Source organism: Ascaphus truei, chromosome 3 (assembly GCF_040206685.1).
Source record: "Ascaphus truei isolate aAscTru1 chromosome 3, aAscTru1.hap1, whole genome shotgun sequence".
In the NCBI taxonomy this organism is placed as follows: Eukaryota; Metazoa; Chordata; class Amphibia; order Anura; family Ascaphidae; genus Ascaphus; species Ascaphus truei.
Window position 1 is genome coordinate 378,452,071 of NC_134485.1, and position 72,089 is coordinate 378,524,159.

The following is a 72,089-nucleotide window of genomic DNA, read 5'->3' on the forward strand; positions in this document are numbered from 1 at the left end:
GCTAGATAGAGATAGCTTATTTAAGATCTGGTTTAAGTGTGAAATAATTTCTAACTTGATGGTGTGGCCTAGTATAAAAGTATTATTAAGGATCTGACAATACATCAGTCAAGTATCTGATTAGCTGTTAGATCATTTAAGTTAACACTAATACTGTTTCAAATACTGTAAGTACTATCATCAGCTGTCCATCTGAGTGTCATTATTACTCACTCACTCACTATTACTTTTTTTTAGCAATAGTAGTTAAGTATCATAGCCAATATATTTTGAATCAATTGTGTTCTTTATACCTGCAGTTGCACACACTGTTTCTTTTATGATTGTATGTAATCGTATGTCCATTTAGTTAACATCACTTATTTTATTTTGGTAGAATTAAAAAGTATTTTATAGCACTCATTTTGCATCTTTGCACTCATTATCAGACAACTCGTATCCAGCCTGTCTGTAATGGGGACCACACCCACATCTATAGTCTGTTCATTAAAGTGCAATGAATCAACTAATCAATTTTGGGGTTAGTCTGACCACCAATTTCTACACTATTGGAGGTGAGCGCAGTCATGGGCTGATCCTCTTTCTCCCTCTTTGTCTCAATAATTATTTACTTAGCCCTCCATCTACTAAGCTACTAAGATTGTAAGCTCTTTGGGGCAGGGACTCCTTTTCTTATGTCGTATGTTTTTTGTCTTATACCTTATGTCAGAAGCGCTTATTCCCATTATGTGTTTTATTATGTCACGTGTATTACTGCTATGAAGCGCTATGTACATGGATGGCGCTATATATATATAAAGATATACATAGACATACATACTGTATATACATACATTTGCAGACAGCATAATAAGAAATATTACAGCTTTCATTAGAGTCTCGGATCTTCGAATTCTGCAGCAAATCCATGTTATTTGTCACTTATCATGTTTAAATCTCCTGGTTATTTATCAGTTTTTAGAAGATTCCCAATTGGAGCATTGAAAAATAAAAATGTGTATTGCTTCATTTCTTATATAAGTGAGGGGAAACAGGCAGGGGATAACAATAAAAAAAAGTGTGACTGGTGCATGATATCAGAAGGAAGGAACCCATCTGTAAAATAAAAACAGCAATAAAGTGGTACAACCAAAACAATTTATTGGTAATGTTTTCAAGCAACTAATTTGTCAAAAAAAAAATGTGCTCATATCATATTTTGAGTTTTCCAAGGGGATAAAGTAACATCAATTTACAAAGGAACCATGGAGGACACTCGTCAGCCAGTAGGGCTGTTTTTATAGTAGTCTCCAAAAAAAAAGAATGACTTTTTTCTTCTTTATAAATAGCACACAAAAGGAGGATTTAATGATGAAACGTATGATTAGGATAACACAAAAAGGCAATTTGCCAATAAAAAAAACAAAATCTTAAATTACATAAGTGAAAGATGTGAGGGCAGACTCAGTTTACAAACAACTTATTATTAATGTTTATTTATAAGGCACCAACATACTGTATTCTACATATATACATATTCTGCTGCACAGTACAATGGGGATTGGGGGATAAAAGGCAATATGAATACAATTACAACATTAGCATACACTGATACAGTACTGTAGATAAGGAAGGTCCCTGCTTCAATGACCTTACAATGCAAAACAATTACTGATGTAATTCGCTTCCTTGACTCTTTCATTACTAAAGGGGACCGCAATGCATTTTAGGCCGTGATTGAACAGAAAAACGCACGCGGTGGTGCTGTGTAGCGCCAAAACAAATACTATGCATCCCCTCAAAACGCTTATACCAACTGCGACTGTCGCTTGCTACTGCAATGGAGCGACAGTTGAAGCGTTTTCCAAATTTGTTTTCTGGTTGCGACAGCCGTGTCAGCAGCCGTCCAATCAAAAAACAGATTGCAGCCTGTAGTCGCGTGCGCAGAAGAATGTGCTTGTGCACATGTGGCTTTGGGACGTCACAGATGTGCGCGCACGCATTGCAGGGCATCCGCATAAATCGGAGCCTTAGGCCCCTCCGGCACTATAAGAGTTCCATCAATAAGGGAAGAACTTAAAAAAAAAAAAAATAGATCCTATTTTTTTAACATTCCGTTTATTTGTTGATTTTGCAACAATAATGTGTTTTGTGAAAATAATGTGTCGGGGGTGACAGGTGGGTAAGGGGGCCACAACATATTTCTGATGAGGAACTCAAGAAAGCTAGCATCCTTAACCTGTTTGTTACTCATGACTAGCCCTCACTGATGCCCTCACAGTCTACTTGCTAATGCTAAAACCATGAAATGGGCTGGACAGAACAAAAGATGTAAAGACATGGAAAGACAGAGGACAACTATGACAGGGGGGGAGGGGTGTATGACAGCATGGAGATGGGGTGCAATATTTGAATATTATAATTTTAAGGTACAATGGATTATACTAATGCGCTCAATTATTTGTTTAATGTACATTGTATTTCAATGCTGGGTAAACTGGTTTCTTAATTCTAGAGGTTGTGGGGATTAACTTCTTTGATGAGGTAATAGTAATATTTTTCTTTCTGACATGGTGCTGATAATCTAAGCTGTGCTGTATATAGCATTTTGCAGGAACAACTAGTCCCTGTCCCCAAGAGCTTACACTCAGTGCACAAAGAGATAAAGTTACATGCCCAAGGTCACTTTGAGGTGACACTGGCATTTACACTTCAAAGGCTGCGTTCTTACCATAAAGCCATTTTTTCAGGCATTTCAAAATTGGAAATGTGCGTTGACTGGTGTGAATATGTGGTATTAAAACCCCTTGCTTAGTTTTATGAAAATATGAATTGTTTGGAGATTGGGGTACGGAGCTGTACATTACTGAGAATGGGGAAATGGGAATACTCATATACTCATAAATAGATGCAGGATACAACCAGATCTCTCAGCTGAACAAGTTCAATATGATTTACATGGTGACCAAAGTGCCATGAAAAACATACTGGTACTTTGTTTGGTTTAAAAAAATTCTAAATATGATCCAAATGGAGAGAACTCATTTTAAAACTGGTTTACACAAAGTTTATAAAGAAATGATAGTTTTATTAAAATAAATCTCTAGAAAAACGATGGAATTGTAACTAAGTTCATTGTGGGTTTAAAAATAAAAATAGAGGTAATTTGCAATCTCAAGGACCACCACACCCTGATCACTGATTTATGAGAAATATTTATCTATTTACTGTGTGGCCTCAGGCAGCAACACATTAATAATAATAATAATAATAATAATAATAATAATAATAATAATAGTAATAGTAATAACAACAGCAATAATAAAATATATTGTTATCGTTATTAATATTGTACACATTGAGCTGAAAACTGTCAAAATCAGCTGCAATAATATATTTTCCTTTTCTTGGAGCATAAGATTGCATTTGAGATCTGTGTAGTTTCAGTACCTGCAATTTGTTCATTCACTCTCTCTTATTAACAGGAAATGTATTTTGCATATGACAAGGGAAACTTTAAACACCCACTAGAAAGGGGGAAATCACACCCTGCCAACTTGCTGGAAAGGAAAAAGAAGTTACAAATACATTTGGCTAATTAGGTGATGTAATTATTATTATTATTATTAGATTTTACCTAGAAAGATCCAGGATAACCTAAAAAAATTTGGGGGGGAAAAATAAATATAAAAATATAAATATATTCGTCAGCATATAACTAAACAGAAGGAAAGATGTGGGTGTATGTCTGTGTATATGTATAATTTAATTTGTGCCCATTTATTACAGGGCATATATAGCTAAACTTTTTGTGTGTAAAAATCCTGGGACAAACTGAGCTTTTGTTTCCAAGTTGTAGTGGGGGCTGCACTGTATGTCCTGACTCCAGGCTGGGCATTTCCTTTCTGTACCAAGGAGCTATAGTAGCGTGGTTAGGGCGGGTCCAGGGGCGTGTCGGTTCTGTACCTGTATATAACTAACCGGTGAGTAAGAGGTAAGAGCAAGCTCAGCCGCACACAGGAAACTCTGACAACTAACTAGGCAGCGGGGAATTCTGATGTGCGAGACTTAAGGTCCCAGAACAGAGAGGGGAGAGCTAGCCTGGTGGATCTTGGCTGGGGCAAAGGTGACCAGCCCAGGAAAGGACAATCTCCCAGTGCAAGTAATGAGATAGGGATAGTCCCCTTGCAACCCGACTAGAGAGCGCTACGATTCGACCCTCACTACACACAATCCTCGGTAGGTATGTACTCTTGATTTGCTAGCCATTGGGATTCCATGTTTTAAAGGAGACTGGAGATCGATGTTGGATTTTATTTTATTTTTCTTGTTGTTGTCTTTTGACTCTAATGTGTGGAAGTAATGTGGTAAGGCATGCATGAATAATGTACATGCTACAGAATACATAGTGTACATAACAAGGTGATGAATCATTTAATAAGGGTTATAAACACGTTTTTTCATTGTTTATTTTGAACAAAACAGACGTACTCACGACTAAGATATGAATAGATGAGGAATAGCATATTTTTGACGTTATACAGTAATTCAGATAGTTACAGCACATTTCATTAGAAAGAGGTATAAGAAATAGACAGAAGAGAGGACAGACGTGTAAATATATTTTCGCTCCTGTTAAACTATCATCTTTCTTTTACAACATGGACTCAAAGCAGGTATTATTTCAACTATTTGTTGCCATTTACTTGACTACAGTGTTCTTCAAATTAGTTTTAACATAGTATGGTTCTTACAATATGCTGTGTTTCATGCAACATAGTCACTATATATTCATGAGAAACAAACTGTCTGCTTGTAGAATTACATGTTGCTGGCTAATATGTACTGTAGCTGTTTTACAATGTGAAAATGTATTTGGTAGTTGGCTTATTGTTATTAAGTGATGTATTCTTATTCATATACAATGTGACCTCTTAAAATGTTGATAGTTAAATTAATTGTGAACACCCATCAGCAGAGGTTTTTTTTAATTTATTTATTTTTTAAAGGAAATGCAATTATCTCAGTGACTGACAGGAAAACACTATTGAAGTTCATGCTGTCAGAGTACACACACCTGACACACCTGAAAATGTAGTTTTTTTTTTTGGTGTACTGAATGAAAACAAGCTTTGGCCATCTCTTTTTATGCTAAGCAAAATCCATAAGACACCAATGATGTTCTGAGTGAGTTTTGACAAGTAGATAAAAACTAGAAACAATATGGGAAAGACTGTGTAGCACACACTTAGTGCGTGTTTCAACAAGGCTTAAAAGAAGTAATTGTTAAGATGAAGGTGGATGCTAAGACACACCTCGATAACTATGGCATAATAATTCATATAAAGAGGTTCAGTGGAAACGTTTCAACCTACTTACTCAGATCTGATGGAATAGCCCATCCCTGCCACGGGAATTAGCATTTTGCAGTTTGGGATTAAGTCTCTGATCTTTTGGGAAGAAGATTTCTGGTCGGTATCATCGCCATATTAGGAAGGCAAAAAAATACTAAGGAACCAAGAAGAATCCTCAATCCTAGAATAATTGTAGCTATGCTCCTAGATTTAGAGTTGTGTCTCTGATAGGACATCTGTGCTTTACTCTTCCTCTCTATCTGACCTCCTAGTACAGTACATTTTTTTTGTATCCGTACCATTTCTATGGTATAAACCTGCATCTACCTGTCTCTCCACAACCACACTAAAACTCAGCTATCTCCTGCCATGTGTGGCACTAGCTAAACATGCCTAAAACGGCATGTGTACTATTGTGTCAACCTGTGTACATATTAACTAACATGTTTAGTATATCAAGGTGCTCCACTCTTCCACCTACCACCCCAAAACCGTGATTGTAATTTTCTCACCCTCAATAAGTTCCTAAACAGTTTATGCTTCTTTTATATAAAAACATGGAGATGTCTCTCATATTTACATCAAATATACGTTATCCAAACCAGAGTCAGGAAAGAATAAGAAGCACATCGCAAATAAGTGAGCAAAATGTGTGTTATGGTAAATATACAAACAAGCAACATTTCAGATTCTTAAAGCAGGGCATCCCTGATGAAGCTCCTGCTTTAGGGACCGAAACAGTGTTTATTTTTTTATATTTGCCTTCGTGCACTTTTTGCTCACTTATTTGCGATGTGCTGCTTCTTCTTTATTCCTGACTTTGGTTTGGGTAACGCATATTTGTGTATAATTTGTATGTTGCATTTTGCCCCACTATGCCCCACTAGGCACACTATCTTGTGTGCCTACTGTGTGTGTATATGTATATGTATATGTATATGTATATATATATATATATATATATATATATATATATATAATTATATACGCAAAAATGTTTTAACGTACTTTTGGTTTATATTTAATTACCCACAACCAAGCCTTTCCCAGAATTTGCTTTTTTAACTTCAGGGTTTGCACCCATACAGATGCCAGAAGTTTCTTTAACAGTTGTATTTCTGTGTGGAAGCCTGTTTATTATATATAACATGTGAAGCATAGTGGTCTCAAAAGCAGTTGTGATGGCTTGCATTGGACCAGAATAAACATTACTTATGGATGATGGTGTCCCTAAAGCCGACGTACGTACGTATCTAGGAAAACAAGGGGAGAGAGCGTACCACATAGCGTAAATCTGGATAAAATGTATTAGAAATAAATAAATGCTCGAGATAGGCACACGCACAAGGGTGGCAGGTAAATGCGCATTTGGAGATAGAATCTCACAGTGAAGGAATGGACGGAAGGTTTGGTGTTATCGGCAATGAGCACCAGGAATCACTCACATCCCTGCAGCCGTAGACTAAGACTGCGTCCCCGCTAGCGCTGAGCGGGCGGCGCTTGCCGCTTTTACTTACACTATCTATATATGTAAGTCCCAGCTCACGCGGTGCGCGGGCACACACGCTCACCCACGCCTGGCGCTGGGTAAACCAAAAAAAATTACTTTCGAGCGCGCTCAATTTGCCCGCAATGCTCCCGCTTCCGAAATAGTGAGGACACCCGGCGCGCATGCTTGGAGAGCTGGTGACGTCACTGCTCTCAAGCATGAGCGCGGTCAGCATCAGCGGGGCCGCAGCCTAAAGGTCCTGTATGTAGCGAACAGTCCCGGACATGAGTGGCGGTTGACACCGAACCTTCCGAGCATTTCTTCACGGGGAGATTTTATCTCCAAATGCGCATTTACCTGCCACCCTTGTGTGTGTGCCTATCTCGAGGCTTTTTAAATTTTGTATCTAATAAATGTTGTCCAGATTTATGCTATGTGTGGTACGTGCTTTCTCTCCCCTTGTTTTCATAGATACCCCTTGGATGTGGTTCATCACTGTTGAGAGCTGCGTAACTATCACTACAACCAAGATATCTTTCACTTCATCCCTGATTTTGGACACTTCACTTCACAAGGACATTTCCAGGACACTGTTTCACTCTTTTTTTATCTTGATTTGATTCACTTCTATGTCGCGCACTCTTCACGTTACTTAGGCCGTGCTTATAGTGCCGGCGACGGCGATGCGAATTCGCTCAAAAACAAAAGCATTGCCGCCACGTGCGCTTATAGTGCATGTGACGGCGATAAGCGACGGCGCCGTTCAAAAACCCGCCGCCGGCAAAATTTGATTTTTCAAGGGCCGTCGCGTCACGTGACGGCCCTTTAACAAATCAAATGGCGGGAATCCCGCGATGCTGCTGACCGGCGAAACATAACTTTTTGCCGGTGGCGACGGCGACGGCGAAACGATGGGTGATGTCGGCGGCACTATAGGCAAAGCCTTAAGGTTGTATTATACCCACTTTTTTATTAACAGTTGTCACTTGGCATATACTCCATTTATGATAGCACGTTACATATGGTTACACTTCACCCCACAACCCGCTCTCAGTGGATACATTCTATTAGTGCAAGTGACGTGTGTGTGTGTGTGTGTGTGTGTGTGTGTGTGTAAACACGTTCACTGAATTAGTATTCCATGTGTCACCACCCCATATAAATATATCTTGTTGCGTAAATGTTAAATTATAGCCTTGCAGCCTCCTCCCCTATTTAATTGTGTACAATTATATGCGCTTATCAAGAACTGTTGAGCTGCCATTTCATCCCTCCCAATTTTCTGCACCCATCTAGAATAAATTGCTCTTGAGTGGAGTAACCGGCCAATATTATTCAGTTGAGCTGTGTCATTTCCAGTCACCCATATTTACATCTGAATTAAGATCATATGGGGCAGTAATATTATTATTATTACACATATTCCCTTGTCTGCTTCTTATTTTTTTAATAGTTACTGTTTATATCATTTATTTTTCTTGCAGTTCAGGGTCAGTTACAAAACTTTTTCATGAACTGCTTTGCTGCCAGAGGGACTTGCGTTGTTAGTCCCTCAGGCACCAAAGAGGTTAGATGTTCGTTTTTTTTTCATACCAACTAAATACATTTAAATTTATTATCCTTACAAAATGTGAGAAAGTTAAGAACAACGGGGTGATGGTACATACTATTTATTTTAGCAGGAGAGTGAGTCACATTTTTAGACACTAATATCCAAAACAGAAATAATTTAAAGGGGCAAATTCCAACAGTGTGCTAAATATTAACAGCTGCAAACGTGTTATAGATTTACAGCTCCCTCTGGTGTTCTAACACAGCAACAATCTCACTTGACCTATGGACTTACCGAATAGCTGCATATCCCACATGACTGTTGGGGTTTCAAAGATTAATGTCTAGCCTTTTTTGGCTTCTAAATTAACGTATTCACTTGGACATTACTGGGTCTTCTGGATTTTGTGTGTGCACCACAATTCATACAATTTCACTAGTCCCAGGAACCGTGTACTGTGATTTATGAGAATTACTACTGAGCAAAAGTGGTTAAACTGTGCCACATTTTTCTTATATATATATATATATATATATATGGTTTTCTTTGTATGCACCTTAACCCTGGCTGTGCTCAAAGCTGTGACCATGCAGCAAGTTTAAGCCTATAGGGAACCATGTTAAAAATGTTTTTTGAAGCATTTTTTGATCTCCTGTATGTTTTGGAGGCCGATGTATTTTGATGGATCAACATATCATTTATAAATAGAAAATTTCTTATTTAAAAGTAACAAAAAGGCTACTTCATCTTGTGAATAAACGTTTGTGATGTGCTAAAATCATCTTCTGTACCTAATTATCTACATAGTCACATGAGGTTGAAAAAAGATAGATGTCTATCAAGTTCAACATATTCTAAATTTAGATGATAGATACTTATCCTATATATGTATTTACAGAATATTACATGTTTGATTTGTTGGTTCAAATACAAAGAGGTAACACCTATAACTGAAGCACTTAGTTCTGCATAGAGACCCCATATTAGGTGTCAGTCTGCAAAGAATGCAGTTCTAATAAATCTCAGTTGTTAAAGGTTATAATACTTTCCATATATAGAAAAAAATGCAATCCTGATATGCAAACAAGAGGTAAATCCCTTAAACGGAATTTAGATCAGATCTTATATGCATAACCTCTGTGACTGGATTTATTCATGTGTTACAATTACCCTAAGTAAACAAAATAGCATTAGGTCCCCGTTCTCCTCATCTTATATAACAACCCATTTTGCAGAGAAGAGGCAGACCACAAACTTACTTAGACATAAAGGCATTGGAGGTAAAGAGAAATATCACAGATCTGAAAAATTAATAGTTAACAAAGTTAGTATTCCCTGATGACAGTTTTGATTTTTATGGAGAAACGCCTTTGTTATTATTCTGTATCATGATCTATTTATTAGCTTTGTTCCCTGTAGATTTGTCCCTTTGATCATATGTAATGGCTCTTGCCTGATAACTTGTAAAACAGGTGACCTTCCTTTAGTGCTGCTGCATGTACTAGGACATGTTTATGGGTGTGTTTTTATATAGTTTCCATGTACAAAGACGGATCTTTTATACAGTAGCTGTGAGGTGCGGAGACACACCTAACACTGATCTCTTCCATATAAAAAGTAATAGTGTGTTCATTTGATGAACTTCCCTGCAACTTTTGTCTAATGTATTTTTTCATTCTGTCTTCCAGAAGACCCGACCAAATAACATGGATTGGGGAACTCTCTATGAGGTAATCGGAGGAGTCAACAGACATTCCACAAGCATTGGGAAGATATGGCTCTCTGTCCTCTTCATTTTCCGCATTATGATCCTCGTTGTGGCTGCAGAGAGTGTCTGGGGGGATGAACAATCTGATTTCACCTGCAACACTTTGCAACCTGGGTGCAAGAATGTCTGCTATGACCACCACTTCCCAGTCTCTCACATCAGGCTCTGGTGCCTACAGCTCATTTTTGTCTCCACACCTGCTCTTCTGGTGGCTATGCATGTGGCCTACCAAAAACATGAAGAGAAAAAGCAAATGAAGAAGAAGGGGAATTGTGATGAGAAGGACTTGGAAGAGTTAAAACAACGGAAAGTCAGAATAGTAGGAACCTTGTGGTGGACCTACACAACCAGTATCTTGTTCAGAGTCCTGTTTGAAGCTGCCTTTATGTATCTGTTCTACTTCTTGTATGCAGGTTTCCACATGCAACGCCTTGTAAAATGTGATAATTGGCCATGTCCTAATGTTGTTGACTGTTTCATTTCCAGGCCCACTGAAAAGACAGTGTTTACTATTTTCATGGTCATCGTGTCTGGTATCTGCATGGTTCTGAATGTGGCAGAATTGTGTTTTCTGATTATACACGCTTCCCTTAGAAGATCAAGGAAAAATTCCAAGAAGCTTTCTAATCACACATCTGGCAAGGAAGAGAAGCAGAATATGTTAAATGAACAAAAGGAACAGTGATCTTGAAAATTAGTTGGTATTTGTAATTATTTGCAGATTATTTTTTTTTGTACCTTAGCTGCCATTCACCAAACTGGAATATCCACGGGGAAAAAAAAGATTTCATATTGCATTATGCCAATTCTGTGCATTGAACAGATCTGGATGAATTGGATCCAAAATAATGCGTTAAGCCAACATGTTATTTAAATGAAAGAAGACTGATTTCTGTCAGTTCTTCCTTACCCAACCCATGACAATAATGAGAAGAAAAAAAAAAGGAGGTGCTTAAAAAAGGTGAATAAGTCCACAACGTGGACAATTTATAGCCTAGAAGTATTTGAGGAATCCTAAGATAATGTTATACGTTTCAATTGACCAAGAGAGACCATAGTATTTTATGATGTTATTTTTTTGTGTTATTTATGTTTTGCCTTAAACACTGGTTACAAAAAATATTTTTTTGTAGGATAATTGTATATGTAAATATTTAAACCAATAGCAGGTCTATTTTGTAACGTGGGTAATATTTTAATGAAACACTGCCACTTTTATTAAATATGGATCCAAGGCGTCTTGTGAATTAGAGGTTGTGTTCAATGACCAGTAAGACATGAAGAGGAATCTAAGAGATATTAGGTCAAATCAAAATGCCTTATTGCTTGGCTATTTTAAGAAGCAGCCTTTCACTGCCACTTAGGAGTCGTAAGTAGGAGTTTTAGTGTCAAGAAGTTTCACCCTAAAAAAACACCACTTAGCCAAAAATAATGTGTATCATGTTTTTTAAACATCTGCCATTTTGCCTTAACATTTTTTTTTACGAAATATTTTTTAACACACATGTGCCTGTATTATTACCCACTCATATAAAATGGCCGTTTTTTAAGGACATCAGATCAGCAAGGAAAGGGTTTTGAAGAAACAAGACTGACCTTCTCCTTGGAACTGCACCTACTGTATATGAATTATCCAATGAATCGAACTGAAGGACAAAGCATTGAGCTAAACTTGATGGGAATGGTTTATGATTTCATTACTAAACGTGTGTAAAAGTAACCTTGCTTTGCTAGCAAGCAACAGTAGAGATCTTCAATATGACTGCAAAACTGCCTTTAAGTTTATGACCTGTTGAAAGAACAAAGATGTATGCAATGCTTTATCTATAGACTTCAAACTTTACATTCAAAGTGATGTGTTCTTGGCTGTATTGGTTGGGGTTTTTGGGGATGGGGGGGTGGGAGGGGAGAGGGAATGGGGGAAAAGAGGTATTTAAAATGCTGCCTTCTACACCTGAATGTGTATATACCCTTAAGCCACATAAATGTTGGTTGCCTGTGAGTTTTTGCCAGGCAGGGGGTTTTATGCTTGCATTTTGGTTGTAAAGATAAAATGACTGCTTTTGTATTTGAGCGCCAGGCGAACAAATCATCTTCTAATGGTTTATTATGGATGTTTGAAGACAAGAAATGTGAGCAGTGGGGACATGTGACTCTCGTACTTATTTTTGGCGCTTGTCGTTGTTGGCAGTGCCGGTATGATTGTAAATATGATCCTGCTTAGCACATTTTCTAGATACATACAGTATAGCGAACTAAGTCAGCTGTATTCGCAGCAACAGGTCAGTAGGTGGAGCTCTGCATGTACAGAATTCCTGTCGATTTAAAATGACTTTTTTTTGTATGTTTTAATTTTAATAAATAATTCTTTTACTACCTTTGCTTTCTGTATGTTATTTGTGTAAGTGAGAAAATTTTAGAGGCAACAGATTCTAGTGCACATAGGCATTTTGTAGGTATTAAGTTGTTCTGTTCAAATTAACCGTGTGTGTGTGTAGTGCCGGATTACTGGCCGGGCACTTGCCGGGGTGCCGACCAAAGGAGTCGCCAAAACAAGAGGCCAGTGGGCTTTCATACCGTCGTGAGGTGCCCCGATGCATTGTAGTGCCTGCGGAGGGCAGTACTGTGCACCTGCTACGCTGCTGGGCGCCTCACGTATGGGAGAGAGCGTGACATGCGTGCGTGCACACACAGGAAATCTAGGTTGGCCGCCAGCAGGCAGGACACATTTTTACATTTCCCACGCACTGTGGGAAATGTTAAAATGTTTTGTGGTTTTTGGCTGGGTGTCGTGTGTGTGTGTGTGTGTGTGTGCGTGCGCTCGCTCACACATGGTAGCTACCACCGTGCGAGGTGCCCTGCAACTGGGGAGATTGAGGACATTTAAAGAAGGCGGCGAGGTGACCTGCAGCGATGGTGGCGATGTAACCTGCGGTGGTGAGTAGGGTGGCCAAATTGTGTCTGCCCGGAGCGCAATAAAGTCTCAGTCCGGCACTGTGTGTGTCTTTTTGTGTGTGTGTGTGTGTGTGTGTGTGTGTGTGTGTGTGTGGTGAGCACTGAAGATTCCATATATACTCACCTGGGTGCATAACGATATCTGGTACAAGGTGAAGAATGGTCAGCACTTACTGGACAGTTATCAAAGTACAATATTCTTTAATGAAGCAAAGATAAATGTTTCGGTTCACATTTGGGGCATTTGTTGATGTTTGCTTCAATAAAGAATTTGTAACTTTGCTAACTGTCCAGTAAGTGCTGACCATTCTTCAGTGTGTGTATAAAATATACATTGTGGGTGAGTGTCAGCAGGGCATCGCACGCAACAGTTGGGTATAAGGGGAGGTAAAGCGGTTTTAGAGATGTGGTACAGAATAGCAGAACAGGAACCAGCACACAAAATATATAACAAATAAAGTTCTTTATTAGTAGGGTGGACGTTTCGTCCCCAATCAGGATTTTTAGCAACATCAAACAGTGAGTTTTTGGTCAAAGGGCTTGATCTTGATCAAGGTCCAATTGGAGGCCGAAACATTGATCCTACGAATAAAGCACGCTATATATTTTTTTTGTGTGTGTAGAGAGAGAGAGAGAGAGAGGGAGAGAGAGAGAGCAAAGGACAGCACTCAAGGATAAATGGCAACAAAAAAACCTGTATTCAGATGGTAAAGCACAAACAAGATCAATGTTTCGGTCCTTGTAGGACCTTCCTCAGGGTTGTGCTGTAGGACCAAAACGTTGGTCTTGTTTTTGCTATACCATCTGAATACAGGTTTTTTTGTTGCCATTTATCCTTGAGTGCTGTCCTTTGTCTTCTCTTGCTAGGGATGACTGCTTTCTCTGTTTATTTCTACAGGACAGGCACCATACCATTTCACTTTGATGGGAGTGCCAGCTGCCCCTCTGTTCTAATATATATATGTGTGTGTGTGTGTGTGTGTGTGTGTGTGTGTGTGTGTGTGTGTGTATATGATACATTTACTGATATATTAAAATTATTAGAAATCTAGACCAAACAATTCTTTTCTATGACAGATTGTATTAAAATGCACTGATTCGCATTTTTGGAAGTGTTAAAGTTATAACAGTCTCTAAATGATGATTTTGTACTAGTTTTATATTAAGTAAGTTATGGTGGGTAAAAAAAAAGGTGACAAAAACCCTTCGCCGTTCAGCATACAGCAAATACAAATATCACTTGTACGCACTTTTATACGTCTCAGACAGGTCTGCAATCCTGCTTTTCCCCATCATTTCTTACCATAACAGTGCTTCCACTGCAGCCAGGCATTCTGGGAAATGACATGCAAATGAGCACACAGCCTTATGCCTGCCATGTTACACAGCTTTTAAGCATAGTCAGTAAGCCCACTCACAGACAGCTATTTCGACCTTTTGGGTCTCATCAGTGTGAGGCTGGTTATACTGGCTCTGCAATTTGAAGCAGGAATAGGTTTCAACCACACCTTCAATAAGTTACGTATGCTAAGAGATAACGGCCACCCCACCTTACCTTCTTGTTTCAGCATTGTCCCTCATTCCCTCTACAGTGTAAGCTCTCACAAGAAGGCCCCTCATTGCCTCTTTGTATCTGTTTGACCATGTTTGTCTGCACTTCTATGTAACTCTTTATGTAGTATACACAATTCTGTACCACGCTGCGGAATATGTTGGCGCTTCACAAATGCACGATAATAATAACAATGGGGAAAAGCCGGGTTGCAGACCTGTCTGAGCCACGGGAATGTGCTCACGGTGGCGTTTTTATTTTCTGTTTTACATTAAGCACACTTTCAGGGCATAGCATCAACCAAAGATAACGGCTACGTACAGTGGAATCTAGCGTTTCCTTGTCTGCAGTGTCTTTGAATGTGTTTTGCAAAATTGCATGCCATAAACCAAGGCACACTGTTCATCAGACATAAAACAAGGTCACCTCCCTGATTAATAAGAAAGGCCAATTGACTTTCTGAGTATAATTTCTGTTTTCTCTGTCCCATATTTAGTATAAAATGTGAACGTACAGTATGAGCGGGGACTGTGAGCATGCATGTGTTTATTGGGATGGATTTTCAAACCAAAGTGATGAGGTTTAGAAGTGGCATGCAGGGGCGTTACCCAGTCTGCTGCTAACTTGATGGGTTCAACCATGCATGGTCACAGAATGTGACAGCAGAGATGGATGAAGAGGAGACCCTGGACTGTATGGAATCCCAACGTTAACATTAAGACACTTCTATCGTCTACAGCTACTTTTCCTCTTTTTTTTTTTTTTTTTAAAACGTGGCCTTGATCAAATGCCCGCAGAAGGAGACCTATGAATAACGTTGGCTGGCTGCGGTCAGACTCGTTTGGTAAGCTAGCAAAGCTTGTGTTCTGGGAGTTGGGAAGTGGGAGGGCTGTGTGCACAGGGAGTCTGCCTGAAACCTAGCTACACTATGCTGCTCACACCTCTGGGACTGGATATACAAGCTACTGTATTTTATTCCCACCTCTTCAATCACGTTTGTGGTTACAAAACATGACACAGATATATATGGCTTGATTTCTGAACATCAGAACATAGGTGGTTTGTGGCTGTTAGTCTGCTTACTGTATGTTAGGGTAGTCATTATTCTACGCCATGTGACGTGAGAGTAGAAACCAAATATCTAGTAGTGGTCTAGATTAACAAATACATTATTTTCCATTGAATTATCTTCATCTGTTTATTCTCTAATAATATGTCCATTAACACCTGGAATGCCAGAGCGGCTGGCAGGGCATTCAAGGGGTTAACGTGCAACATAAATCTCAGAGGACAGTATTATTTCAGACAGCAGACATGTGACAGTAGTAGTGCAGGGCAGATGTCCAGTGTTTAGATTTTTTCACAATGAAACAAGTTGGGAAGATAGCTGCACTTTGGTGTTTACTGCTAGGAAGTCACACTGTGCATTGCAATGTATAACTAATATGATAACACACTCCAGACTGCAGTAATAGAAAAACAAATCTTATTTTATAGAAGTCAACGTTTCGGTGCCATTGCTACCCCTTCTTCAGGAGTGCGTCATCATATTACTTATATATTTTTATGCAAGCAGCCTGCTGACAGCACCCAACATGTTTGGGAGAATGGAGCATTGGAGCACTCAGTGTGAATAAGGTGTATAGAATTTGCACCAATGTTTCCCTATTCTGTACATTGCAGCACACACACTGCAATACTTGGGTTTCAAATATAAGTCATTTCCATAAACACTCATGGCTTTATGCCCTATTAAGTTTGCTATCATGCATTCACTGACATTCCTCAAGGCAGGGGGTTGATTTATCTTTATTTCCGCTTTATGTTTGATTAACTTATCTTCTATTGCAAACCTCTGTATTAGGAAGTCTACCTTGTAGAAGCGGTGTGCAAGGTGGTCCCGTGGATGTTAATGTACACATAAATACAGAATTTATGGAAAGGTACTTATTAATAAAGCATGAAGGAGAGAAGTTAAAAAGCAAGAAGCAAAGTAGTACAAATAAGTAATTGTATAGTTGAAATGACCCATTTGCTGCTGCTCACTGTATGCATCAGTTGATTTGGCATTATTTCTCCTGGTTCAGCAGTTCCAAACTTGCTGAGATAAGCATGTACAGAGAGGAGCTCACACAGACATGTAAAGCAGGGGGGATTTGAAACATACATTTGGTGTCGGTGCAATTCCACATTCATATATTCCAAGTGCTACTAGTAGAAGAAAAAAAAAAAGTTGACACATTCTTCCTATTTGCTGTTTATTACTCTTCAAAATGATGGTACTGTGTCTTATCTCTTCTTTTGATTTGTAGAAGTGTTGTGATTCTTTGGTAACTGTTTTAAGAGAAAATATATAGTTACAGTTTTCTGAAGATGAATCATTTCTAGTAAGCAGAGCAGGTTATACTGTACTTTCTGCATGGGCAGGCTCCTTCTATCTGACTGTGTTTAATGTATAGCCCTTTGGAGATAACTATGTGTTATTTCTCCAAGGAGCAAGAGGCCCATTCATACACAGAAATATTACTATTGTTGAACTGTAGTGAGGAAATAGCAGGATTCAGTTCATAACAATTCCAGTTTTACGCCTCAATGGACTAGGAGTAGTTCTTACTTTATGCATGATGTAATATTGTATACAGAAGTAAACTTGCATCATCTTTGAATTTACTTCCACAACATGCACGTTTACACGTGTAAAGCTGAAATAAAGGCTCAATTATTCTTTACTTGTCTAAATACTTTATTACTGTGCTTATACAACAAAGCACTGGTGACTATATACCACGGAGCTCATTTCTTCTTGATCCAACATGTGTTAAGGTGTTTATCAATATAAAACATTATGAATACTTTTATTTTAAATATTTTTTTTTTGTGCTACACCTTTTTTTCTTTATGTGCCATATTTAATTCCTTTGTAATATTTGTAAGTGTAATTAAAAGTTCAATACTCATCTGTAAGTTTACTAAAGGCAAGATTTATTTCAATGGCATACCAATGGTTTGGTGAAATCGTCCTTCATCAGGACTCTGAAATGCTGACACGTGATTTAAATACACTTGTCTTTTATATCAACCTACCTATGTGCCTAGGAACTTCTTCTGTTGATTCCCTCTTGCTAACATCTACGTAGCATTGTCCTCCTCTCGGCATCTATTTTAGTGACCACTACCTTATGTTTTCATGTATGGAATAACATTTGCATTTGTCTTGCACTCTAAAGACTAATTCATCTGGTACAAATTTACTTTGATTTGCAAGATACAATTCAAATCATCCCGTAAAATTTCCAGACCAAGCCTGCTGTTATCATAATAAATATGAAAACGATATAGTAAAAAAAGAATGATTTGGCTCTGTCCGTGGTCTGGTCCTGAAATGTTTCTAACTGAGTGGCTGGTAGTGTGTGGGCATCTGACAATACATTTCATTCATGCTTCAATCACTTCGGGAGTATGGGGAGTATACGCTAAAGCATTCCCATATAGACTCAGTCTCTTGGCTTTAGCATTGTTCGTTGTCTAAGAGAGACGTTTTATAGGTAAGTGACTACATTTTATTATAAACTCAGTGCTCTAATATGACATTAGCTCATTGCTGGATAACACCCAGAATGATGAAGGAGATGCATTGTTTTGTGTGATGACACAAGCGAAAATAGGAACTACTCCTTGAGTTAATCTCTGCAGCAAATATTTAATGGACAATGCTTCGAAAGGCAACCACCCAAATGATATAATATTAAACAGCATATCAAAATGAAAAGTAATTGGAGTATTTCTTAGGATTGGTTTACTTTGCCACTACACTAATGACCATGTTATGATTCAGATATAGTGGAATATAAAGCACCGTAACTCCAGGCTAGTGCAAAATAGCCGGCCTGGATATGTTTTCTACTGTGTGTGAGAAGATAAACTGGGTAATTGAAAAAGTGTGTCATTTTACTCATCCAAGATACAGAAAATGAGTTGTAGCTTTTGAATAGAAATACCAAATTACCGTATATTTGTAAATATATAGTAAACGTCTGTTTGTCATTCAGCATTTCATTTAAGCAAGTATAATTATATTTATTTATTTATAAAATGTTTTACCAGGAAGTAATACATTGAGAGTTACCTCTCGTTTTCAAGTTTGTCCTGGGTACAGAGTTATGATGACAGATACATGGTTACAAATACATAGTTACATTAAGGGAGCAATGTTATACATTATATATATATATATATATATATATATGTTATGTATATTTATGTATATTTAAGTATGCCCCAAAGAAAGTTCTGCCAGAAGTTAGTTACAGCACATTCAAGTACAATGTAAATGTTAGACACAAATTGGCAGGCTTTTTAATCAACCAAAATAGAAGTTTAGTCTCACTGCAGAACACACAATTTAAGGAGGGGTTGCCAAAACCATGTAAATAATGTTGGTTTCCTCGATGTTGTACTTTTGATTTGTACAATATGTGAACATATTGCCTGCACTAGTGATATATAGTGAATATACTGTCCACCAGAATACACAAATATAAGAGCCTTTGCTATACTGTAGATGACCTAATGCATAATTCAGGATTATTGAATTATAAACATAATTAAATAAAATTAGTAACGTCAGATAATAATATTTTGGAAAGTCTCAAATGTTAAAAAAGCACTAAGAATAAATCCATGTCTTACAGATCAACTGATAAAACGGCACGACTGATGTTTCCAGTTAGACATGGCAAGATATGTTCAATACATAGGAATTTTCCAATTCTGCTGAATAGCATTTATATCATAATATTTAGCCACTTATCAAGCTTTTTGATGCTTTCTGTAGACAGACTTTTAGATATACATTGTATCTAACGTCTAGTTTTTCTGGAATGTGTAATATGACTTGACTTTCAGTCGTTGCAAACAATCATTCTCATGTTTATTAATAACATTCTTATTACCTGATGTTTGTAGGACAGTTTGTGTAAACAAAACAGATTTACAAACCTGGAATTTGTTGGAGAATGCACCTTTACATTTCCAGGATTTCCCCATTATTGCCAGCGTCTAAAACATTTAAAATATACAATGGCAGTGTAAAAAAAAAACAAAAAAAAACCCTTACAATTATGATTAAATTATTCTAGATTATATATTGTGGCAAATTAATTGGACTAGTTTTTTCAACTGCAGTTGATTACAGAGATGCTGGTCCAAATAAGTCTGATAATGGCGATTACAGAATAATGTGATAACACACGTGATATTATTCAACTTTAAATACACTGTATTTCATTTATATATGGTACTGAATAACCACCATTACTTGTAGGCTGGTCTCTTGCTACTAGCACCACAATCTTGTGAAAGGAGAGCTGCTGGGGTACTCCCGACCTGTGTAACAATAGTGTGTGCAGTGATGGGCGTGTCACTAACAAGTTGCTGTGCTATACTTGGCTGAGAAGAAAGAACACATTTAAGTGCAGAGCAAGAACAAAGTTATAGGGAAAGGCTTCCTTTCCTATTCTCTCTTAGGCCGAGTCAAGGGTGGATGCTACGCAACGTGCACGCACACGTCCGTCACAATGTCGGGTTGTTCGGTGGGAGTTTTCAAACGGAAAACTCCACCGGCGGCAAAGTGCAGCGTTGACGCTGCTACTTTTTGCCGCTACAACCAAAATGATATTTGGGGCTGCAGTCGCGTCATGTGAGCTGGTTCAGCGAACCAGCTCCGTGACACATTCGCCATAACCCCCCCCCCCCCCCAACGCCGACCCAACTCCTGCAGCCAAGGCACAGATCACTGAGCTGCAGGAGCGTGCGACAGAGGCGCACACGGACGCTCGCTCGTAGTATCCACCCTGAACTCGGCCTAACTCCTGCCTGATTCTAAAATCCATAGCATACTCAAATATAGTATATTTGTTAAATGTGCTGGTGTAGGGAGCTCAATAACGGCATATAACATTTTTATAGGATCAAATACTGTCCATCAGTCTATATTATCGCTAAATGAAAGGTCAACTATTTGCCTTGATATGCTGCATATGTGTCAGAATGATGGCAATGTGTAGCCTTGGCCACCTGTGTAACATATCTGCCCTTTATTGAAGGGATTTTATACAGTATGTGACATGCTTTTGTAACAATCATGTCACTTTAGTAAAGCCAACACTTTAAATGTGTTGCAAAACGTGCTACATAAAATCTCATGTGTAAAAAATGGCACAAGGTATTAGCTTATCCCCCTCTTGTCAGGTTATACCATTATTTTACTATTAGGATGTATGCAGAAGACGACCTAAAAAGGAATAGGATCTATTTTGTGGTAGAATCGCCTGTGTGAATACGCTGGTCCTTGTACTACAAAGGAATGGCCAGTGCTACATTTGCATAGATTATTGTGCAATTTGTAACTGTTCCATTCTAATTTTGGATACTATGAAATACTATTAATAGACCATATAATTAGAACTTAAAAAAAAGTAATTCTATCGGTGTCAGGAGGTCATGGAATACACACACGCTGTGTTATTATCTTGGGATTGTAAGATTGCTATCAGGTTCATTTCTAATTAGCATGGTATTAATAACTTGCAGGGCATCAATTATCAAAGTTTTTCTCGCACAAAATATTAACAATTCATTTATCAAAGAAGATAGAGCACTGTAAGGCTGCATTCCCGCTAGCGCTGAGCGGCCGGCGCTTACGGAGGTTACTTACTATATGTAAGTCCCCGCTCACGCTGTGTGCGCGGCGCTCGTGCGCGGGCACACACGCTCACCTGCGCTCGGCGCTTAAGTAAACAAAAAACCTATAATCACTCGCGCTCAACTACCCGCAATAACCCCCTCCCCCGCGCGCACGCGTCCATGCAGGACACCAGGCGCTCATGCTTGGAGCGCTCTCCAAGCATGAGCGCGCTCAGTGCCAGCGGGGACTCGGCCTTAGAAATGCAGTTACTTTCTTTTTTAATTCACTTTCTTCTCTAAACTGGGTGTTATTTTTTCACTAGTTGTACTTCAGGAAAATGTACTCATTTACAAAATAGATACAAAATGTACACATTTACCCTCAATTATTTAACTTATTCCTCACTTTGCCAAAGAAAAGCAATACACATTTCAAAAGAGAGGATACATTTACTGACCAGCAAATGATCTACAAAAGCCTTTTATGCAGGAGTTTTTGAAGAAGGAGCATGTAGTGTTAACTGGAATATTTGATTATTGGATACAAATACCATGTTTCTGAATAATAATATTAGCTATTTATATATGAATATTCAGAATGATGTTGCATTCTTTTCCCTTTCTTTGTTTAATACACCTTTCTACTTATTCTATTTGTTAACATGGATCTCACAGTTGTCCTTTGTGAAAATACTACTTTTGTTTTTTAGATCTGAAATTGGAAATGTGTCAAGCCTAGCTGTCACAGTTATGTATTTCAATAGTATTTTTGTGTCTGTTCCTTGCTTGACTATAATTCCTATAAAGCTTTCCAAAATACAGCAAATACTATGAGTAGAAAATATCACTGTTATATCATTTTTTGTGATGAGTAGCAGATAAATGACTTAGTGGCCTCCAGTGCAATACTGTGTATGTTGGGTACATAGTTAGTGCTCTATATGGGCCTTTTAAAACCAGATATACTTATAAGACTTGCCTAGGCGCCACAATTTCCTTTTAAAATAATAAATTATATATAAAAATAAAAAATAAAATGAAAAGATGTTACCCAACAGGATACTTCTCAAACCTTTCCAGGAAAATGTGCTAAGATTTTCCACGGATGCAGTCTTGGTTTGTTGTGGAAAGGGAGCGATCCAGTCAGGGATACATCATGTAAATAAAAACATATAAAACAATAATTGTGCAGTATTGTGATTATATATTGTCTTGTTTATGAATCTTGGCTCTAATAGAGAACCTACTTACAGCAACAGTAATAAATATTCGCTTTTGTCTGACTCAGTCAGGTAGTGAGGAATTGGTGGTGTTTCTTTAAGGTAAAAGTTAGCCTCATCCGGTCCTCGCACAAGCAGACTATTCCAGTTGATATAAATGCTTGAATCCACATATACCATACTGGGATTCAAGCATTTATATCAACTGGAATAGTCTGCTTGTGCGAGGACCGGATGAGGCTAACTTTTACCTTAAAGAAACACCACCAATTCCTCACTACCTGACTGAGTCAGACAAAAGCGAATATTTATTACTGTTGCTGTAAGTAGGTTCTCTATTAGAGCCAAGATTCATAAACAAGCCAATATATAATCACAATACTGCACAATTATTGTTTTATATGTTTTTATTTACATGATGTATCCCTGACTGGATCGCTCCCTTTCCACAACAAACCAAGACTTTTAAAACCAGAGACAGAACATGAAACACAGACAGAGCTCAGTGCACATCCAGTGAAACTTATACACGGTACAGTGCCAAAATATATATGTATAGATATCTATTAAATAAAATGGTCTTTTAGTTTAACATTTTGGCCAAAGTGTTGTAAGCCCCTGAGCCACTACACGGCAGACCACATCTCAAGGGTCCCTAACACTAATATAAATTCTTAATAACCTGTGCATTACCAGGAAGAATGATTTATAATAAATCTGTCAAAATTAGTTGCATAGTTCTAAGTCTGATTGAAGCTTTTATTAACCTATACATTACCAGGAAAAGCACTCTGTATTAGATTTGTCACAATCATACTGCAAGCAAGCAAGTTTCCCTGAGAGTGGGAGATGCTATGGAGTGAGCTTTTTACCACTTAAATGTGGGAAGGGGTGAGCTTCAACAAGATAGGAAGTGCCACCCTCCAATCAGCTAAGGCCAGCGAAACAAGAATTGTAAAACATACAGGACACCTGCAAGCTCATATTGAACCCCCAAAATAATGGTTGTTTTGGGGGTTCAATATGAGCTTTCAGGTGTCCTGCATGCTCTATATGGGCCTACCTGCATAATCAATGGCTGGAGGCAAGTCAAAAGGACAAGGCCATAATGTGTACAGGCTGGCGACCTTGACATACTACAGAGAATTCAGCAGATGTGTGCCTTTAACATCTGCCACACTTTCTTGCTACTAGAGGTTACATGACAACGTGAGCACAATGAAAGGTATCATAACCTACAGAGAATTCAGTAGCAGAATCGCACACACACACGCAGAGCCACACCACATAAATCACACAATTACTTGCTTTGTGATTTACCCACATTTTGTGGTCTACATATAAAAAATCAAATGATTGCCCACACAAAAATGTATAGTTATCCGTCTTTTTACCTCTGTTTGCTGAATCACACACACATTCTCACACTGACACTCACAGCCCACAAACATATACAGACGTAATCAACCACAAATATATACACACTCTCAGCTACAAAGTAACTCAATCTGAAGCACCCACAAAGTCTCCCCCCACACATTTATGTAAACAGAATCATCTCCATAACACAGGGGTGCACAAATTATTCTCCCTGTGCCCCTTGTCTGCTCTCACGCCCTGGTCACGCCACCCCCCCACCCCCAGCTTGGCTCTGGTGTCAAATGACACTGTGGGGGCATGTGACGTCACATTGCCATGGCAACACAATGTCACGTGACTCTGCGGCGTCATGTGACACCGGGTTTCCATGGCGACGCATTGCTGGCAATTTAAGATAAATAAAGTTACAGAGGCCTCGTGCGATCCCCGGCATTTATTTGAAATGCCTTTGGGGAAGTGTGGGGCCTTTGTAACCGCCGCACCCCCCCTTTAGAAAATCTCACGCCCCCCCATGGGCCCCCTTGTTTGCACACCCTTGCCCATAACATGTAAACACTGGATCACCCGAAAACACGCATACAAACACTCACATAGAGTAAACTATTCACCCACAAATGTAATTGTCACCCATAAAGACATACTGTACATGCACTCACTTAGCCAGAAACAAATACATCCACATACATATGAACACACTCAACCACCCACATACTCTACAAGCACTCTGTGAACCACAATGACATGTACATGCCCACAGGCACATTTGCACATTGAATCCTCCACAGGCACTCTTCATACACTCATTACACTTCATTACACTCTTCATACACAAACACTAACATCTACAAACCCATTCTAATCCATCCTTAAACCCATATACACTTAATCAACCACACGCATAAGATTAATTACCCATAAACACAAAGTCAGTCACCTCCAAACACGTAAATACAGGCAATACACCCTAAATTACACACATACATATACTCAGTCATAACATAATCCTGTACAAGCATACACACACACACACACACACACACACACACACACACACACACACTCAGTAACACACACCCACATACACACACTCATGCTGTTACAAACACATGCTCAGTTGACAAGGTTATGCTGTCTGGCTGGTCACCTGTTTTATTTTCCTCCCTTATGAGGCAGCACAGATCTCTGATCAATTGACCTCCTGCTGTTTGTGTTTATCATCTGTACCCTGTCACTCACTCTTCTCAGCAATGAAGGGCAAAGTGGGATCTACCTCAAGAAAGTGACCAGCTGGCTGCAGATTCTAATGCAGTTGATTAACTGAAGAGAGTATTATAGCCATGTCCAATCTAACAGATACATCATTCCAAACTGCCTAGCAGCAATTGAGCCTTTTAGTGTTGGACTGAGTTATCAGAGGCCAACAGGGGAAACACATGGAAGAGGCTTACTAAAGGGCCATAAGTGACAACAAGTTATAATAGTCTCTTTACTAATGCATATAGGGTCACACATGCATTCACTCACATATACGTACACATATACATGCATGCAATTCTCGATGTACACACATAATTGCATACATACTCAGATATATGCACTCATACATACATACATACATACATACATGCACACAGTACATAAATACTGTACATGCTAAACAGACAGACTGCAGATTTTACTCAAACTGTCATTTGTCTCCCAGTCATTCTGGGAAACGGAGAGCCCACCCAATGCCAGGGTCTATTGCAGATCTCCTTGACTCTATGGTGGGCCAGTCAGAGCTTGAAGCCTTATATCCATTAAAGCTTCAACACTAATAACAATTAAGTTTAATACAGTTGTTTATTATGAATACATAGCCCCATAATTACCTCCATGCTAGAGACAATGATTTCGAAAAGCTTCAGTTGTTAATCTATTCGCTTTTAGAAGGATCAGCAATAGACTGACTCAAAGTCTGACTGCATTGATTAAAAATGTTAGCCATAACATGTGTAATCTATATATTTACAATTAAAGAGCAATACAAAATTACATTTGAAATCATAGTTATTCTTAATTTCTACTCTGGAATCATGAGGAAGCAATCTTTTCACCATCCCTAGAAGACATTTGTGCATATGGGGACATTATATAATGACGTGTAATTAAATAATTGAGCACACCTTGTCTGATTAATGTCACTTTGTTCATTTTGTAGGTTAGAAATCATAAACAATGGGCGACTGGAGTTTTCTGGGGAGACTACTAGAAAATGCACAAGAACACTCCACGGTCATTGGCAAAGTTTGGCTGACAGTGCTGTTTATCTTTCGGATCTTGGTGCTAGGAACAGCGGCAGAAGAAGTCTGGGGGGATGAGCAGTCGGACTTTACTTGCAACACTCAGCAACCAGGTTGTGAAAATGTCTGCTACGATAAGGCCTTCCCTATTTCCCACATTAGGTTCTGGGTGCTCCAGATTATCTTTGTGTCCACCCCCACCCTCATCTATCTGGGCCATGTCCTGCATATTGTGCGGATGGAAGAGAAGAAAAAAGAGAAAGAGGAGGAGCTGAAGAAGTGCATAAAAGCTAATGACGACAAGGAGCTACTCCTGAGGAAGGGAGTTGAGAAGAAGGAGAAGCCCCCTATAAGAGATGAGAGGGGGAAAATCAGGATAGGAGGGGCCCTTCTACGCACTTATGTCTTCAACATCATCTTCAAGACTCTGTTTGAGATTGGCTTCATTGTAGGACAGTATTTCCTCTATGGTTTTGAGCTAAAGCCCCTTTACAGGTGCAACCGATGGCCTTGCCCCAACACTGTGGACTGTTTCATCTCCAGACCGACGGAAAAGACAATTTTTATCATATTTATGCTTGTAGTGGCTTGTGTGTCTCTTTTGCTGAATATGTTAGAGATTTATCATCTGGGGTGGAAGAAGCTCAAGCAGGGCATGACTAACAAGTACATGCCTGTCCCGGCCTGCAACAAAGCAGAGCCACCCAGCCCGCTTCCGCGAACTGTCCCTCCCAGTATGGCCTTTCCACCATATTACAGCAAAGTGGCTGCTGCACCTCCCATCATGCATCATGTGTATGCCAGGTCCCCTTTGTCTGACTTCAAAATATCATCACTGGCTGAGGAGCATCTTGAGCCATCCTACTTCAACGGCCACCATGAACACCACGCATTGACAACTGAGCAGAACTGGACCAACCTGGCAGCAGAGAGGGAGAGGAAGCCCGGGTCAAGCAATGTTAGCGCCTGCAGTGCTACCACCTCTGCCCCGAGCAGCTTGAGAAACGAAGGGGGCGGGGAGGAGGTGGCAGCAGTGGTGACAAGGAGTGGAAGCAGCATGAGGGTGGAAGTAGAAGAAAGGCCAGCGACCACAACAGTGGAGATGCACAAGCCACCTGTGCTGATAGACACAAGAAGGCTCAGCAGGGCTAGCAAGTCCAGCAGTAGCAGAGCCAGGTCAGATGACTTAGCCGTCTAACAGTGGAGCCAGAAACCAGCAAATAATCTAAATGTCAACGCAGAACTTGCAGGTTACACAATAAATAGAAACATAAATAAATAAAACATACTCCATTGACCTGTTGAGTGCCAGCAGTGCCTTCTGCAGGCATCAATGGCACTGAAGGGGTCTAAAAAAGTAAATCAGTATGTATGATATAAATACACACATAGGTGACAGAGTAGTAAGATGGGGAACAAGGTTTTTTTTTAATCTATTCCCTAAATTCAAGCTTGCTGTTACTGCACACTGTGAGTTGTAATGAGCATTTTGTCATTTTTAAAAACTAATTTTGAGATTCAGGGTGAAAACTCTTGTTTTGCCTGTCTGAGCTGCTCTTGGGCAATTCATTCAGTAAAATATCATTGTGCAGGGTTCCTAACTTCATATTTCAGCTGAGACCCAGATAATAGCACTTTGATGAAGCCAAGGAGGGAAGATGGAGGGAACTGAAGACTAGAAACACAGAAGTCCAGATTCACAAAGCTCTGTTACTTGACTTAACGTTACTTTAACCTACCTTCACTTCACGTTAAGCCTAACCATGAATCTTCAAAGCCCAATAACGTAATGCTAAGGCATGTTTTCTCCCATAAAGAGCATAGTGTTAACTATAACAGCTATTAGTGATAATGACAAACAATGCATATGCAAATGAGGCACTGCCCTAGCATCTCATATCCAAAAAAGTCTGTTAAGCTTAACACGGGGACTTCACATTGCGTTGACTAGGTCATACTTAAACGTGGCATCACTCAGACCCCAAATTAGGGCTTCTACAAGGTCTGGATGGATATTATGCCACGGTTAAGTGTGAGTTCACCAACATAGCATTCTGTTCCTCTCACAATTTGAGTTCAAGACCCACGGTCTGGATCGGAGTAACGCTAAGTCATACTTAACATCACGTTAATGGAAGAGAACACAATGTTATGCTACTACAACAACATGTTATGCTCATGTAGAACTGACATTGTTTCTGCATATATTTAGCTTTGAGGATATGTGTTCATCTCAAGGAACATAACGCCCGTTCTTGTTTTAGGTAACATCGCGTTATGAGCCCTGATTTACCTGAGCTTTGTGGATCTAGCCCTGTGATGGGTATGTATATTAAAGCACAAGCAGCCCTAAAAATGTAAAGTGACACTATTTGGACCATTTCTACATAAGGTCTGTGTATCAACCCTGTCTACAACAGCTTTGGGATATTTAACAAGAACATTATTATACTGACAGGAACAACGTAAAACTGATCCCAGTGTATCTGATACATGCACACATTGTTCAAATAACACAAGTAAGATGACATCATCATTTACAGGACCCCTTGTACCACGACAAATTACTTAAAACCAGAGACATTTGGTTCTGTTGACATGCCCATAGTCCCTGTACTGTAATGTATTTATGTATGAGCTTTAAGAAAACAGGGTACCAGTCGATATATGTATAAAAGGAATTGCATAGTAGAGGGGGGCTCAACTCCAGTCCTTAAGCCACCCCCCAAAGGTTAGGTTTTCAGAATATCCCAGCTCCAGCACAGGTAGCTCAATCAAAGACTGAGTCACCTGTGCTGAAGCAGAGATATCCTGAAAACCCGACTTGTTGGCGGTGAGGGGCTTGAGAGTTAAGCACCCCTGGCACAGTAGAACAGTACAGTAGACTGACTGAAGTTAAATAGCTTAGATAGTAGTTATCTGAACTTGTAAACGGCACAGTTTAGGGAACCTTGAAAAACTGAAAACAATTACTTCCGTAAGAGATATACAGCTTTGAGAACCGAATCGATACCTACCGTATACAGCGGAGACATACCCCGGTCCTCATATAACAAGAAAATATACTGGCAGAATCATTTACTATTAAAATCAACATAAGATGATTCACTGACATTTGATTATAAGTGGTTGCAACCCCCGAAGTTTGGCTGAACGTTTATCAGATGTAGCTTGAAAATCTAAAAATCTACATATATGCATAAATAGCAACGCAAAAATTACCTACTAAAATATATAATAAGATGACCGAGACAGCCCTGCCTTTTCCTGAGGATTTGCTAGCCCGTGGACAGCCTTTTAGATTGGTGACTGTCAAGTATCGGGTCCCAGAAGTTACCGTGTGTTTTTAAATTATTGGCCCTTTTACATTTCCTGAGAAGCCATGTTGCTCCTGCTGGAGAAGGGTTCAGCTCTGGGGCTAAAATCTCCTCCAGCACTGCGAAGTTGGCTTCATAGCACAATAAGTAGGGATGACAGCATTTTGATTCACAAGGAAAAATTGAAGTAAAGGGTATTGCTGCTCTATGTTTAATGTGTCATATTCTATGGACATTTTGTAATATTCTGATGCTACCTTTTGAAAGGTGTTTAGAGGGGCAGTAGGTAATATTTCAGTTCACGATTAGTTGCAGGTGGTGATCTCTATAGTCTGTAATATATTGTTAACTAACATAAAAACAATTCAAGAAGAGACCTGTGATGGTTTCCATAGCTCTCGTACCAAAACAAAAACCTCACAATTTGTAACAAATCTAATTTCTGTTTTACATATCCAGGACCAATACGTCTATTAAAATTAAAATCTATTTAACTAAATTTAAGAAAGCAGCAGAAACTGCGCAGTACATAGACTTTTGATCAAGAGAAGGAGCGGCTCAGTGAGAAAAGACACTGACTCTGACACTGAGTTTGAAGCAGGGGAACCTGGTTCAATTCCCGGTGTTGGCTCCTTGTGACCTTGGGCAAGTCACTTTATCTCCCTGTGCCTCAGGCACCAAAATCATAGTTTGTAAGCTCTATGGTTTAGAGACTGTTTTTGTAAAGTGCTATGTAAAACTAGCAGCACTATACAAGAACAAACTATTATTAATCAGGACAGATATGTGGATGTATTTAGAATCTTAAATCGCTTGAAGATTGATTTTCAATCATATCAATTGAACTGTTTGGTAAAAAAGGCAGCTTTCCTTATGACAAACTTCCTTAAGTGCTTTCTAGATATATTTTTTTTAAATGCAAGTGTCCTAACAATTTAGAAATTTAATCAAGAACCATATTAAATATCTAAAAATTAAAAAGAAAAGAAAATTCAGGATGTGGAATAACCTTTACCAATTTTAACACTGAGTCTGTTATTAACGTTAAAGGCAGATTTCTCCCATTCAAGTGTGATACATCGGATCGTGCTTTGAGGACACCGGGGCTGAGTATTATCTGTTTTTAGTGGGGGTTTTTTTATGTATGACAATATGCCAGTAACACAACACTATTTGTTAGCAGACCAAAACATCCTAATTGTAAAAAAAAACCCAGAACATTTCACCTTTTCTTGTAATTTTTTTTTACCTACAGAGTTGAATCCAGTTTTTTAGCATCAACAGTTTTTGCTTAACATCAAAAAGTTGATCTGCTGTCTTATGGGCCTGAATGAACTGTATTCCTAACAATTAATGGTAAAGAGGAATCAAAATTTATATTTAGTTAATTTGCTATGAAGGATTACTATGAAACATTACCAATGTTTCGTTTAATTTAGCTAAAGTATCCAGTCTTATCAGCCGGAATCCAACACGGGAACGATGTTTTCATTGGGGATATTTTAATGGCTGCTCCTCTCTTTAACATACTCTTTTGTGTTGAAACATATCAAGAAATTCCATGCAGAAAATAGAGTATGGATGTAATATACATCAATTTACACGTGTTGATTTATAAAGCTGGTTTGTTATGTGACACAGTTATATTGCTAAAGTGATGCAAGCCAATTAAATCCGTGGCTCATATGCTTCATAACGACACAACAAACAAAATGGTGTAAACATGTTGAGTTTGGCATATCTGCTCCTCACTGGTTTCTAATAAAATACCTCCTTTTTTTCCTTTTTGTTAGTGATCCTTCAACTAAACTCATTTTTTTTTCAAACTACAAGCATTAAATCATATACATTCTGCAACCCCCCTCCAAAAAGTAAATATGCTAATGAATCTCAGAAAGGAGGCTTTGAATCCCTTCAGATGTGCTGTATACCTTACTAAACTGTGCTGTTAATCCTTATCTTAGTTAATAGACTTTAAGTTGCATTAATAAATTGTACCTTTTGTTGGGTAGCAGTCAATGTAAATAGTTTGTTCGTACAGTAATGTAAAGCAAAGCTACAACTCACACGTTGTCTTCCAATACTTCTTAATTCCAACTACTTTTAACGTCTTGGTTACTCACTGCTACTGTGTTCCAGTGAGACCATTGCTTTGCTAAATTTGTATCACGATTCGCCTTAGAAGTAAACATTTACATGGGTTTGCTTAATTTCTAGAGATCAAAATCCCCATATTTACTAAGCATCATTGTGCCATTAGACACCTCCAGGAGCTGGGAGACATCACACTGCCCATTGACATGAATAAGCTGTAAAGTGTCTTATGGCAGAAGACTGATTAGCACGTAACCCCCCCAGGGCACTTATAATCCAACACATTTGTAGTGATTAGTTTCAGATAATAATAATAATTAAAAAAAAGATCTACATTTCAATGTTAAACAGTAATAATGTGATGTACCTGAACAATTAGACAAGCCTATGAGAAACGAAGAAGTATATCGATTTTTTTCCCAAGGTAGGTCATGACCATTGGATGGTGATCTTTGTCACACTTTCAGGTCAGCTGGGTTTAATGCACCATATCTAAAGCTACATTTAGATCTTAGCATCTCAAAATGGTAAGAGATTACCCTTCTGATTGTGTGAACCAGTGGGGCTGTTGGAGGATTGCTACCTACTTAGATAACCGGATCGAATGCCGAATTGTTTTTAAATTCCAAAACATAGAAAGAGTTGCACTTTGAAAACTACCAGTAATGCAGTATTGTTGTGTTCCCGACAATTTATAGCTCGGTTTATCTGAGCACATTCATGATTTAGGATTTTTGTTTTTAAAGAAATGTATTTATGATCTGACCTTTTTTTGTTCTTTTTTTTTAACATGTTTTATGACATTAAAATCTTATATTTCTCCAAAATGATGCAAGGCGAGCTTTGCTGTCAGCTACATAAAAGTGTTTTATCTATTTACTTACCTAATTATCACCGCTACATAAACAGCAACAAAAGTTGTTTTGTTGTAACCAGGGTTTTTTTTTCTCACAGAATTGTTTTTGATAGATTTAATAGATGTCTGGGGACGTTTTCACGAAAACAAATAGCCGTTAAGACCTACAATGGCTTTTGTACTTTTACCCACTTTACTGCATAATTTACGAAGATTATAAATGATAAATACACATCTATTTTTTTTTTTTTTTTAAATAAAAATAATTTACATTTCAAGCTTGCTACATCAAGATAAGCTTTGTCTCTAAAAGCTCCTGTTATTAAGGTCAGAATAATGCACTGTGACTTATTTTTATTTTCTTAACACCAAAGAGTAGGACCACTGAAATAACATCAATGTACAAAAAAAAAACAAAAGAAGTTTTAGGTCCTTTTTTTTAAAAGAATTTACATTATTATTTTTCATTTTGTCAAGCCCCCTCAGTACAGCTAAAAGGGGATTTTATTCTTCAGGTGTTCTTGTTTTATTTGCACCAATTTTTCCTGTGAAATGTGTGCAATCTATATTTGTAACTTTGGTTTCTTGAAGTTTACATTCATTTATTTAAATTTCTTAATTGCACATTAGGAACAAAAACACCGTTTTTGAAGTTTACGTTGGTATGACAAATTTAACAATATTGACCTGAAATGTGTTGAATCTAAAAGCAAATGTCTTAAGGAAACACCGCAGCGCTTCAGATTTAAGACTGTACATTTAAATAAAGTTTTTTCATTTTTGCGACATAGTTATTGCGTCATCTTCCACCATTGGTTTAATGAGCAACATTTAATCCAGTTTTGCTATACGTTTTCCTTTCTTGTATTTGGATGTCTAGTGTCAAAAAAGAGAAGTTACATCATTCTCCCCAGGTGCAGTCCCACAGCAGACCAACATTAATTAATAGCACTAATAGGTTTAATGAGGTACTGTATTTCTTGGGGATTAGTGTTTTTCAAAATAGATTTGTATAAGTATTTAAGCTATTTCTGTAAGACTATTTCTGTCTTAATTATTTCCATTTACGGCAAATAAAATTACCACTTGTGAGCACATTTATGTCTCAGACAGGTCTGCCACCCTATCTTTCCCCATTATCTCTTAGCATACAGTGCTTCCACTGCAGCCAGGGATTCTGGGTAATGACATGCAAATGAGCACTCGCAGCGTGTCACTATTTACTTCTTGTCCATATTAACAGGGACCCCTACAAGCTTATGCCTGCCGTATCACGCAGCTTTTACTACAGGAAGTCTGCAGAAGATAAGCTTTTGTTTATCTTGATTTAAATTACGGATATCTCAAGAGGAAAAACTAGAAAATGTGAAGTGTCTGAGGCAGTACTTAACATGCAAGATGTGCAAGGTAAAAAAAAAAAAACCAAAGAAACTTCAACAACGCCCAATCCAATGTTCAATAATAATTATAATAATAATTAAAAAAAATACTTATACTGGTCAGACATCAGTTCCCCAAAATGTAACCCATTAAACATAGAACTGCCTTTAGTTCACTTTGGTCCTATGTTTGACTGCACATTTACAGCAACAGTTTATATTTTAAGTCCCACTTGAAAATGTGTCAATTGCACTTGCGATCCTCCATGACCCTTTTTCTATATAAAGAACAGGGCAGCACAAGTGTGTTCATAGGGAAAACTTGGTCTGCTTTCCCTGGCAATATTCTGTCTTCTAAGATGACCAGGAAGGGAGCTGCCCTTAAACTCTACGGATCCCAGTAGGGTGGGAAGTCACATTAATCTAAATAGAAGTGAATTATCTTGAGCACCAGGATGTGGGTTTGCAACGCATTGAATAGGATATCAATGTTGGGCATTCATACAACCGACCAAGCCAGATTTCTGGATTGAAGCTTCTACAGATGGGCTGCTATCTTTAATTAGGCAGAGATTTGTGTGAGGGTCACAAGTGTTTAACAATACCCAAATCACTCAACAATGCAGCTTGTTCATTTTTGTGGAAGGAGAACCTTCTGCCCTATGAATTTTTGTTGCAGGTTACAGATTTTTACACTATACATAATACCACGAGGAAAATGTCTGAAATTGCTGTTGTTTATGGCTAAATATATTTTTCACATATATGTAAAAAAAACAAAAAAAAAAAACATTTTGGACTCAAAGATAAAACATTGGAGATTTCAGCCCACATGCATCATTTCAATAAATATGTACGAGGAAAATATTTGTCCTCATATAATTTGATTCACATAAATAAAAGTGTGTGTTGCAGCTGAAAGCTTACACAGAGGTTTACTGTTGCCTAAAAGGATGTTTGTCTTTTTTATTACAAAAGCCTCATTAAATAAAAAAAAAGGAAATAGTTTTCTGGGCAGTCAGGGACTTGTAACAATAAAAGCAACGACATGTTTAAAGTGCTGTCTTTATAAGTGCCTTGTGTATTCAATTCTGTAAGGACACGTTGATGTAAATGTTAATTTACCTCAAATGTTTACAAAAATGTTACTAAATAAAAATTTTTGTACCATAAAGTTGTCTCTTACATTATATCCTTTGGGGATTACACCACATTCAAAAACTTGAATAAATCCAAATAGATCCTGGTGTATAGGGCATTAACCCAGCAGGCCCCATTACTATTTAAAAACAACTTTATTTTCTGTTATTTCGACCCTACACCCATTACCGGCTGTGTTATATTTTAATGGGTCAATAAGAAATTATAGTGTAGAGAGCTTTTGAAAACCACATAAGTTTTTTTTCTTCTTGAAGAAGAAATCGTTAATGTTTTGAAAGGCCTGTACACTGTAATTTCTTCTATGGTTCACTAAAATGTATCACAAACTATATAATCCCCATTTTTCCAGGACCAATACGACTACTTGAACTTCAATGGTTCAACAAGAGATTTTGCAAAGATAAAATAGTTTAAATAAGAACCAACATAAGAGGTCTTCATAGATGAAACTAGAGTGTACAGAGCTTTTGAAACCTCATAGGTTTCTTGAAGTGAAGAAAAAAACCTATGTACGCCTGCAGAAGAAACCTATAAGGTTTTGAAAAACTCAATACACTTTAATTTCATCTATGAAAAACTCAAATGTTGCTCCCCTAAAATAGTGGTTCCCAACTCCAGTCCTCAAGAACCCCCAATAGGTCAGGTTTGAAGGATATCCTTGCAGTGTTGCTCACTGTGTGTATGGAGCTCTCGGAGGTAACATGGAAACAAACAAAAGACAGGAGACCGAAATACGTAAACAACTGACAGGGTTTATCATTACATTAAAGGAAATAAGACTGGAAAACAAAATGAAATCTGCAAAGTGTGCAAAGTGTGCAGAGCTACATGCAAAAGGGGGTAGCTAAGGGAACAAGTAAGGACAGGGGGCATATAGTTATAAGGAGAATAACAGGACAAACTAAAATTAGTTGCAAGCATTGCAGTGCTACATGCAAAAAGCCATAGTAGCAAGGGACACATAATAAACAGGGGGGAAATAGTGCAAAGGGAATACAAGACAACAGACAAGAAGGTACCTGTAGATCTACAGAACTACGCTAGGGAACAAAGAATAACCCGACTGCTGACCTGTAAACAGAAAGTTGACAAGCAAAGAACTACCTGTAGCTGACCGGGTGGCATTTTATACCCAAAATAATATGGCAGCGGGCCTCATGGACTGTTCTTACCAATTCTGGGCCGGAACGAGACTTATCTGTGCGCCCCTTACAGGTCTATGAGGAGCAATGAGGGAGGGAATCATGACACATTTTCACTGAACCACCTGTGCTAAAGCAGAGATATCCTTAAAACCTGACTTGTTGAGGTTTCTCAACTACTAGAGTTGGAACCACTTCCTTGAAAGGTATTGCATCTACAATGAATCTGCAATTTCCAAGGACCTATACGGCTACTAGAACATTGAACTACATCATGCTTCACATAAAGAAGATACTTCTGTGGTTTCTAAAGTTCTAAATACACTGTGAAGCCTCAATACACATGTATGCAGATGACACAATCCTATATGCACACAGCCATAGCCTCTCTGACCTTCAACACATACTTCAGTCTGACTTTTTGAGACTCGAAAACTGGATTTCCCAAAACAAACTGTTTTTAAACACTGACAAGACTGTAACAATGGTATTTGGGACCAAGACTAAATTTGTAAAGCTTCCAGTGACTGAGCTCCTGATTAGAACCAACGCTAACACCACCCTAACACCTGTCACTAGTTTTAAATACCTGGGCTTATGGTTTGACTCCCACTTAACATTCGGGATGCACATTGATACCCTGACAACCAAGACCTATGCCAAACTAGGGGTACTTTACAGGAACAAATCCTCCCTAAGTCTCCTGGTCAGAAAGCGTATTGCACAGCAGATGCTAATGCCAATTATTGACTATGGAGACATAGTATATGGCTCGGCTCCTCAAACCCACCTTAGCAAACTTGACACCCTCTACAATTCAATTTGTCGTTTTGTTCTCCAATGCAACTACAACACACATCACTGCGAAATGCTCAAAGAACTAGATTGGTCATCACTAGAGTCTAGGCGCAAAGTTCACCTTTCCTGTCTCACCCTCAAATACTTTCTGGGCAAGCTACCCAGCTACCTGAACAAGCTCCTCACCCCTACCACATGCAGCACCTATCACCTGAGATCAGACTCCAAGGCTCAACAAAGTATCCGGACGTTCCTCCTTCTCCTTCCGTGCACCCCAAAACTGGAACAACCTACCAGAGACTCTCACATCCACCACCAGATTAAGTTCTTTCAAATCTAAGGCTGTCTCACACTTTAATCTGGTCTGTAACTGTTTCATACGCTCATAATATATATTTTCTTTAACTGTGCACGCAATGTCTTGTATATAATGTATACCTTGTTCATTTATGTAACTGTATTTGTAACCATGTATTATTTGTCTTAACTCTGTGCCCAGGACATACTTGAAAACAAGGGGTAACTCTCAATGTATTACTTCCTGGTAAAATATTTTATAAATAAATAAATAAGGAGTCGGGACACAAAACAAAAGCAAGGGAGTAACAGGAAACTATAAGGGCAGAGGACAGGAGCACCAAGAGGAGACAGACAGACATAGGAACCCCAGAGCTGACAGTAACAGCAGCACACCCGGTGGACAGACAAGGAACAGAAGGGGAGAGGGAGAACTAGGAAGACTCTGACAGTAGTCAATGCAAAAGCATACAGAACTGTCTTTAAAAAAATAAAAATAAAGAAGTGATCGACTCAAGCAGGAGAAGTAGAATGTCATATGAAGCTTTTAGAAATGTTCTCTTGTAAGTATTCTTGCATATCTTGTACCTTAGGTTCAGACAGGTAATACATGCTCCAAAATGATACAGCAGCAGCTCGCAGCAATTCAATTGGACAGTCACGTAATCGGTGTGGAGGAAGCTTATCTACATTTCTTTTGTCACATACAGCTAAACCCTGTTAAAGCGCTGTCCTCGGGGGCCACCCAATCCGACCGCGCTAGGACCGGGGTCGCGCTAATTTAAAAAAAAAATGGCTGCCGCGCGCCTGATCGGGAGGGAGGGAGTAAGGAGGGAAGGAATAAGTGGCCGGAAGCCCTACACGTCCCCCAGAAACGGCCCTCCGAGTCCAGCCGCAACCTGCTCCTTACCTCCCACCACCGGCATCATCCCCCTCCACCGGCATCCACTTCCATCCCCCCCCCCCGAGGCCCCCACACCTACCGGCCCTCCGCGGCATAATCAGTTTTGGGCCTAGCCCACGCGGCCCTTCGAGTCCCAGCCTGCTCCTCACTCACCACCCCTACCGGCATCCACACCACCCACCCCCTCCCCCCGACACCCCCCCTCATGACAACCCCTCCCTCCTCCCGACACCCCTCCTCCCGACACCCCCCCCCTCCTAACACCCCCTCCTCCCGACAGCCCCCCTCCTCCTGATGCCAGCTTCGCTCCGATCTCAGCAGCCGACACCAAAGGTAGGGAGCGGGAGTGGGAGGTGTGGTGTGCTGTGCAGTGTAGTGTGCTGTGAGTGCTGTGAGAGTGTGCTGTGAGTGCTGTGAGAGTGTGCTGTGAGTGCTGTGTGCTGTGAGAGTGTGCTGTGAGAGTGTGCTGTGTGCTGTGAGAGTGTGCTGTGAGAGTGTGCTGTGAGAGTGTGTGCAGTGTGCAGTAAGAGTGAGTGCTGGGAGTGTGTGCAGTGTGCAGTGAGAGTGTGTGCAGTGTGCAGTGAGAGTGTGTGCTGTGAGCAGTGTGCAGTGAGTGCTGGGAGTGTGTGCAGTGTGCAGTGAGAGTGTGTGCTGTGAGCAGTGTGCAGTGAGTGCTGGGAGTGTGTGCAGTGTGCAGTGAGAGTGTGTGCACTGAGAAGTGTGCTGTGAGTGCTGTGAGAGTGTGCTGTGAGTGCTGTGTGCTGTGAGTGCTGTGTGCTGTGAGTGCTGTGTGCTGTGAGTGCTGTGAGAGTGTGCTGTGAGAGTGTGTGCAGTGTGCAGTGAGAGTGAGTGCTGGGAGTGTGTGCGGTATGCAGTGAGAGTGTGTGCTGTGAGCAGTGTGCAGTGAGTGCTGGGAGTGTGTGCAGTGCAGTGTGTGCAGTGAGAGTGTGTGCAGTGAGTGCTGGGAGTGTGTGCGGTGTGCAGTGAGAGTGTGTGCAGTGAGAGTGTGTGCAGTGAGCAGTGTGCAGTGAGTGCTGGGAGTGTGTGTGGTGTGCAGTGAGAGTGTGTGCAGTGAGAGTGTGTGCAATGAGCAGTGTGCAGTGAGTGCTGGGAGTGTGTGCAGTGTGCAGTGTGTGCAGTGAGAGTGTGTGCAGTGAGTGCTGGGAGTGTGTGCGGTGTGCAGTGAGAGTGTGTGCAGTGAGAGTGTGTGCAGTGAGCAGTGTGCAGTGAGTGCTGGGAGTGTGTGCGGTGTGCAGTGAGAGTGTGTGCAGTGAGAGTGTGTGCAGTGAGCAGTGTGCAGTGAGTGCTGGGAGTGTGTGCAGTGTGCAGTGTGTGCAGTGAGAGTGTGTGCAGTGAGTGCTGGGAGTGTGTGCGGTGTGCAGTGAGAGGGTGTGCAGTGTGCAGTGAGAGGGTGTGCTGTGAGCAGTGTGCAGTGAGTGCTGGGAGTGTGTGCAGTGTGCAGTGAGAGTGTGTGCAGTGAGTGCTGGGAGGGTGTGCAGTGTGCAGTGTGTGCAGTGAGAGAGTGTGCAGTGAGAGTGTGTGCAGTGAGAGTGTGTGCAGTGAGAGTGTGTGCAGTGAGAGAGTGTGCAGTGAGAGTGTGTGCGGTGTGCAGTGAGAGGGTGTGCAGTGTGCAGTGAGAGTGTGTGCTGTGAGCAGTGTGCAGTGAGTGCTGGGACTGTGTGCAGTGTGCAGTGAGAGTGTGTGCAGTGAGTGCTCTGAGGGTGTGCAGTGTGCAGTGTGCGCAGTGAGAGTGTGTGCAGTGAGAGTGTGTGCAGTGAGAGAGTGTGCAGTGAGAGTGTGTGCAGTGTGCAGTGAGAGTGTGTGCTGTGAGCAGTGTGCAGTGAGAGTGTGTGCAGTGTGCAGTGTGCAGTGTTTGCAGTGTGCAGTGTGTGCAGTGAGAGTGTGTGCTGGTAGTGTGTGCAGTGTGGCAGTGTGGCAGTGTGGCAGTGTGGCAGTGTGGCAGTGTGCAAAAAAAATGTAAAAAAAAATGTAAAAAAATTATTTATTTATTTTAAACGGGAGCCACGTGAAAACTGCGTTATAACTGAATTCGCGTTATAACGGGTCGCGCTATAACGGGGTTAAGCTGTATATCCTGAAATTCTTGATATTGGGATGGGTGCATACCAGAAGGGATTATAGAAAATGGCATACATTTCTATTCTATCAGGTGTGCTGATTGTGGGCAGGCAACCAAGTTTACAATGCTGGGAAAAGTGACAATTCATTTCAGGGTTATGAACCACGAGCCAAGGAATACCCAGAATCACAGAAAAATGGGGTGAAGGAATATGGTAGAAAACAATCTGCTTGATGACCGAGCTCCACAATGAGAGTTTCATCGGTAACAGGACTAAAGCTTAGTGGAAAACCGTTGACTACTTCCATCTTCACAGGAGAGACATTATGTCTGAACGGAAACACGTTTTCTTTGGCAAATTCAAAGTCCATAAAATTTCCACCCGCACTGGTGTCAATCATAGCAATAGTAGAGATGCGGCGAGTACCTTCCTTAAGAATAATAGTGAACAGAAAGTGAGGATTCATGATAGGCAAGTTATTATACTCTTGAGTGTCGAAAATACAGGTTGAGAAAGAGAGCATTGACGGTATTCGATCTTTGTGGACCTTGAGTGAACAAGGGCATCCTAGGTTGCAAGGGCAACTTACTAGATAATCCTCAGAATAGCCACAATACAAAAATAAATCTTCAGAGCGAGATTGACTTCTTTCTTCAGAACTGATTGGTCCTCACACAGTATTCACTTGCATTGGTTCAGCTTATGGGGCTTGGGAAATGGTAATTCTTCAAACCCTTGAAGTTGAGAAAGTATTAAAACTTCTTAAACCAGGGCTGACTGAGCTTAAACCTTGTTTTTCTAGCCTCCTCTCTGAAATCCTTGGATATTAAGGCAAACAAAGTCTTACAAAACAGTTGGAGCATCAATCCACACAAGTTCATCCTTTATCTGATCAGACGGGCCTCTGCAAAAATTGAACTTCGGTGCTGATTCATTTCAAGTTGTGTCAGCTACCCATCTTTGAAATTCCGTAGCATACTCAGCAGCTGTACGCCTCTCCAGGCGAAGGTTTATCAGAATTGCTTTAGCCGTTGCACAGCGATTATGTGCAATCAAATACCAGGCTCATAGCATCATAAAACGAGAGGTAACTCTCAATGTATTACTTCCTGGTAAAATATTTTATAAATAAATAAATCCAGCTCTGGCTCTCCACTCTGGCGCTCAAGCCTGTCTTGATAAAGGTCCCATTGAGGATTGAAACATTGATAGTTTTATCTCAATAAATATTCCCTCTTTTTCAAGTATCCTATGAGTGCCTTCTAATGAACTGTTCTATTTTTGCTTTACAGTGAAACCAGGCAATCCTTATGCAAGATTGCTGCCCCATCATGGAGTAGACTAACAAGAGTGTCTGACGAATACACTGGCTGGCTAGCCCAGTTTCCATCTTTAAACAATACCCTCATGTATAGAAATATATAATATCAAGTCCTTATCTGTGGTAGTGGGAACTTGGTCACGGGGGGAGACCTTTTTTCTTTATTTACTGGATCACTTTGACATATTGAATTCTAAATATTTAGGCTTCTGAACACTTTTAGGGGGGATGCAGTTGGCTCTCAAAGGGTCTTAATCACAAAACAATGATATTTGGTGCCTTGTTACGTTTTTCTTTTCTTGTTTTTATGATGCAAACACATTGTTCTTGGTGGCTTCAAGACAAGATGGCGGTGTCTGGAGCAGTGATGCGTTCTGGCCTAAAATCATAAATCATCTCTCAACACCTTTGCATGACATTGATGCAATGATACCTATCGCAATTTCACATCTTGCCATTGCAGTCTTTGGCCCAGAGCCACAAAAGGCTTGGCTATATGAATAGGAGCTGAGGGATACTAAAGCTTAGCACCCTTTTGTGGATCTGGAAATTAGAGACAAAATACCTATTTTGGCCTTTTGATGATGGTTTATGAGCACTGTATTACCCTAATTAAGATCTTGACATGGAAACATTGGCTTTATGGCAGTTGTGTGTGTGTGTTTTCTTTAATAAATGTGACCAAATGAGAGTTTTGCTGGCTTTGCTCTGGATCTCACTACTGGTGGTGCTTTGGCTGATTGCACTGGGATGAAAGAGTTCATTTGCGTAGCTACTTAAATTAAGCTTTTCTGAGCCTCTTGATTATGCCTGACCTGACTGAATACAGTGTTTTGTCAGATAACAGAACTGATACTAAACTGTTTTAGGAAGCAGAAGTGCAGGTCATATTCACTGATATAACCAACGGCGCCTGATGCAAAGCACATATTTAAGTAATTTGAATTTGAGAATAAGGGGGACGAGAACAAATATGAAGTGGTACTAAAGAAATGTGATGAATATTTTATACCCAAACACAATGTGATATGACATACACTGATTTCACCAAACATATTAGAATGATTAATACCTAAAGGTTTTTATTTGACAGCTACATGAGCTGGCAGACAATTGGGGTGTTGTGATTAAGAAAGCAGGTCACATAATAGACAGCCTTCTGATTGGAACCACAGATACAGAATTATCCCTATAGCTCCAGAGGCAGAATGACTTAACAATTTTGTGCAGTTATGGAAATGGGTAGAAATTCTAAATGTATTAAAATACAGAATACTGTGGCAGCTTTTGTGTATGTCATGTACAGTACAGAAAATTAAAAATACCTTGCAAAAACTTGATCGCTGCTGTGCATGTTTTGCTTTGTTTGCTATCTTGGAGGTAGAGAGAAGGCGAGTAAACAAAGTCATAACCACATAATCCACTGTCACAAGGTAGAGCAAGAGGTCACTTGACTTGGGGATTACACTTTCTTCCAGGGCTCTTGAACAGACAGCATACAGTTTGTGGATACACTTATTGAAGATAATGAACTAACGTTGCACACAGTGTTAGATGTCATGGGAACACCTATTTATCGCAAAAACCGAGTTCTGGAGTTAGAGCCTGGAGTTAGAGTTCTGGAAATCTCAAGGTGACAATTTACTAAGTAGTGGAAGTAATGTTAATTCTTGTCTGTTGTATTTATGATACCACACTGTTTAAGAAATGATTAGTTCTGTGCAGAAACCCAGTAAAAATGGGGAGAATGCTCAGCCCTACACTGTTGCTACACCCAATGGAATTGCCATCCAGTCACTGCAAATTTTTAAATGAGATAAAAAGATAATGGAATCAGGGGGTATATTTGTAAAACGTTTACAGAAACCACAGAGTGTTGTCTTCCCATGGTGCCGGCAATAAAGAAAAATGGGGAAAATCAGAATATGTGTAGACCTAAATAAACTCAGTGGAAAATGTTGATACAAAAAAAGTGAATTCTTCTAAAACTTGTTTCACGAACATTGTAAGCTCTCTGCTACATCTATTGCGTTAATATTTCCAGTATTATATTGTCTCTTTTGTAAAGTACATTGGTGGCACTTTATATATAAAAAGATGCATATCGAAGCTTGCAGGCAATATAGTATTTTCAAGCCTGTTTTCAATTACTGTTGGAACTACAATCATTCACCCAGTAGCCCAAGCACGCTGCCTAGGGGTCACACTCGACTCCTCTCTCACATTTGCCCCTCACATTCAAAACATTTGTAAAACTTGTCGCTTTTTCCTCCGCAATATAACTAAGATACGCCCTTTCCTCTGTTGTTCGACTGCAAAAACTCTGACTCAGGCCCTCATTCTCTCCCGTCTTGATTACTGTAACCTCCTGCTGTCTGGCCTTCCTGCCTCTCACCTGTCTCCCCTACAATCTATCCTAAATGCTGCTGCCAGAATCACTCTACTCTTTCCTAGATCTGTCTCAGCATCTCCCCTCAGGAAATCCCTCTCCTGGCTTCCGATCAAATCCCGCATCTCACACTCCATTCTTCTCCTCACTTTTAAAGCTTTACATTCTTCTGCCCCTCCTTACATCTCATCCCTAATTTCTCGCTATGCACCATCCAGACTCTTGCGTTCTTCTCAAGGATGTCTTCTTTCTACCCCCTTTGTATCTAAAGCCCTCTCCCGCCTTAAACCTTTTTCACTGACTGCCCCACACCTCTGGAATGCCCTTCCCCTCAGTACCCGACTAGCACCCTCTCTATCCACCTTTAAGACCCACCTTAAGACACACTTGCTTAAAGAAGCATATGAATAGCACTGTGGATATTCTGAACACAGGATACATAAAGATTGGCCCCCTGCAGACGCACTTACCAGAACTCCTTCCTACTGTCTCTGTACGTTCTACCTACCTACCAATTAGACTGTAAGCTCCTCGGGGCAGGGACTCCTCTTCCGAAATGTTACTTTTATGTCTAAAGCACTTATTCCCATGATCTGTTATTTATATTATCTGTTATTTATTTGATTACCACATGTATTACTACTGTGAAGCGCTATGTACACTAATGGCGCTATATAAATAAAGACATACAATACAATACAATACAAGCCTGGTTGCAGCGAGTGGATTTTGGCAAATCCCCGTAGTAGAAGATAGTGTCAAATTGATTACCTTAATCACGCCTAAAGAAAGGTGCTTTTTTATGTACAACCTTTTGGAGCCATCTCAGAACCAAATATATTTTAGAACTACTAAGTGCCCATGAAGGAGTAGTTACATATGTGGGTGATATTTGAATGTATTGCATCACCTTGACAGAGCATGAAGCAAAATGATTGCAGTGCTGAAACCTTTTCAAACAAGTGAATTGAAATGCAACAAAAACACATGTAGTACACTGCTAGAATTTAACCCCCGTTCAGCCTGTAAACTATGGCAGATTCTGACAGTGTTAGGGTTAAACCCTGCTTAGTACATGGCCCTGCATGTGAGTTGGCTCCTTATTATGTCATGTAGCCCTGGTAAGAAATTGGGCTATATGTCTTTCCTCCTACGGGTGTAAGTCCTGCTAAGGGCAGGCTGCCAGTAGTTATCATGGGTTTCCCCCACTTCAAACCCTGCCCTGAGTGGTGGAGGTAGGCCGCCTGACTCTGTGTCTGAGGCAAGAGACATAGGGGAGGGGCCTGCCAAAGTCATAAAGGGCAGTGCACCGTCAATTTAGTAGTTGTGTGTGTTCCAGCAGAAGGAGTGTGTCAGTTCAGAGTTGGAGAGTTATGTATCACATTTGGAGGAGCTCAGGCAGGCCCTGAGTAGAGTTGATAGAACTGTGGTGGACCAGTGCCCCTCACCCTGCTTAGGGGGTGAGGGAAGAGCTAGCCCCACCCTGAGTGCCTGTGACTTGGGGTGGTGGCAGGGGAACAAAGAGTCCAAGACAGCCCATCCTGAAGGGGCACAGTTTGGAGAGAGAATACCTGCTGTACCTGATTACTGCTGTGTGTTGCTGTGGACAATAAAGAGCTGCTGCTACTTGTTTTATAAGAGACTGTGTGAGACTGAAATCTCTCGACCCATAAAGGGGTTCTCTGGAAGGATTTCACCCTACCCTGATAGGGCTTGCTAGAGATGGAGGCGCTGCACCACTAGAACCAGATTAAGGCATGTACCCCAGAAACCTGTCCCTGTTGTCCACCACACCATCGCGGGAGACTCAGGCCCTCCTGTTCCTCACAGGTATGCACCACCAAGACACATGTAGCCATATCTTATTACACCCTAGGGGGTCCGATCTGCAACCAGGGGGGGAGGAGTCTGAGGGTTACAGTTATAATGTTGCAAGTCTGGCGAGGCATGAGTCAGAGTTAGGAAGTCATGTGACTAGTGGGGTGACAGACTTGCTACTGCAAGTTCTGCCCAGAGACTGGAGGTAGAAAGGTTTACACTCCCTGGGTATATAAGTTGGGGATTCCCCTCCCCCTTTATCATTAGTTTCCTAGGCGGTGGTGGAGTTCTGTCAGGACTCCTCCCGAGTCCTGTCCTACCCAGAAGCTAGATGAGACCCCTGGGTGAGGATACTTTAGCCTGAGGCATCAGTTTCTGCTGATGCCTATCTGCAAAGGTAAGGGTGAGGATTAATTACCTTAGGTGTCAGTTTCTAGGTGATGTTACTATCTGGCCCAGATAAAGGTGAGGATTAATTACCTCAGGCATCATTTCCTGCTGAAGCCTATCTGGCACAGGGAAGGATGAGGATAATTACCTCAGTTACTAGCCCCTGCTGAAACTTGCATCTGCCCAGATAAGGGTGGATGGTTTCAATGCTGAAGGAAGCTGTATGTAATGTACTATCTGCTGATGATATCAATACTCCAATAAACCTGTTCAGTTTTACTGTTCCTAGCAATCCTGAAGTGAATTCCTTATTACAAGTTCCTGTGAGCAGTGAATCCCTGCCTCTGGCTGGGCCCTTGCAGGTGGAGGTACTGCACCCATACACTCCAAGCTTCCTATATGCGGAGGCCCTGGCTCCAGGTTTACCAACATGTAAGCACCAATAACACCTACTACCCATCTATATTCTTCCCGAGGAGATAGGGGTGTTACACACATGTAGATTCTGCCAGCTTTAATTTGACTTTCTGGATCAAGTGTTCATTAAAAAGGTGATTACTTTAGTTACATCCTCCCCAGAACAAGACAGAACTCTGATAACTTTCAAGCCTAATTTAAGTACCTGGGGGGATAAGGTCATGATATTTCTAAGGTCATGTTCCAATTGAATGCATTGCTGAAGAAAGATGCAGTAGGGATTTGGGGACACCAGCAGCAGAATGCTTTCCTGATGGTAAAAGACATGATATCCCAATATTCAGTTCTTTCATTTTTAAATCTGAAAAAGGCTGGTCCGATTTAATCAGTTAAGGCATTGGAGGGGTATTACTACATACATGGTTGGTGTGTGTCCCTATTTAAAAAAAATAGAGGCTTGTAACGAATCCTGAGCTTGTGGGTCCTGATGTGTGACTGGATTTCTGGCTGATTTCAAGTGCTGGTTGTATTAAGTGTGGAGTTAGAACTAGGAGTTGGAACAAGGAAGGGGTTAAACATGGTATAATATATTGAAGTGCAGTTAATTGTTAGCACTTATAACTCCATAGTTGCAATAATGAGCAGGATTGAGACTGCCACTCAATGCACATCTTGCCACTTGTTTATGCACATGGAGAAGCTGTTCCAGGAGCATACTGCTGTGAATAGTGTGAGCAAGTGGTCTCTTTAGGGTCAGAGATTGCTGATCTGAAGAGGAAACTTGCAATATTGAGGGACATTGACAATTTTGAAAGGAGTTTAGTGCTCACTGAGCAGGCCCTGGCTGGGACTAGTTGTGCAAAGGGTGGAACTGTGAGTGAAGAGCAGGTAGGTAGCTGGGTAACAGTTAGAAGGAGAAGCAGGGGGAAGAGGAAGAAGCAGGCCCTTTCTGAGCTGACCCATCCCAATAGATTTGCCATTTTGAGTGAGAAGATATTGGGAGAATCAGGGCAGAATGTCAAGGCTGGGGGAGATTGATTCCTCTAGCAGCCAGGGGAATAGGTCCTCTAGCACAGAGGGGACTCAGGATACTCTGAGACCAAGAAAGATTGTGGTGATAGGGGACTCCATTATTAGGAAGGTAGATAGGGCAATCTGTTGCCATGACCGAATGAACCGAACAGTTTGTTGTCTCCCAGGTGCTTGGGTTCGGCACATTGCGGATCAGGTAGACAGATTGTTGTATGGGGGACTGGGATTGACCCGGCAGTCTTGGTACATGTTGGCACAAATGACAAAGTTAGAGAAAGATGGAGGGTCCAAAAAAATTATTTCAGGGATCTTGGCCGAAAGCTTAAGGTAAGGACCTCCAAGGTAGTTTTTCTGAAATACTACCAGCGCCATGCGCTACCCCAGGGAGACAGTCAGAGATTAGGGAGGTTAACGCATGGCTAACAAAGTGGTGTAGGAAGGATTGGTTTGGGTTCTTGGTTCATGGTAGGGACGGATTGCAACTCAATGAAGAGGGATCTTCTGTGCTAGACCGGAGAATGTTAAAAAGGTTGGAGGAGATTTTAAACTAGGATGGAGGATGGAGGGACAAGAAACAGAAAATGAAATGAATAGAATAGATGGGGATGGGGGAAATATCAAGGGATCATGGAGGTAGAGTGGGTGCAAGTGGGAGTTTGCCAAGCAGGGAGACACCCATATTAAATACAGATAATACTAAAAAAAAAAGTCTAAAGACTAAACCCAATTGGCGTAGAAAGGCAGGAGCAGACAAGATAAAAGTACAGACTGAAAAAAAATCTTAAATGCATGCTTTCTAATGCAAGAAGCCTAACAGATAAAATGGGGGAGCTTCAATTAATAGCTACATGGCAGTATCATATCACAGGCATTACTGAAACTTGGTGTAATGAAACTCATGACTGGGCAGTTAATTTAAAGGGTTATTGCCTTTTTCGGAAGGATCGAGCAAATAGACGAGTAGGTGGAGTATGTTTATATGTTAAACCGGATCTAAAACCTATTATAAGGTAAGATGTTTACTGTACTGCTGCGGCACAGTTTATTCGAGCATTTGCCCGTTCTGTGCCGCAGCAGTAGCCTGGCGCGCGCCCGAGTGTGACGGGCGCGCGCCGAAGCAGCGGAAGAGCGCCCTCCGATCGGGGCGCTCTCCCTCCCGCTGCCGGGTCCGCCGGGTCCCCCGGAACCCCCTGCCGCTGTCCCGCGATCGCGGGACACCAGGGCTCCCTCGGGGAGCCCCTGGACGTGCGTGCAGGGGGCGCACGCTCCCGAAGACGCGTGACCGCGCGTCTATGACGCGCGGCACGCCGAGGGGCGGCCACTAGCAAGCCGGGAAATCTCCCGGCTTGCGGATCTGGCCGCAGTGCAATTAAATGTGTCGCCAGTGTATGAAGGGAATAATGAAAATGTAAAGACCTTGTAGATGGAAATTAGCAGTGGAGGTAAAAGTACAAAGACAATATTTGTAGGGATATGTAACTGTATAAACCACCAAATATCTGTGAGATTAAGGAAGCTAAAATACTTTTGCGATTGGGTAGGTAAGGCATCAAAACTAGGTCATGTTGGCTTAATGGATGATTTTAATTATCCAGACAAACTGGAGCAATGAGATTAGCATTATAACAAAAGGATGCAAGGGAGACATCCCTAGGGGATTAAGAAAACCCTGCTCTATATCAAAGAGGGCGTGTATGTAAAGGTAATTAATCAGGAATCCAAGGAGGAGGCGATGAAGCCGATTAGGTGACATGTGACGTTGGCATATCGGATAGGTGTGCGCGTTTGGCCGAGTCATAGCACTTAGGGAGACTGCGTCCGAGGGCAGCAAAGCGGTCTGACATAGGAGGATATTAGAGAGTATCTGCAAGTTCTATTTAACCCACCAGAGAGAAGGTACCATTATATATAAGAGAGTTAGATACAGCACTAGTGATTATATATAGGTGCATATGGTCTATTAGGCTAGCCTCCATAGATATGGTAATCAGAGGTAGCAATATTTATCTATATATAGAGGGATCACTTCCCTCCAGCAACAGTTAATCTAGCTGTCAAGCCTATTGGTTGCACCCACCATTCTGGTGAGATATACTTATAGGAAGCTTCATTCAATATAAGTGGGCCCAGTTATTAAGGCAAAATTACCCTAGGTGGAATACCTATAAAGCCTATTCTCCTCTACTCTATTGATATGGTGAGGGGTGCAGCATCCCTGTAATCAACCAGACAGGAGACACTGAGACACATGTGAGATTGCATCAATACTCTGATATACTCTACTCCTAGGTGCCTTTTCCTCCATTTATATTTCCACATGGAATCAAACATTGATCTCTAATAAAGTTTATAATATATAATATTACTAAGTGGTATACAAGGAACCCCCCTGCATCTATTTCAAGCACACACGTACCTCCATTTTTTATTGATTTTTATTAGGTTTTTATAGCCGTTTTTCTCAGGACCAATTAATTTTATTATAATCAAATAAACTGTATATTTTATATCTGTAGGGTGTTTACTCAAGTGTAGCCAAAGGGATTCTTTTTTGTCCTTAGTATTATATTACAACAAAAGGAAATAGGTTTTTGGGGATACTTAAAGACAATTACATGACCCAAATGATTGAGGAACCAACCAGGAGAGGGGCAATACTGGATTTGGTAATATAAAACAATGTAGAAGTAATAACAAATATTCAAGTCCGGGAACATTTGGGTAACAGTGATCATAACATGGTCTCATTTGAAATAAATTATCAAAAAACAAATTACTTGTGTAACGGGTATTCCCCCCCCACCCAATCGCATATATGGCGTATGTAAGGGGAACCTATATGTTACCAGGTGTGGTGCAGTATACCTGTCAGGCTCACAGGAGGTCTGAGCCTCCGCTAGTCAGAGCCTGGGGTGAATCCTTTGGAACATTTCTTGTCAGCGCCTCCACCTACAGTGGCGACCAACTTTATTCTTACTTGGCTAGCTCCGCGAATTTCGGAATATCCCGGTGATGTGCGGTTTTGTGTCCATTTCTCCCGGGGTGTATAGCGTTATTTTCACGGCTGTCATTTAAGCATTTAATTCCCGCTGGTTGTAATACTGCAATGCCCTGTAAAAACGCATGGGGGCGTTTGCGAGCTGTTGTCTTTGAAGCCGAGAAATTCATGAATTGTAATGCAGTATATACTGTATATATAAAGTATATACTGTATAACAACAACCCCTATAACCCCTAACATACACATACAGTACCGTCCCCTGGCGAGATGTGTTTGCAGCAGAGAGAGATCCGCTGCTCTCTCTGCGCAAACATCGGCACATTAAAAATTATTTTAAATATATTTTTATTCATAGTGTAGATGTGCAGGGGGTCCCCAGACCTGAACCGCGTTGGTTTCAGGTCCGGGGACCCCCTGCTCCCCGAGATACAGGCCCCTTTATGAGGTGCCGGTATCCCTCTGCATTTAAAGGTCCCGATCACGTGACCGCGGCCTGTAAACCAAGCAGAGGGATACCGGCACCCCCTAAAGGGGCCTGTATCTCGGGGAGCAGGGGGTCCCCGGACCTAAAACCAAAACGTTTCTGCTCCGGAGACCCTCTGCACATGTACAGTATAAATAAAACACATATATAAATAAACACTCGTTCCTTACCTTAGCGGCTATGTGCTATGGTAACGAAGCAGCATTTCTGTATTTTTAATAATATTGTACAGTGAGCAGGGGGTTCCCTGAGCCAGAAATTAATGCTCAGGGGACCCCCTGCTCCTGCACAATATTATTAAAAATACAGAAATGCTGCTTCATTACCATAGCTGATAGCCGCTAAGGCAATGAAGGGGTTTACCCACCGTGCCCGCTTTATTGTGGGTAGCGGGGGTGGGTGAAGGGGGTATTTGGCCCTTGGTGTGAGTTTAGGACTTGCGGGTGCACTTAACCCCTTCACGGCCATAGCAGTTAATACCGCTACGGTCATGAAGGGGTTAAGGCCTCCCGCTACCCCCCCGCAAGCCCTAAACAACCACTGTTGGGGCTAATACCCCTTTCACCCACCCCCGCTACCCACAATAAAAAAAACTCACACACAGCAGCCGCCCAAAAAATAAATAAATAAATCTAAATAAATAAATAAATAAATGAATATAAATAAATACATTTAAAATACATTTTTATTCATAGTGTAGATGTGCAGGGGGTCTCCGGGGCTGAACCATGTTGGTTTCAGGTCCGGGGACCCCCTGCTCCCCGAGATATAGCCCCCTTTATGAGGTGCCGGTATCCCTCTGCATTTAAAGCTCCCGATCACGTGACCGCGGCCTGTAAACCAAGCAGAGGGATACCGGCACCCCCTAAAGGGGCCTGTATCTCGGGGAGCAGGGGGTCCCCGGACATAAAACCAAAATGTTTCTGCTCCGGAGACCCTCTGCACATGTACAGTATGAATAAAACACACACATCAATAAAGAATCGTTCTTTACCTTTGCGGCTATGTGCTATGGTAATGAAGCAGCATTTCTGTATTTTTAATAATATTGTACAGTGGGCAGGGGGTTCCCTGAGCCAGAAATTAATGCTCAGGGGACCCCCTACTCCTGCACAATATTATTAAAAATACAGAAATGCTGCTTCATTACCATAGCTGATAGCCGCTAAGGCAATGAAGGGTTAAGGCATAATAAACAATAAATACATTAAATACATATTTTTAATGTGTGTGTTAAACCTCCCTGCCTTGACTGTAATCTGTGTAAGACCCCCTCCCCCTATTGTGTTTGTTAAACTTCCCTGCCTTGACTAATCTATGTAAAACCCCCTCCCCCTATTGTGTGTGTTAAACTTCCCTGCCTTGACTGTAATCTATGTAAAAAACCCTCCCCTATTGTGTCTGCTAAGCTTCCCTGCTTTGACTAATCTGTGTAAGCCCCCCTCCCCCTATAGTGTCGGTTAAATCTCCCTACCTGTGTTGCTGTGATTCCCTGAAGAAGTTTTTCTAAACGAAACGCGTATGAGAGGGCGCGTTCCATATCTCTCTATATACCCACTGTGGTATTTCCCCCTTTGCACTGCTGAGTTTGGGACTTGCTGCCGTTTTTGCTGTGAACCAGCGCGACGCGACTTCGATACCAGGAGACGCCATCTGATGACGTCAGACGCCAACGTGGACTAATCGGAAGTAGAGGAACTCCTCTGAACGGACGAGGACGGCAGTGATACCGCCAGGGACTGAGAGGGAATTCCAACAACGAGCTGGCTCCCACGACCCTGTGCCCCTGCCACCAGAGGAAAGATCCCCAAGTCCTGCACCTGCTGTCTACAGATGGGTAACATGTCCCAAACATGTCATGCTTTGTAATTGTTTAATTGATGTACGTGTAATACTCACTCTTTATTTATAAATTGCTTTTTTAAATATACTACACTATGAGGTTTTTTTTGCGCTGTTCTCTTTTTTCTCTAAAATCACCCACATACCGTTGGGGAAACACCCCCCCCCCACCCCCAGTACCCACAAAAAAAACAACACAGTGACCCACAATAAACATCATTCTATTTATTAAATACATTACCCACCCCCTGTGCCCCCCCATAAATACATGATTTATTCTTTAACAAACAGGGTTCATAACGCAGCCCCACGCGAGTCCCCGGTGGGCTGGCGGGGCACCTGGACAGACCTACAGGGTACCAGCAGCCCTTTTTAAACAGGTTCTGGAGGCCTGCTGGTGGGTCCCGCCAGCACCATGGCCCCCAGGTGGTCTCCTTGGGTCACCGTGGGCCACAATTGGGTCCCCACGGTAGGCCCAAGGATGTCTGGGAGCCCCGGGTCAGACCCACAGGTGTCTGCGGGACCTCGGGTGGTTCCCACGGGGGTCTGGGGAACTCACGGGTGCTCACTATGGGTCCGCGGTGCCCCCACAGAAGTGGGACCACACAGCTTCATCCCCGCAGACTACAGGTCGGCGGTGCCCCTACAGATGTGAGGCCACCGCTTCATCCCCGCATGTGTCACCCGTGGAACCACCAGCCTGATACCCGTGGGATACCCGAGGAAACCACAGGTGGTCTCCAGAGGTCCCACGCGGGGGGTGTTTCCCCAACGGTATGTGGGTAGGCCTCCCTTGTGGGTACTGGGTGAGGGTGGTTAGGCCTCACGGGGGGGGGGGTTAGTGTGGGAGGGTATGTAGGCATCCCGAGTGGTGGGTGAGGGTGGGTTAACCCCTTAATGACTGTAGCGGTTAATAACCGCTATGGTGATTAAGGGGTTAGGGGACATTACTTTGGATGTTTTAATTTTGTGTCTGTTTTGCAGAAGCGGAGGGGCCATGGCCAGGATGGGGGGGGGGGTAATGGTATGTGGGTAGTGGGTGAGGGTGGTTAGACCTCACAGTATGCACATCGGGTCCCCCCCCCCTCCCCACATTTACATAAACTGCACTCACAGAAACACAGGCAGGGAGATTTAACAGACACAATAGTGGGAGGAGGCTTTACCCAGATCACAGTCAAGGAGGTTATAACCCACTCCCCCTCCCCACATTTACATAAACTGCACTCACAGTAACACAGGCAGGGAGATTTAACAGACACATTAGGGGAAGGGGGCTTTATACAGATTACACTCAAGGCAGGGAGATTTAACAGAAACATTAGGGGGGAGGGGGCTTTAAACAGATTACACTCAAGGCAGGGAGATTTAACAGAAACATTAGGGGGGAGGGGGCTTTACACAGATTACACTCAAGGCAGGGAGATACAGGAGATGTACTGTACTGTATGTTGTTTATTGCAATGCTTCAATGTGTGTACAGTATAATGTTTTTTTACAATTAGATAGATGTAATCCTTGGTATTGTAAGGGTTAGCTTTGGTTTTAAATTGTGTTTTCTGGTTGGTACTTATATATTGATTTTTGTTTACTTGATTGGTTAAAATAGTTGACTTGTTTGGGGTACAGTATTTGTATTTAGCTTGCAATGATATTGTTCACATTCATTTGCAGAATGTATATGTGCATAGATTTTATGCATCATTATACAATGTAAATGCAATGTATTGATTGGAATGTGAGGTGTTTCATTGGCATTTGATGATTTAGATTGTAAGATCAGTTAGGATTATTAAAGGAAATTCATTGTAATGTAGTGTGTCTGTATGGAGAAGTGTTATTTGTAGGACAGAATGGTTTTGATAACCCTTCTACATTTATTTGTATATATATATATATATATATATATATGTATAGGGATTGTTGTTATATATACTGTATACATATATACATACTGTATATATTTATTTATATTCATGTATTTATTTATTTATTTAGATTTATTTATTAATTGTGCTGCTGCTGTGTGTGAATTTTTTTTATTGTGGGTAGCGGGGGTGGGTGAAGGGGGTGTTTGGCCCTTGGTGTGAGTTTAGGACTTGCGGGGGGGGGTTGCGGGTACACTTAACCCCTTCACGACCGTAGCAGTTAATACCGCTACGGTCGTGAAGGGGTTAAGTGCACCGCTACCCCCCGCAAGCCCTAAACAACCACCGTTGGGGCTAATACCCCCTTCACCCACCCCCGCTACCCACAATAAAAAAAATTCACGCACAGCAGCAGCACAATTAATAAATAAATCTAAATAAATAAATAAATACATGAATGGAAATAAATACATTTAAAATACATTTGTATTCATAGTGTAGATGTGCAGGGGGTCTCCGGGGGTGAACCGCTTTGGTTTTAGGTCCGGGGACCCCCTGCTCCCTGAGATACAGGCCCCTTTAGGGGGTGCCGGTATCCCTCTGCTTGGTTTACAGGCCGCGGTCACGTGATCGGGACCTTTAAATGCAGAGGGATACCGGCACCTCATAAAGGGGGCTGTATCTTGGGGAGCAGGGGGTCCCCGGACCTGAAACCAACGTGGTTCAGCTCCAGAGACCCCCTGCACATCTACACTAAGAATAAAAATGTATTTTTTTTTTTTTATAACTTTGATTTTATTGGGTGAAATACATCATACATGGTAACACCATCCATTGTCTACATTGACATCACCGCATTTAGTTTTTTCTTTTTTATACAATCAACCAAAAACTTGACAAACTAGACTCACAAGACGAACAGGGGAACATGACACACCAGCTAGCTAGTAGGGGAGGAAGGGGGGGAGGAAAAAAGGGGGGGGGGTGGTAAGGCTCGAGGGGTGTTCCACCTATCATCTTCCATTCGGACGCCGTGTGTTTACGTTAGTGTAGACCTCTCTCTCCGAGAACAATGACCACTTCTCTCCTAGTGCTACAGCTCTGACTGCCTCTTTCTCTGGGGGCCTATTCTGGCCTGGATCCCGCTCACTCTCCGGGTTCTCTGTTTCTAATTTGTCATGGATCCCTTTTATTACCGGAGAACGCATTTACCGCTTATCATTGCAGGATTGTGGTGATATCTATTCCCGGGATGTCTGTCTGTGTCAGCCAGGGCTCCCAGAAAATTTGAGCCGGTATCGTTAACCAAACTCGTCAACTGTTCCATCCGGCAAACAAACCAAATTCTGTTCTAATCTTGGGAATAATTGGAATATCCGGTTGTTTCCATACTGCTGCGATCTCGCATCTGGTGACAGTAGCCAGATGTGTGATCAATTTATGTGTGGCGTTTGATAACCCCTCAACTCGTCTGCCCAATAGGAACAACCACGGGTCTAAGGGGATCTCCACTTCTTGCAGTCGTTGAAGCAATCTTTAATTTCTTCCCAAATCGGGTTCACCTTCGTACAAGACCACAGCATATGGAATAAGTCCGCTCTCTCTCCGCACTGCTTGGGGCAGAGCGGAGAGTAGCCTTTGACAAATTTAGATAATTTAGCGGGCGTGTAATACCACCTCATCAGGACTTTATATGCGTTCTCCTTTAATGTGGTGCAGATGGAGCTTTTGGCCGCCACCTGCAGGATCCTATCCCAGTCCTCGTCTTCTAATGTCTCTCCCAGGTCCGCTTCCCACTGTCTCATGTAGGTAAGTTTGGGTTGGTCGTCCGTCTCCGGGCACACTACTTCCCTGTACATTCTAGAGGTTAGTCCCCTTGTGTCCGTATCTCTTGAACAGAGCTGCTCAAAATTTGTTCTCCAGGGCCGAATTGGGGCCTCATTGTAAAAGGCCCTGATCTGGAGGTATCTAAAAAATTCAGTGTTTGGTATATTTTTCTCCTCTTTAATATGATCAAATGTTTTTATATATTGCCTGCCCTCCAGATTGTTTAGACGGAGATACCCTGCTTGAATCCATTTTGAGAAAATAGAGCTATCCACACCTGGAGCAAAGTTTGGGTTCCCCCATATGGGAGTCATTAGAGAGTTCAGGGATGTGAGATGGCACTTGAACTTAACAGCGTCCCAGATCTTCAAGGAGTTGACCATGGTCTGCAGAGGAGTCCGCATAGCGGCCCGACTTTTTTTGGGCAACAAAATTAGGTTCTTAATATCTACTGGTGTGCAACATTCTTTTTCCAATGCTACCCACCTCCGAAGATTCGGGTCTGTGTGCCACTGCACTATCTGGCTCAGCTGGGCTGCCTCGTAGTAGGCGAACAAGCATGGCACCCCCAACCCTCCTCTTAAGGTCGGCCTCCTCAAGATTGCTTTATTAATTCGTGGGCCTTTCTTATTCCAGATAAACTTTGTTATTAAGGACTGCAGCGAGAGGATATCTTCTTTTATCAGGGGGATCGGGAGGGCCTGGAAAAGGTACAGCATCCGTGGCAGGAGATTCATCTTCACACTATGAATACGGCCTATCCACGAGATACTGCACTCCGCCCATCCTCTCGAAGAGTCCGAAACAACCTGGGATAATTTGCTTTATATAAAGCCTTATACTCTTTTGTGATGTATACCCCTAAATATTTGATCATAGAGGGTTGCCATTTAAAATTTAAATTGAGTCCGATTAATTTTTCAACTGGTTTAGATAAATTTATATTGAGGGCTTCCGATTTGGCCTGATTAATTTTGAACCCAGAAATTTGTTTAAAGGTCCCCAGTATTGAGAAGACACTGGGCAGGGAGGTGAGAGGCTTTGATAATGTCAGGATCACATCATCTGCGTAGAGCGCCACTTTGTGTGACTGCCCTTAAAAATGTATTTTAAATGTATTTATTTATATTCATTTATTTATTTATTTATTTATTTAGATTTATTTATATATTTTTTGGGCGGTTGCTGTGTGTGAGTTTTTTTTATTGTGGGTAGCGGGGGTGGGTGAAAGGGGTATTAGCCCCAACGGTGGTTGTTTAGGGCTTGCGGGGGGTTAGCGGGAGGCCTTAACCCCTTCATGACCGTAGCGGTATTAACTGCTACGGCCGTGAAGGGGTTAAGTGCACCGCAACCCCCCCGCAAGTCCTAAACTCACACCAAGGGCCAAATACCCCCTTCACCCACCCCCGCTACCCACAATAAAGCGGGCACGGTGGGTTAACCCCTTCATGTGCCTTAGCGGCTATAAGCTATGGTAATGAAGCAGCATTTCTGTATTTTTAATAATATTGTGCAGGAGCAGGGGGTCCCCTGAGCATTAATTTCTGGCTCAGGGAACCCCCTGCTCACTGTACAATATTATTAAAATACAGAAATGCTGCTTCGTTACCATAGCACATAGCCGCTAAGGTAAGGAACGAGTGTTTATTTATATATGTGTTTTATTTATACTGTACATGTGCAGAGGGTCTCCGGAGCAGAAACGTTTTGGTTTTAGGTCCGGGGACCCCCTGCTCCCCGAGATACAGGCCCCTTTAGGGGGTGCCGGTATCCCTCTGCTTTGTTTACATGCCGCGGTCACGTGATCGGGACCTTTAAATGCAAAGGGATACCGGCACCTGTATGCGGTTCAGCTCCGGAGACCCCCTGCACATCTACACTATGAATAAAAATGTATTTTAAATAATTTTTAATGTGCCGATGTTTGCGCAGAGAGAGCAGCGGATCTCTCTCTGCTGCAAACACATCTCGCCAGGGGACAGCCTATAGTATCATTGATGTGCATATACAGTACTGTATGTGTACAGTACTGTATGTTAGGGGTTATAGGGGTTGTTGTTATACAGTATATATATATATATATATATATATATATATATATATATATATATATATATATATATTTACAGTGTTCGACAAACCTATACATTTGCTCGCCCCGGGCGAGTGGATTTAACCCCCGGGCGAGTAAATATTGGCTCAAGCAGCACACATTTGGTATTACGTGGCGAGTAGATTTTTTTGTGTGGCGAGTATATATATATATATATGCATACTGCATTACAATTCATGAATTTATGCCATCTGGCAGAAACGCGAAGCATTGCAGCCTAGTAAATCCTGAACCATTATCAATTAACACATCAACTGCGCGTCAGCCGGGCATGCGCCTGGCTGGGAAGGCAAAAGGAATGTGGCATGCTCCGGGTGAACAGCGTGGCATTCCAGGAACATGCCAGGTAAAAGCCGGTGATTTGTAAGAATAAAAGCTGCCGCTGCTGTATATGAGATTCTAGGAGTGTAGAGTGGCCCTCACATAGGAACATCCATAAAGTAACCAGCCTACACCAAAGGTTATGGCTAAAAGGGTTTACTATATGGCAAATAACATAACACACATGCATCAACAATATGACATCAACAGTACATAACTTCAGTGTCACCCTGTAACACTACTAAATACAACAATCCACACACCTCGCAGGGCCTTAATTCCACACAGTATTCCCAAAGTCCTTGTACCCAAAGTTCCAAGAGTCCCACAACCCCACCCACGTGTGGGACAGCGCTGCCCACTAAGATGAAGTGTATAGGTGGTGCACTTGGTGACTTGGATAATACCTGCCCAGTGCTCCTGCTACCGGGTGCGCAGATGACCTTTACTTGGAATCCCTTGCTCCAGGAGATGATCCAAGATGCCTCTGCCTCAACGGTGGGTGGCTCCCGCATGGAGTGATCCACCTTTATAATGTCTCTTATCCTTGCTAACGCAGAGGATGTTATACCTTCACAGCAATTGCCAGGATAGTTACGTTTCCTGGCTGGACCCTCACTTGTCTAGGTTCTACAGGACCCTGTCCCTAGTCTAAGGGGAGTCCCTGTAGTAACCACAAGCTGAGGTGAGTAGGGCCTAGCTGGCACCTAGGGGGAGACTTCTGGCCTAGTGCATGAGGCTACTTTCCTCCCTGCACAAACACACCCTCCCCTCTCTGTGTCCCAGCTCCTAACTGACAATCCCTGTCTTCACACAACATTGTTGCAACTTTGCAGCATGAGAATCTGTCAGCCTTATTGGCTGTCTGGCTGCCTGTGACCAGGGTGAAAGTGCAGTCCCCAGAGGCTGCAGGGAATTGTAGTCCTTGGTGGCTCTCTTTAACATTGGGGCCTCGTGCGCGCTGTGTAATGGCCGCCGCTGCTAACTGCGCATGTGCGAACTGAGGGATGTCACCGACTATGGAGCGCCTCTTCTCACTCCCTGTAATGGCTTCCGTATCGCATCTGGGGCTATACTGCGCGTGCGCGAGCTTCCACGCATGAGCGAACGCACACAAGATGGCGGCGCCCTGTAGCTGATGTCGCCGGGAGCCCCCGGTGACACGATCACCCCTGCAACTGCCCTCACACTGTCGCAGGTAAGAGAGAGAGAACCGAATGTCTGGGGAGCCAGAGGGGACCTGCTATATTCTCCCCCTGGTGGAAATACCAACGTCCCCGCTTGGAGGACATCCCAACATAAGGTTACACAACCAAAATGCAGTGCATAATAGGTATAACTTAACATATGTACTCTAACATCAATGGTACATAACATACTCACATCAGTGATACCCGAGCCCAGCTGAGTGTTAGATGTTTGCTGAGACCTAGTGTGGGGTGCCCCTAACTGATAATGTGGGGGTACCTAATTTTTTACTTTTGTGAGCCTCCGTCTGGGTAATTTCTTGGAAGTCATGATCGGGAGCAACAGTCACTGGTTCCATACTACTTCCTCCCCCTGGTGGAAGGAATAGCACAGTGTCTCTTGGCCAGACCTTTACCCGGCCATCCGCGGCATGGATGCGGTAGGCCAGGAGGTCTTGACCCTATCCTCGGCCCACCACATGGTGAATGGAGCACTCCTTTTTGTGCTTAAAGGAGACAAATGTCAATGGGGTATTCACAACACAGTCCTTGTCCCTACGCACTTGGGAGGCTTCCACTGGGAAGCAAGCAAGTAGCAATGTCTCTGTACTCACAGTCTCTGTACTCAAAGTCTCTATTTCATCTCAGTCTCTATTTCATCCTGCAGGAGGTAAAGGGTTGATAGCTTACCACTGCAGTGATTCACGGTGGCCAACAGGTCTTCGGGGACGCTGTCAGTTCCCACCTCGGCTGTTGCGGAACCTGTCCCGGCACTTCTGGGGCAGTCCACTCACTTTCTGGAAACTCGGGAGCGTTGGATCCCAGTCCTGGGACCAATTGGGTTGGAGCCCACGGACTCACACTCCGTTCAGTTATGGTGACACACGGGCCCACCGTCAGGTCATAAGCAGTCTCACATCGGGCACACGGATGTCCAGCGATGTTCTGCTGCTTAGCATGAGCCTTAGTTGGGGCCTTTTCCACGGCCACCTCCATCGGAGCCTGTGGGGAGTAAGGAGGTTCCTCACCACTCCGCTGGCTTGCGATGGGTTCCTCTTCCTCCGGTCCCGTCTCTGAATGTCCCTCCGGCACACTTGGAGACGCCACGGCCAGGGGACTCTTCCGCGGCTCCGGCCGCACCAGCGTTTGCTCCGGTGCCACTAGCGGAAGTGCACCTAACTTTTCCTGGGTATTCACCTTACCCTTGGCATTGTTAGCAGGTACTGATCCCAAGCCTGGGACCGATGGTACCAGTGTAGTAGGCCGGACTGGCAGTGGTAGGGCCCACGAGGACACAGCAGGGTCCGCAGCAGATGGGATAAATGTCTCTTTATCTTCAGCTGCACTTGGGTGGTCTGCCGGCTGGCGCATCACCACGGCTGATTGTTGGTCGCTGGAATCACTAAGAGAGGATGGGGGTATAGACACCTTACCCTGTGATTACGGAATCTGCTGTTCTGAAATCTGCAGTCCTGAGGGTGGAACCGAGTCTAGAACCGGGGTATATGGACCCCCTGGAACATCTGCTACCGCACACTGACTCTGTGCGACCACAGCATTGCAGCTGTCCATGTTGGTCAATGTAGCTTGAAAATCTTGCTGTTCTAGAGCCGAGTCTAGAACCGTAGTTAATGCACACGGGGCCTCCGAAACGTCCGTGGTTGCGCAAGGGGGGTTTGCAGCATCGATCCCCCCGGTGGAGAGACCAATTGCACCTGGTTCTGGCTCTAGAACCGACTCTGGAACCGGATCTGGAACCGCGGTTAGAGTGTTCGAGCCGTCCAAAACGTCTGTGAGGGGTGTAAATTGATTACCTGCATTGACCGGTCCAGTATTGGGGTCGCTCACCTCTTCCTCTGCGGTTTCTGTAGGCTGCAGCAGCTTGGGAAGCAGGAACTGTGCCCCGCAGTAGTCACACTGGGGTCCCCAGGTCAACTCACAACTTGGGAAATCACATTTGGAACAGGGACATCTGAGACACTTCTTCCCTTCCACTTGTACCACTAAAACCCCGGTTGATAACTGAGAGGGATGAAAGTCTGCACCAGCAGGTATATCCAAGTCCTTTTGTAAGCATGGACACAAAAGAACGATTACGTTCACTCCTCTTATTCGCCACTCGCATTACAACTGAGGGTGTGATGTACTGCATCCGTTACCTCTCTTATGGTGAACATACGTGGCTGATTGCTGCTCGAGGCGCTCCCTTCCCCTGGTGGACTCTAGAGGAGGGGCCCTTTCTATCAAGGAATAGTTCTGGCTCTGCACTGCGCCACTCAGTTGGCGGGGGCGGGGCTTAGGTTTTCCCGCCAATCCCAGACAGCTTTCTGCAAGGTAATTCTGTGCCGTATTGAGCGCAGCAGTACGTGCACGCTTCCAACTTGGGGAAAATTGCTATGGCGCTAGGTCAGAGTAGACTAAAGGGTAAACCTCAGGGGGGCCCCCTGGCATAAACAATGTGGACGGTGCCTCTGACAGGCATATAACCCACGTGGGTGTCACCACAAAAAGTATCGATCTCCACATGGACGTGGGGTCTTGATCTTCATCTAAAATACAGGCGTACGGCCACCCGGGGATTTAACGCATATGGTCACAGACCTCCACATCTGATATATTTGCGGGAAGGCCTCCTACGACCACCACATGGCGGGGGCTAAAATCTTGCCTCAAGGCCCAGGCGAGGACCTCGTGTCCGGACTTTACAAATATTTTTGGAGAAAAAACTATAGGGCACCCCAGGTCTGATCTCAGCAGTGCCTCCAAATGTAACGGGTATTCCCCCCCACCCAATCGCATATATGGCGTATGTAAGGGGAACCTATCTGTTACCAGGTGTGGTGCAGTATACCTGTCAGGCTCACAGGAGGTCTGAGCCTCTGCTAGTGAGAGCCTGGGGTGAATCCTCTGGAACGTTTCTTGTCAGCGCCTCCACCTATGTGAGATTCTAGGAGTGTAGAGTGGCCCTCACATAGGTGTGACGATGGAGAGGATTTGGCCCAGGATTAAAGGGGTTACACCCCAATTGGCCACCCTCTAACCTCACCAGGGAGACAAGGTGTTAACTGGGCTGAGGCCCAGATGTGTGATTTAACCCTTGTCATAACCTGAAAATGTATATTCCCTGTTCCCCCATGTTTTATTGTTAATCAGTGTCTGCATCACACACACACTGGGATCCATCCAGGAGCACAAGGGTTAATAGTGGTATAGTGATTATAGCCCTTTGTGTAATTTTCCCGCCTTTTCAGGCACCATTTTGCAGGTTCCCATAGGCCGCCATTAGGGCTCAATGCTTTTTAATGGTGAATCTTGCTGTGGAGTCCGGTTCCTGAGAAGACCAGCAGATGGCGTCCGAGAGGGACAGCGGCGGTTTCCCATTGAAAGTCAATGGGCTCATTGACTTCAATGGAGAAACCCTCGAGAGAGCTTTCGAGGAACAAGTTGGCAGCCGTCCAAACCGCGTAACCTCAAAGCGGATACATTTTCAATAGGAGAGCTTTGATCACTTACAAGTCAAGTTCAACGACAAGTGGCGTGGGAATAAACAGTTCTAGGCCACCTAGGAATAAAATTCTTTATGTCCCTAGTTCCTAGACCTCCCCCCACTCGACCACAACCGGGTCCCCGTATCCTGGACCCCTGATAAGGGTCGAACCGAGAAGAGCGGGCCGCGCCATAGGTTCCAATGGCGGCGGCAGAAACAGCTCGAGAAAACGACTAAGTGTGAAAAGCTGAATTTTGGTATTCCATAGTTGCGGTTCCGGAGGGCCCAGCGGATCGGGGTTTGGGGTGTCTGTAGCCACTGCTCCGGCATCTCTGCAGAACCATCCTTGACCCGCTTGGACCAACCCGACGGAGTATGGACCCTCTTGAAAGTTCGGGATTTCTCCCATAGACTTCAATGGCGGCCAAACCCCATTGACCGGCTACGGCGGAAAACTCCCATTGACTTCAACGGCGGCATCGCCCCGTTGAAAGTCTATGGCCGGGATTCCCATAGCCGCCAATGGCGGCGGTTTGCCATTGAAAGTCTATGGCGGCGGAACCCGTTGTTTTCAATCGGGATTTAGTGAAAAACCGTGATTTGATTTACAGCGGAATTTTATGTATTAAAATGTGAAACGGTTTTAAGTGTATTTGTGTATCTCCGGTTTCCCAGGTCGTAGCAGGTCGCAAATTGGACCCTAGGGTGTCCCAGGTCCGGCATTGAGAACTGGGAAGTTTGGACCTGCTGGACCCAAAGGAACCGGATATTTTAATATGTTCATGTTTTATCTATCATACTGTGTTTCAAGGTATGGGTAAAACCCACAGGAAATTCCTTTGCATACCAGGGTAGCATATGGCCTGAAAGGCGACCCAATGCCTAGTATGTTTCAAAGGATTTTGTCACCTCTACTGTTTGCATAAGGGTGGAGACTCCTCAAACCAGTGCAGTCTTCAAGTGTTCCATTTCACACCTCACAACAAAGGATTTCCTGCCAGGTAGTCCATTTGGTAGACTAGCTGGCATTTCTAAGGTAGAGGAGGGGTTATAGAAATGAGACCCCACAGCTCTACTGCGCATGTCCCAACAAGCAGGGGGGCATGGATTAAAATGTGTTCCCAGGTTAGTGAGTGGCTGGAGGTAATTGGAAACCAATCACCTGTGTTTAAGGTTAAGGATAGGGCCACAAAAGGTATATAATCTGTGGTCAAACTCTTATCCAGTGTTGAGTGTTGTTCAGTCTGTTCTATACCATCTTGATTGCTGAGAGAAACGCTATGCACTGTCTTCCTGCCAGAGGTCTTTTCATGTCTTTGGTGTCTTGCTGACTATGAAGTGTGCTATATGAACTGCCAGTCCAGCTGTGACTGCTTCATCATTTCCATTTTAAGTAAGTGTCTATATTTTGCCGGTTAATTGTACATTATTGTGTATTCACCTTTATCAAGGAATAAATTATATTTTATCATATCTAAGTCTCGTCCCAGTTCAGACCCAGTGATAAATATATATCAACCGTTATATGTATTTATGTGTGACTATACAGCCTGCCATAATCTCACCGTGACAGGCTTGTGTAATTAACTGGTGGCAGCGGCGGGATTGAACTGGACCTAGATTACAGTATTCTGCGGGGTACAGTGATCTAGTGAGGACTCGATGGTAATTGCGAGTTCCTGGGACCAAAGATATTGAACACACAGTGTACAACATATAACACAAGATATGGCACCTCCTCACTGTTCCCCTACTTGTGAGAAGCATTGCATCCAGAACCAAAGTGCCGGCCATCCGTCTGACTGGAGCCGGGCACCAAGACCGGAGGAGTGCATCAAGTCGGCACGGGGACCAGCAGCCAGCAAGGCTGAGAGAGAGACAGCAATCGGTGAGCATGAAACCCGGCAGGCTGAGCAAAGATCCACAGCTGCAGCTGCTGTAACCATCAAAGGGCCCGGAGAGCAGGGAATGGACCCAGCTCCAGGACGGCAGAGACTTGGGGAGGGAGTGGGTGGTCTCGGAGACCACAGAAGTCTTGCACCAGGAGAGGTAACGGCCGTTGCGGTGGCCCGTCCATTTTTCCTGAAAGAGCTAGCACTGGTGTGTGCGTTGGGCAAGACGTGGTTCCCGGCGAAGTGGACTCAGTTCCTGGCGTCGGTACCACACCGACCTGCTTATTCCCTCCCAGAGCCCGGCGCTCAGGCATATCCGCTCTGGACTCCGTTGCCCCTTGCTGGGGTTAGTCCACCGGCGGCGAAGAAGCTCTGGAATGAGCCCGGCGCTCCAGCAACTCCGCTCTGGACTCCATTGCCCCTTGCTGGGGTTAGTCCACCGGCGGCGGAGAAGCACCGGCAGCCGCTTCGGCACTCCCAACAAATGGGCCACAATAATGCCCAGTGCCCTGACCGTGCGCGGTCAGGCGAAGAAGCCCCTCAGGGCCAGCGCTCACGAGCTGCGGAAAAGATGACCCAGTTAGTGGCATCCTCTGATGGCTCCCGCCCAGCCGGGGCGACAACCCTCCTCGGGACGTCTCCTGGAGAACCTGGACGGGCTGCGTCAGCAACAGCGGCGGAGAACAGCGGCCATCCACCGGATCCCTGGCGGAGAACCGGCGGTGGTGGAGAAGAAGCCGCCACTCCTGCATCATCCGGCAGCAATTTTATTTGGGGGGAGGGTTGGGGTGTGCGGGAGGTGGGTGTTTCACATTGTTTGGCGGAGTTGGCGATTCCCAGCGATGACCGGAGCCCCACAATCCACGCCGGCGACCCAGCATCACCACCGGGTACTGCTGCGTCAGCTACCCGGGGCTCGCCCATGGCGGCGGCGGTGGCAGAAGAGCCGCGATTCCGGCAAAGTGCCGGAGCCCTTTCTGAGTGGGGGGAGGGACAGAGATTGCGGGAGGGGGTTTTGTTACCTGGCTTGCATGGAGCTGTGTTTCTCCACAAAGACCTGGGACCCCGGTCCTGCATCGTTTCCCCTGTGCCAACCCCGGGCGCTGCTGCGGCGGCGACCCGTTGCTTACCGGCCCAGATGTTGCCGGCGGCGGCCATTCCAGTCCCCCTGCAATTGGGAACAACGAAGGACGTGGTCTCTGTGGGGACCAGCGAGGTAAGCCAGACCAAGTCGCAGACTGACCCTGACTTAATTTTCCCTATGACTGTACCACGTTGTTTCACTATAGGGGTGACTGGGGGGTGGCAGGAGATAGGGGCACCAGGGGAGGGGAAGGAAGGGCAGCTTGTAGGGCAGTCAGGATTCCCCATTACCCTGGTGGAGCAGCAAGGGGACTCTCAGTTAAGAGCCCCACTGTTGCAGCCTGGCTATGGGCCGGAGGTAACAGGGGTTGTGGCAAAGTTAGACCACCCCCGATTACCTGCTGGCCAGAAGCTAAGGTGGGTGCATCTGCACCAGCAACCCTGAGCTCATCCCCGGTAATGGGGAGACAGTGTCACGGAGATGGCCTCACTCAGGTGTCCCTAGGATCCAGGTTAGGATTAGCTAGGGAGAAGCGGAGTGAGGGGGGGGCTGCAGGTAGGTAGCCAGCCTCAGATCTCAGTGGGAGAAGAAGGGCTAGTGGTAGCCAGGGAGGTACAGCAGCAGGTATGGCAGCTAGAGTCCCCCATTACCCTGGCAGAGCCTCAGGGGGTTTCTCAGATCAGCAACCCCCTGTTGCAGCCTAGCTATGGGCTGGAGGTATCATGGGCCGTGGCCAGTTTGTGCCACCCCAGAGATACCTGCCAGCCAGGAACTAAGGCGGTTGCATCTGGAGAGATGCCCCTGAGCTCATCCCTGGTAAGGGGGAGACAAGGTCAGGGAGGTAGGTGCACTCAGGTAGTTCCAGTGTCTGGGTTAGGATTGCCCATGGGAGAGAGGAGTGCAGGTGGGCTGCAGGGAGGTAAGCAGCAGGCTGAGGTGCTGGGCCTAGGGGAGGCTATGCAGAGAGGCACCGTGGAGCAGGGGGAGATAGGAGATCAGTGGGGTGTTAGGCAGCTGGCAGAAGCTAGGGATGGGCTAGGTAGGCAGAAGGTCCCTTGTTCTGACTGGCCAGGATTGACCCCTCTGACAGATTCCCCTGGGTTCCCAAAGGAGGGGCTGTGGGTAGATAGGCAGCTAGGGAGGAGAGTTAGGAGTATAGCAGAGCAGCTACAGGTGGGCACAGGGCCAGAGCAGGTAGGGTCCCTACAAGATAGTGACAGAGCTCTTTCCCAGACTTGGTTGACAGGAAAGCGACGGTCTGTGCTGGATAGCTGGTCTCCTGCAGGTGCAGAAACATGCCAGTCTCTGGGCAGTGTGCAGCCTGATCTGCAACAGGGCCCCTTCACCATGGACTTGGTTCCCAAGGCACTGGGTCGGGGGGGCAGAGGGAGGCAAAGGAGAATGCCCGGCGGCCAAGGTGGAGCCCTGCTCCACAAGATCTGGACTTTACAATCCACTGTGGCCAGGACAATGTACTGGACAATGCCGGAGGACAATTTTGCCAGGCCAATCCCTCAGGACTTATTGAGTGCTTCAAGGGCGCCAGTGGTACCCCAGTGCCTGGGGGAGGCGACTGGGGCACCAGGCACCCATTGAGCAGGGGAGGTGTGACGATGGAGAGGATATGGCCCGGGATTAAAGGGGTTACACCCCAATTGGCCACCCTCTAACCTCACCAGGGAGACAAGGGGTTAACTGGGCTGAGGCCCAGACGTGTGATTTAACCCTTGTCATAACCTGAAAATGTATATTCCCTGTTCCCCCATGTTTTATTGTTAATCAGTGTCTGCATCACACACACACTGGGATCCATCCGGGAGCACAAGGGTTAATAGTGGTATAGTGATTATAGCCCTTTGTGTAATTTTCCCGCCTTTTCAGGCACCATTTTGCAGGTTCCCATAGGCCGCCATTAGGGCTCAATGCTTTTTAATGGTGAATCTTGCTGTGGAGTCCGGTTCCTGAGAAGACCAGCAGATGGCGTCCGAGAGGGACAGCGGCGGTTTCCCATTGAAAGTCAATGGGCTCATTGACTTCAATGGAGAAACCCTCGAGAGAGCTTTCCAGGAACAAGTTGGCAGCCGTCCAAACCGCTTAACTGCAAAGCGGATACATTTTCAATAGGAGAGCTTTGATCACTTACAAGTCAAGTTCAACGACAAGTGGCGTGGGAATAAACAGTTCTAGGCCACCTAGGAATAAAATTCTTTATGTCCCTAGTTCCTAGACCTCCCCCCACTCGACCACAACCGGGTCCCCGTATCCTGGACCCCCGATAAGGGTCGAACCGAGAAGAGCGGGCCGCGCCATAGGTTCCAATGGCGGCGGCAGAAACAGCTCGAGAAAACGACTAAGTGTGAAAAGCTGAATTTTGGTATTCCATAGCTGCGGTTCCGGAGGGCCCAGCGGATCGGGGTTTGGGGTGTCTGTAGCCACTGCTCCGGCATCGCTGCAGAACCATCCTTGACCCGCTTGGACCAACCCGACGGAGTATGGACCCCCTTGAAAGTTTGGGATTTCTCCCATAGACTTCAATGGCGGCCAAACCCCATTGACCGGCTACGGCGGAAAACTCCCATTGACTTCAACAGCGGCATCGCCCCGTTGAAAGTCTATGGCCGGGATTCCCATAGCCGCCAATGGCGGCGGTTTGCCATTGAAAGTCTATGGCGGCGGAACCCGTTGTTTTCAATCGGGATTTAGTGAAAAACTGTGATTTGATTTACAGCGGAGTTTTATGTATTAAAATGTGAAACGGTTTTAAGTGTATTTGTGTATCTCCGGTTTCCCAGGTCATAGCAGGTCGTAAATTGGATCCTAGGGTGTCCCAGTTCCGGCATTGATAACTGGGAAGTTTGGACCTGATGGAGCCAAAGGAACCGGATATTTTAATATGTTCATATTTTATCTAACATACTGTGTTTCAATGTATGGGTAAAACCCACAGGAAATTCCTTTGCATACCAGGGTAGCATATGGCCTGAAAGGCGACCCAATGCCTAGTATGTTTCAAAGGATTTTGTCACCTCTACTGTTTGCATAAGGGTGGAGACTCCTCAAACCAGTGCAGTCTTCAAGTGTTCCATTTCACACCTCACAACAAAGGATTTCCTGCCAGGTAGTCCATTTGGTAGACTAGCTGGCATTTCTAAGGTAGAGGAGGGGTTATAGAAATGAGACCCCAGAGCTCTACTGCGCATGTCCCAACAAGCAGGGGGGCATGGATTAAAATGTGTTCCCAGGTTAGTGAGTGGCTGGAGGTAATTGGAAACCAATCACCCGTGTTTAAGGCTAAGGATAGGGCCACAAAAGGTATATAATCTGTGGTCAAACCCTTATCCAGTGTTGAGTGTTGTTCAGTCTGTTCTATACCATCTTGATTGCTGAGAGAAACGCTATGCACTGTCTTCCTGACAGAGATCTTTTCATGTCTTTGGTGTCTTGATGACTATGAAGAGTGCTATATGAACTGCCAGTCCAGCTGTGACTGCTTCATCATTTCCATTTTAAGTAAATGTCTATATTTTGCTTGTTATTTGTACATTATTGTGTGTTCACCTTTATCAAGGAATAAATTATATTTTATCATATCTAAGTCTCGTCCCAGTTCAGACCCAGTGATAAATATATATCAACTGTTATATGTATTTATGTGTGACTATACAGCCTGCCATAATCTCACCGTGACAATAGGAACATCCATAAAGTAACCAGCCCACACCAAAGGTTAAGGCTAAAAGGGTTTACTATATGGCAAATAACACAACATACATGCATCAACAATATGACATCAACAGTACATAACTTCAGTGTCACCCTGTAACACTACTAAACAACTATCCACACACCTCGCAGGGCCTTAACCCCACACAGTATTCCCAAAGTCCTTGTACCCAAATTCCCAAGAGACCCACAACCCCACCCACGTGTGGGACAGCGCTGCCCACTAAGATGAAGTGTATAGGTGGTGCACTTGGTGACTTGGATAATACCTGCCCGGTGCTCCTGCTACCGGGTGCACAGATGACCTTTACTTGGAATCCCTTGCTCCAGGAGATGATCCAAGATGCCTCTGCTTCAACGGTGGGTGGCTCCCGCATGGAGTGATCCACCTTTATAATGTCTCTTATCCTTGCTAACGCAGAGGATGTTATACCTTCACAGCAATTGCCAGGATAGTTACATTTCCTGGCTGGACCCTCACTTGTCTAGGTTCTACAGGACCCTGTTCCTTGTCTAAGGGGAGTCCCTGTAGTAACCACAAGCTGAGGTGAGTAGGGCCTAGTTGGGGCCTAAGGGGAGACTTCTGGCCTAGTGCATGAGGCTACTTTCCTCCCTGCACAAACACACCCTCCCCTCTCTGTGTCCCAGCTCCTAACTGACAATCCCTGTCTTCACACAACATTGTTGCAACTTTGCAGCATGAGAATCTGTCAGCCTTATTGGCTGTCTGGCTGCCTGTGACCAGGGTGAAAGTGCAGTCCCCAGAGGCTGCTGGGAATTGTAGTCCTTGGTGGTTCTCTTTAACATTGGGGCCTCGTGCGCGCTGTGTAATGGCCGCCGCCGCTGCTAACTGCGCATGTGCGAACTGAAGGATGTCACCGACTATGGAGCGCCTCTTCTCACTCCCTGTAATGGCTTCCGTATCGCATCTGGGGCTATACTACGCGTGCGCGAGCTTCCACGCATAAGCGAACGCACACAAGATGGCGGCGCCCTGTAGCTGATGTCGCCGGGAGCCCCCGGTGACACGATCACCCCTGCAACTGCCCTCACACTGTCGCAGGTAAGAGAGAGAGAACCGAATGTCTGGGGAGCCAGAGGGGATCTGCGATATTCTCCCCCTGGTGGAAATACCAACGTCCCCGCTTGGAGGACATCCCAACATAAGGTTACACAACCAAAATGCAGTGCATAATAGGTATAACTTAACATATGTACTCTAACATCAATGGTACATAATATACTCACATCAGTGATACCCGAGGCCAGCTGAGTGTTAGCTGTTTGCTGAGACCTAGTGTGGGGTGCCCCTAACTGATAATGTGGGGGTATCTCATTTTTACTTTTGTGAGCCTCCGTCTGGGTAATTTCTTGGAAGTCATGATCGGGAGCAACAGTCACTGGTTCCATACTACTTCCTCCCCCTGGTGGAAGGAATAGCACAGTGTCTCTTGGCCAGACCTTTACCCGGCCATCCGCGGCATGGATGCGGTAGGCCAGGAGGTCTTGACCCTATCCTCGGCCCACCACATGGTGAATGGAGCACTCCTTTTTGTGCTTAAAGGAGACAAATGTCAATGGGGTATTCACAACACAGTCCTTGTCCCTACGCACTTGGGAGACTTCCACTGGGAAGCAAGCAAGTAGCA

General features: G+C 43.2%; 2 protein-coding genes across 6 annotated transcripts; both read left to right on the forward strand.

Moving 5' to 3' along the window:
- The first annotated feature begins 3,972 nt into the window (after window positions 1–3,972).
- GJB2 (gap junction protein beta 2) lies at window positions 3,973–11,154 on the forward strand. 2 transcript variants are annotated; one of them, XM_075592297.1, is made up of 2 exons: window positions 3,973–4,222; window positions 10,063–11,154. In XM_075592297.1, the coding sequence occupies exon 2, from the start codon at window positions 10,081–10,083 to the stop codon at window positions 10,825–10,827; it is 747 nt and encodes a 248-aa protein (XP_075448412.1). In that variant the 5' UTR covers window positions 3,973–4,222; window positions 10,063–10,080; the 3' UTR covers window positions 10,828–11,154. The 2 variants fall into 2 exon arrangements, with proteins under 2 accessions (XP_075448412.1, XP_075448413.1); XM_075592298.1 differs by having other exon boundaries at window positions 3,973–4,218.
- Window positions 11,155–15,305: 4,151 nt separating this feature from the next.
- GJA3 (gap junction protein alpha 3) lies at window positions 15,306–33,913 on the forward strand. Of its 4 annotated transcripts, XM_075592303.1 has the most exons (3): window positions 15,306–15,493; window positions 26,134–27,391; window positions 28,480–33,913. In XM_075592303.1, the coding sequence occupies exons 2-3, from the start codon at window positions 26,151–26,153 to the stop codon at window positions 28,481–28,483; spliced, it is 1,245 nt and encodes a 414-aa protein (XP_075448418.1). In that variant the 5' UTR covers window positions 15,306–15,493; window positions 26,134–26,150; the 3' UTR covers window positions 28,484–33,913. The 4 variants fall into 4 exon arrangements, with proteins under 4 accessions (XP_075448418.1, XP_075448414.1, XP_075448415.1 ...); XM_075592299.1 differs by having other exon boundaries at window positions 26,134–33,913; XM_075592300.1 differs by lacking the exon at window positions 15,306–15,493 and adding an exon at window positions 16,232–16,928 and having other exon boundaries at window positions 26,134–33,913.
- The last annotated feature ends 38,176 nt before the right edge of the window (window positions 33,914–72,089 follow it).

Excerpts from the sequence above, each read along its gene's own strand:
- GJB2 (XM_075592297.1), top strand. The coding sequence starts at position 10,081 with ATGGATTGGGGAACTCTCTATGAGGTAATCGGAGGAGTCAACAGACAT.
- GJA3 (XM_075592299.1), top strand. The coding sequence starts at position 26,151 with ATGGGCGACTGGAGTTTTCTGGGGAGACTACTAGAAAATGCACAAGAA.